The sequence below is a fragment of the Anastrepha ludens genome, chromosome 5, assembly GCF_028408465.1.
Source record: "Anastrepha ludens isolate Willacy chromosome 5, idAnaLude1.1, whole genome shotgun sequence".
Classification (NCBI taxonomy): Eukaryota; Metazoa; Arthropoda; class Insecta; order Diptera; family Tephritidae; genus Anastrepha; species Anastrepha ludens.
Window position 1 is genome coordinate 55967049 of NC_071501.1, and position 72089 is coordinate 56039137.

At 37.2% G+C, this 72089-nt stretch overlaps 2 protein-coding genes across 5 annotated transcripts; one reads left to right on the top strand and one right to left on the bottom strand.

The window, feature by feature from the left end:
- Window positions 1-9089: 9089 nt before the first annotated feature.
- Window positions 9090-41052, bottom strand: LOC128863901 (probable nuclear hormone receptor HR38). Of its 4 annotated transcripts, XM_054103311.1 has the most exons (4): window positions 40715-41052; window positions 39546-39972; window positions 19959-20998; window positions 9090-9410 (listed from the first exon to the last, which is right to left on the bottom strand). In XM_054103311.1, exons 3-4 carry the CDS (start codon window positions 20818-20820, stop codon window positions 9154-9156), a joined length of 1119 nt encoding a protein of 372 aa, XP_053959286.1. In that variant the 5' UTR covers window positions 20821-20998; window positions 39546-39972; window positions 40715-41052; the 3' UTR covers window positions 9090-9153. The 4 variants fall into 4 exon arrangements, with proteins under 4 accessions (XP_053959286.1, XP_053959284.1, XP_053959287.1 ...); XM_054103309.1 differs by having other exon boundaries at window positions 39546-41052; XM_054103312.1 differs by lacking the exons at window positions 19959-20998; window positions 39546-39972; window positions 40715-41052 and adding an exon at window positions 10802-10995.
- An 8404-nt stretch (window positions 41053-49456) lies between these two features.
- Window positions 49457-71950, top strand: LOC128864161 (carcinine transporter). The gene is made up of 9 exons (XM_054103683.1): window positions 49457-49556; window positions 49608-49832; window positions 52496-52666; window positions 58376-58634; window positions 62861-63224; window positions 65955-66176; window positions 66236-66455; window positions 71091-71269; window positions 71330-71950. Exons 1-9 carry the CDS (start codon window positions 49476-49478, stop codon window positions 71532-71534), a joined length of 1926 nt encoding a protein of 641 aa, XP_053959658.1. The 5' UTR covers window positions 49457-49475; the 3' UTR covers window positions 71535-71950.
- The last annotated feature ends 139 nt before the right edge of the window (window positions 71951-72089 follow it).

Genomic DNA, 72089 nt, shown 5'->3' on the forward strand with positions numbered 1-72089 from the left:
AGGGGCCCTCATTGATTTTGGAGAGCCCTCGTCAATGATCGCTTGCAATTGTTGAATAAATTCTGCAGGCCAGACCGTGTTAGAACGTTTTTTAGTGTTTTGTAACATATTCTGCATCACCGCATAATACTTCCATTTCATGGCGAACCTTATGAATAAAACCGCACTTAAGAAAGTGTGACATTTCTAAATAGGTGGAATTAGCACATAGTTTACTGCGTTGAAGGGTGTGGCCACTAAAACAATCCGTACTCTTCTCCTGGGGAGGCAACCTAAAGGCTGTTGGATGCTCTAAAAATATTTCTAGTCATCTCTTTCTTCTTTAAAGCGGTCACAGTACAAAAGTACATGTTTCGATGCTTCGTCTGGATAGAAAGAGGTGTCCGCTTGCTTAAACCTATGCAGGTATTCTTGGAACCAGCCATGTGCGCTCAGTAACTGGGTAAGGTCCCCCTGCTTTCTTGTAAGCCACTCATCGATGTACGGAATGAGTTTGAATGTTCAACGCCCGTTTTGAGACAGCTCCTAACGCTGCTGCCATCGCCTAATTGTCAGTGACCGTTCTGACAACAGGGGCCCTCCTATACTAGGGAGAATTCGTGTTAAAGTATTATTGACTCTTACCGCTTTGGAACTGACATTAATCAAATGCTCTCTGAAGGTTTTGAGTCAATCCAGACGCCAAGGTATTTTATGGCCTTTTTCGACGTTATTTGGTGATAGCCTATTCTGATGTTAACGGACTTTCACCGCTTCCACCTGAACTCAAGCTCCAACACCGCTAGCATTGAAGGGAAATCTTCAATCGATCACCTTGGAGGTGCGTAACAGATATATGCCGTTCATCCTCATCTACGTGTATACCTTGCTATGTAATTATGTCTTACTCCGGGGAACTTTATCGTTTACCGCCCAGATCGCAGCTTGCTCTTCGGAGTCTGATATCCAGCTACAGGAGTCTACTCTTTCGAACGGTTCCGATAGTACAGCAATATCAACCTTCTTCTCAAGAACCATTTATCAAAGCAAGTCTTAGGTGACTCTGCAGTGGTTGGTGTTGAGTTAGAGAATCCTCATCGCTTGAGTTTTCGACACCGTCTCTTGATAGCGAGGGCATTTAGTGCTGCCAGCCTTGTGTGTTCCATAGCTTAGCTCGAATTTTTCTGCATTCTTGCAGTTAGCAGTCAGGTGCTCTTCTCCGCCACACCGGCGGCAGAGCTTAGTGCGGTCAACAGTTTTGCATTGTGTCGCCACATGATCATATGACCAAAATCTTAAACGTTTTTTTGGAGAGATAACTTCAGTACTTGACAACATTCCCATCCTACCTTAAAGAAACCGAACTCTCGTATTTTTTAACATCCGCTGCGTACAGCGAGATTTATACTGATTGCGTCCCACCGGACGTAGTGCGCATACTCTTGATTGCAGATTTATCCGGCCTCTTCTCCTGCTCTGTATTCAGATCGGTTATAAGGCCCTAACATTGAAGTGTAAAGCAAAGTGGGTAGTTAGGTGTTTCTCTGTCTTCGTTCAGCTTCAATTCAATGAGCGGACCACCTGTTTATGTTGGACGCATCATCTTTACCTTTTCGCCGATTTTTTTCAGCATAGTGGTGGCCTTTGCGGCTCACAACATGTCCGCGTATGTCGTTCCTTCAACCTTCAGGGCGAAACGAGCTGGTGTTCTTCCTGGATTTCGCGGACTTTCTCTTCCTCTGAACTTTTCCCATTTTCCAATTTCAGCGGGAGGTACCTTTTGTGGCGATTAACTTTATTTTATTTGGGTCGGGCGATTTTGCAGCTCCTTGCTTTAGCGCTTTGGGACTAGCTTGTGATCTCAGTCTTTTTGCAGAGAGAGTTACACCTGTTCCTTCCATCATAGTTTTCCAAGTGTGCACAGGTCTAGATATGACACTAATCGTGCGCTCTTCAGTTTCCTATTGAATGATCATCTCCGTTTATACACTCTTTATAATGCTGCACATTTTGCCAATTTACTTCCATTTTCTTGTAACGATTAAAGTTTTCATACAACTATTTGAATGAATTTGTGTACAGAGGTAACCAAAAATCAGCTGAACAACGCTTACACTCACTTTTTGTAGAGGGTAGAAAATACCACACATTCAGCTAGTCAGAGATAATAATTGGAAAAAAGAAAACGAATATTTGACATTCCATTGCGAGAAAAGAAAACAACATTACTCAATGTTTCCATCTACGCAGCTCTCTGATGCATACCTTTGTAAGTAGCAAAAACTCTTTAAACACCAACCATGCCAATCAAGTGGGAACTAAATGCACGTCCAAATGTGAAGAGCAAAACAAAGTAACCGACTTACTCAAATAAAAAAGCATTTTTGCCAATTAGGGAAAACAATACAAATTTAAGAAAATATATTAATTAAACGCTAAAAAGAAAAATTTGCAATGTTAGGTAGAGAACGTGAAGGCTAACGGTTTAGACAGAGCAAAAAAATAAAAAATGTATGTATGTAAGAACAGTGGCGCTAGACCAAATGTGTACGTCGGGGACATCAACTTCGCGAGGCCTCCTTACTTCGCAGTGAAAAAAACCGTAAAATTAAGTGAGCCAAGTTTTATTGTTAATAAGATGATGACAAAATATAATTACACACAAAAATTAAAATAGTCGAACTTTTCGGCTTTTAGCCTCACTGAATTTGTTCAGGATTGTGTCGTAGTTAAGTCTAGCCGATATTTCAGCTTCGATTGAGAGAACTGATAACGCGGATAGTCTGTCTTGGCTCATTGTGCTTCTCAAATAGGTTTTTATCAATTTCAACTTTGAGAAGCTTCTCTCAGCGGAAGCTGTGCTGACCGGAACTGTGAGCATGATTCTAATTGTAATATAAACATTTGGATATATTTCTTCTAAATTATTTTCTCAAATGTATTGGACGAGTTGTTTCGCGTCGTTGATATTTTTAAAAGCTGAAGTTCTTCATATAGTTCGAAAGGCTGTATGTCATTGTTTTCGCCTTCCCGAAGTCTTGTACCTAATCAGTACAATGTTTGAGAATATCCTCTTTTGGCATAGATTTCAAATAATTGATATCATAAATAAAACTAAATTGCTCAAAATATGCATTGAGTGCTATAAATCGACATTCAGGATCGACTATTATAGCATCGACCATTGTGTTAAAATAATTAACTCTGAACTGCATTTCAGGAGATTCAACTGGTTCGTCAGTATGTTCGTAACTAAGCATTCGTTTTTTCCTGGCTATTCTTTTTTTCTGTTACGCTTTTTTCAAACCCTGTGGTTCGGAATTCTTGAATCCTGCTACAAAATGAACGTAAAGTATCAATAGCGACTTGCAAGTTGACTTGAACCGATTGCCATAGTTTACTTATATTGTTTACACGTGTAATGCAACAAAAAACTCAAAAGTTGACATTTCCTTTAGGATTGCTTCACTGCCGCTTAGAGTTTCGGAAACATCAGTTTTATTTTTCAGTTCATTCACACATTCGATGCCATCATCAAATTGTAAAAATATTGCTTTTACTGCTCCAATTCTACTTTCCTATCTCGTTTGAGACAGAGTTTGTAAAGTCAATTTTAATTTACTTTTTACTATCTCCCATTACTATCTCCCATAGATTTTATTGATAAAGCCGAAAAATGTTTTCGCAGTCGTTGAAGAGTTAGCTGCATCTATCAAAAGTAAATTCCAACTGCGCCATCCGCATGGTGTGAAGAATGCTCTTGGATTTATATTCTTGTTCTGATACCTTTGTTAATTCCGACCATATTGGCACCATTATCATATCCCTGTCCTCGACAGTTTTGGATATCTAGATCATTTCTTTCCAGTTCTTGTAATATTGATTTTGTTAAATACTCTCCTGTTGTTTGTGCGACGTCAATAAACTCAATGAAATGTTCTTCTACAGCTCCAGTTGACAAATGCAAAATCATAATATTATTGACATTTGTTCAACACGGCTTACGTCCCTGGTCCAATGGAGCAAGATGGCGTAGTATTTTGCTTGTTTAACCCTGTGTATAATTTCGTTAATAACTAATTTAGACATTAAAGTAATTAATTCGTTTTGGATGTCGTGGCTCTGATAATGTTGATTAAGTTGCTTTTCTTTAAAACGCTGCATATGCTCCCGTAATTTCGGATCATATTTAGATAGCAACTTAACTAAGTCTAGAAAATTGCCAGAATTTTTACTAACGTTCAATTTCAAGGATTCTCGATGAGCTCTAAATGCCAAATTGTGTGAGGCCAAGTAGTTTATTATATCTATCAATCTTTCAAACAAATTATACCAATACTTTTGGTATTCCCTAATCAATCTTTCGTTATCCTTATCTATTGTTTTACCGTGTTTGATTCCTTTAAAGAGTTCCATCCATTTCATCATGCACTCCATGTGTCCTTGACTTTGTTCATGTCTTTGCAGTATCCGACTCAGATCCTTCCAATCACAACATCCTTCTTTTACTATCTGGGTCTGCAAATGCGAAAAAAGTCTACATGCAAAGCAATAAACTTTATCTTGGAGTAAGTTAACCATCTGCGATGTTGCGTTTCGCCGTTACTCAATTTTCTAGTATAATGAAATTTAGAAAAATGTCTTTTACTTTGGTATTTTGGGCAATTTTCATCAGATTTCTGTAGGTCTTGATCGGGAACGTTTTGAATTAAGTCATGGCGCTGCGCATCATTTAGTGGCAATAACCACTTCCCCGGATCTAGGTCTATTAATGGCTCGCTTGAATGAACTTCTTGCTCTTGATTTTCTGACTCACACATATACTCATTTTCTAACTCTTTATTGGATTCAGAAATTTGGTTCCCAGCAGATTCACTCGATGTTGAAGGTAAAGTTGTATCAGAAATTTGACTAAAAGTTTCATTGAACTGTAGCTGATTCTGTTTCAGAAAATAAAGATTCATCACATTACTCTGAAACAGTGGCACCTAAAGAAGGCTTTTTAAGAAATTTCATCATACTGGAACTCAGAGCTTGGTTGGATATAACCGTTTCAGCTTTTCTTTTTCTTTTTGACGCACCGGATTCTCATTTTCTCCATACATCTCTGTCTCTAGAGGGTCCTCCAGACATGATAACCTTAAATATTTTTTAGTTAATTTTGGTAAGAACGCAATGCTACAGGATACAGATTATAAGAGTTGGTTGATGATTATTACACAGGGAGGTCCTGGATAAAGTGCAAATACAAAAACCATGGATTACGATACGTACCCGGAACATTTTTGTCGGAAATGAAATAAAACGACTATACAAAATTTACAAGTCAGCTGCCAACTTTGTATCATCATCATCATCTAAACCGGTAGGCATCTACTGCTGGATATAGGCCTTCCCTAAGAGCGCCACCTTGATGGGTCGCAGGCCGATGGTCTCAATGGTAATGGTCTCTATTTATGGTTTTCGTATTTGCACTTTATCTATGACCACCCTGTATATGCATGTACGTGCATGCCATAGATCGAATATTTTTGTTTTATAGTCACTATTAAGAAGGCAAAGGTAAGTATGTACCTACCAGCCTACTTATTTTGTTGAATACGTAATGCAAAAACAACTTATTATAAGAAAGGTCTTTCTATGGAGAAGTGAAATACTCGTAATTCGTTGTAGGTACCTATTCATTCATATGATTTTGTACTTATTGTAGGAACACCGCACGAGATGTAGGTATGTATGAAAAAACTCTGTGAAAATAATTGTTACGAATTTTGACGCATACAAAATATACTCGAAAGCATTGATCGAGAGGCGAAATATTTCTATTATTTCGAGAAAAAACACTAGCGCAGGTTTAAAAATAAGTATTTAGGTACTTTACTTATCTAGGTAAATATAAAACCGAATATATTTCTTGATTAATATTACGAGTATTTACGACTTATAAAAGATATAGGTAACTATTGATTTTGATCTCTCCGCCGAAAGTACGGTCTTTCTGGCCGCATTTGACTCCAGGAAGAGTAACTTTTGAGGCCTGCACGTGCCCCAGCGCGCTCTAGCGGATTACAAGACTTTCGTGGCCGGCAGTCCAGTAATATATGTACATGCTAATGCGGGCGCACTACCTGTAGAACCGATAATTCAACACGAAACCTTACAATACTAGTCGGTGCATTCTAACCTGTTTGTGGTCAAAATATTTTATTTGAAGAAAACAGAATCAATTGGATTATTCTCAATAGCATTTAAGATTTAAATATTCCAGATAAATTTTTTATTAGTAAAATTATAGCTCACGTGAAAGAAAATATAGTATATAATGTGATTGAAAATTTGAACACTGCACATTTAGTAATTGCGTATTCAATATCACATCATGTAATTGTACTAAGGAAAATAATTCGTAAGTTCTAAAAAAATAATAGTATCAAATTTTTTCTATATTAATTAATTAAAATTATTAATAAGAATGTGATATTGTTACTATTACGTAATATTGAAGTTACCTATATTAATATCATTTTGCTTAAAATAATAATCATGTTATTTTATCAACAATTTTCTTTTTCGGAGTTATTGATATGCGCTCCGACCAGTAAATACCCCGGCTACGCCTCGGATTTGCAAAAGTCGGGCGCCGCCCCCTCCCTCGCGTTTGTAAATCCTTGCAAGTACGTACTTTCGGCGGAAGATCAAGAAAAGTAGTATACTACCCACGTCCAGAATTTTGGATATCCTCGGCCACCATCTCACACTCGCCAGGAAATCCAACTTTCTGGCCTTGGGTTGTAATATACCATCGTTAAAGTCGTTAAAAAGTTGATGTTGACTTACCTTAACATTAGGTATGAAATTAATACAAATAACGTAAAACTTTATCCACTAGAACGTCGGGGTGATGATTTTACAATACAATAAAAAGAAACTTCGCGCTTGCGAGTCTGCAAGTTGCCGTATGAAGATAAATACTCTCACAGACTAATGAAATATAGATAAATAAACTAAACAACACGGGGACTCCCCGTCCAGAGTCTCTTGCGCCGTGCGCGAAATCCAGCGTTTTAACACTACCGGATAATACGATATTGGTATCGGACGCTCATAATGAAGAGCACACACACACATTATGTTTGTATACACTGAAGAGCAAAACCGTAACAAAATGTAATACTTTCTATTTCAACACATTTTTTTTTAGACATGTTTTAACAAATCAAATATTTTTTTTGCATAACTTTATTGGCATGTATGTACTCTCTCTCTCAAACCGATTTGGTGTCAATGCAACAACAACAACACTAGTAGCAAGCAATAATGCAAATAAAGACAAATGTTACAGTTTTGCACTCACTCTTAATTTTCAAATTTTCCGTTATTTTTCTCGTAATTATATATTTGGTGGATTTTTAATTATTATAAACGTGACCGTGAATAAGCCAAAATGTTAAATCGGGAAGTACAACGCCAAATAATTGATTTGCTGAAGAAGGGCGAGTCTATAAGAAAAATAGCTAAAAAATTCGAAGTGAGCCACATGGCTGTGCAAAGGCTGCGGAAAAATGTACCAGACGCTGTTCCCAGTAACAAAGGAGGCCGGCCAAGGAAGATAAGCGACCGCGATGCCCGCCATCTGGCCAATTTGGTAACAAGCAGCAAGGCGGTCACTCCCAAAGAAGCACTAAAGATGCTGGATATTGATGCCAGTCAGTGGACAGCCAGGCGCAGCCTGTCAAAACTGGGGCTAAAGGCAGCGGAGAAGAAAACCAAGCCAATGCTGACAAAAAGACATGTGCGGTTGAGGCGGGATTTTGTTGCGGCTCACCAAAGCTGGACAGTTGAAGATTGGGATCAGGTACGTCTTTATAAATGGATTATAAAAGACCTTTTTTCATAAAATTTCAAAACGATTGCAGGTTATTTGGTCTGATGAAACCAAAATCAATCGATTTCAGTCAGATGGTCGGGCCTGGTATTGGGTTAAAGACCCAAATGCAGTCCAGCCACATCACATCAAGCAGACAGTAAAACATGGTGGTGGCTCCATTATGGTGTGGGGCTGCATTTCCAAACATGGTGTGGGTCCTTTAGTACGAATAGACGGTATAATGCGGAAAGAAGAATACCTGGCCATATTGCAACAAAATCTGCCGGGTGTAGTGGAAAGTATGGGTCTTGCTGCTGAAAAAGTAATTTTTCAACAAGACAATGACCCTAAGCACACCGCACATGTTGTACGAAATTGGATGCAACGCCAAAAATTTCGTAACTTGAAGTGGCCTCCACAATCACCGGACATGAACCCAATCGAAAATTTATGGAGTCATGTAAAATCGAAGCTTGCCGAATATTCAAGTCCGCCCAGTGGAGTTAATGAGCTGTGGGAGCGAACACGCGATGTATGGGATGCTATTCCGACTGACTTTGTCTTGAGGTATACACGAAGTATGCCCAATCGTATCCACGAGCTGAAAAAATCCAAAGGATATTGGACATCTTATTAATATTTATTTTATTTATTGTAAAAAATAAAAAATGGGTTGAGTGCAAAACTGTAACATTTGTCTTTATTTGCATTATTGCTTGCTACTAGTGTTGTTGTTGTTGCATTGACACCAAACCGGTTTGAGAGAGAGAGTACATACATGCCAATAAAGTTATACAAAAAAAATATTTGATTTGTTAAAACATGTCTAAAAAAAAATGTGTTGAAATAGAAAGTATTACATTTTGTTACAGTTTTGCTCTTCAGTGTATATGCTAAATTAAGATCTTTTGCACGTATAACTGATTTATTTATTGCATTCATAGGTTTACCTACACCCATGAATTCAATAAATAAATAAATGATAAATGCCACACACATTACTTACAAACATTTTCACCTTATACAGATATCGTGTCGGGCAGTGTGTGTGAGAACGCTCATTAGGGCGAAGCCAGGATGATTGGCGAAACGAAAATAAATAGGTATGTAACTCGTTTTTCTGCGAGGCCCCCTCAGGCGCGAGGCCGCCGGCGGTGGCCGACGTCGCCGACGCCTAGCGCCGCCACTGCGTAAGAACAAAGCGCAATCGTTAAAGATTCAAAATATAAGTATTAACGTTTTTATTTAATTATTACTCTGGCACAGTTCTATTTTCAGGTACAATGTGTATATTAATTACACTTCCATTAAAATGGCAAGCTAGCCACAAACATTTTGTCAATCGCCGTAGGTATTGGAACTAAGTCTTCGATCTTAAGGTAAAAAATTCTTTGCAAACCTTGCATGCTGAGTGATCTTAATTCAGGTAGTATTCCGAGTAAGCGACTAAAATGATACGATCCTCTTTGATATTTTGGATTGGAAATAACATAATCTTTAAGGCTTTCAATGATTTTCAATTGGATATCTTCAACTTTTCCAGGTTCTTGAAGTCCATGGCGCTCTGTAAAGAAACCAATTTGATTACTACTTTTAATTAGAGAGAAGAAAAATTGAGGAACTTGTTTACATATTGGCTAGAGTATTACTTATGTATGTACATACATCATATATTAAGTAAAGTACAATATATAAACTATTAATAGATTTGTTTTGTGTTAACAGAATATTAATTAGCAATGGTGGTTTTTCATTAATAACTTCAACAACATGACCCCAATTTTGAACCTATATTTAATGGTATTTCATTTCAGGCAGTCACAGTTTGTGCCACCGCATGTTAATTTAGGTCCTTTCTAAATTCCTCAAGTTTTTTTTGAAGTGAAACTTCTTTAGCGGCGGTCTGATATTTGAGCGAGAATGGAGAGTGAATTGAAAAAAATGTAACGTTTAGAGATTTCGTTACGCGAGAGAGAAAAAAAGATACAACGTAGAGAGAAGAAGAAAGAGAGCTATACATTTTCTATACCTAAGACATAGGCTTCGTTGTAAGACAGAGTATACAGATATATAACATAGAGAGAAAGAGAAGGAGAGCTATACATCATAATGTTACGCGACAGAGAAAAAATCAGAAAAAAAGTTGCTGGTCATGTTGCAGCGCATAATATCAGTAAAACAGCGGTACCAATCGGACGACGCACATCAACAATCCCGCTTAACAACAACAAAACGATTAACGCTACACGATCGCATTTACCATTAGTTTGTGCTTGTGCGACGACCATTCACAAGTCTCAGGGAAGCACGTATTCTGAAGTTGTTTACGAATATGATAAAAAACATTCGCAATCATTAGTTTACGTTGCTTTATCACGAGTCACTTGTATTGAAGGCTTGTGGATTATAACGAACGGAAATGATTTTAGATTCTACCATGGTCGACGAGCATCAGTCAGTATGTCTCAATTACAAGATGAGTTCCGGAGACTATCGTTAAATAGACTGGAAACTGTGGATAAACAAATAATCGATTTTATGACTCAGAGAAGAGGTCTATCTATATATACTCTTAATTGCCAGAGCCTACGATCATATTCTGCAGATTCAACAGACTCTGTCATCCGCAAATCGAGTAGAGTACTTTTGTCCGAAACTTGGTTAAACGATAACGAGGATATTAGTATACCAAATTTCAATTGCGTCATCAAATATAAGCGACTAAATGTTAGAGCTGGCGGTGTGGCAATCTACCACAATCAAGATGATAGCGTAAATATCGTCACACCAAACATGGAAATGACTGCAAGGCATATTCTGACAGTCATATTCAACAACAGGCGATGTTTGCGTTGCAGAATGTCAAACGCTGAATGGTAAAACTATTGTCATAGCCGCCATCTATATCTCACCGAACCAAAATCTTGATGGCATAATATATTATATTTCATTCACCGCTCACTACTGGTTTACAACCACGCAGGTGCAAATGCACTTGGAAGAGGCGAAGACAAAATTCCATTGATTCTCGGGGGAGATTTCAACGTAAATTTCGGATCCAATGATTCTTTGCCGTTGATTCAATTTCTTCGAAAAACATTCGGTTTGCAGATAAACAATAACCCTAAAGAATCAACAACAAAATCCGGAACTACACTATATGTAGGGACACGAAAAAAATATCGATACTTATTGGTATCGAGTATATTCGTTATTGATACCGATATTTTATACTTGATACTTTTGTTTCGATATTTGTACTTAACAAGTATCTCTAGAGCGGTATCGGGTAAACAAATTCCGCGGAAGTACGTAAACCACGCCACTCAATTTGCGACGCCACTTCATAAACGGCAGGAAAAAGTGAATTATCATTTAAGTAAATTTGATTTAAAGTTAAAGTAAGTATTAAAGCTATTATAATGTGAACTTTATTGAAATATGTGTCGTTAGAAGAATGCCGCCAAGCCGAAGCAATATTTGGGGATATTTTACCAAACTATCCGACGACGAGGTGAGGTGCCAGACTTGCTTCAAAACTATCAAATCATCAGGAAACACTTCAAACATGCATAAGCATATAAAGAGCCACCCCGATGCGATGTATGTATATTGTTGCCTCATGGTACATATGTGCACAAAACAAATTATGTTATGTTTTATATTTTTTTAGTGCAACAGAAACTGGAAAACAACAAACCACTTTATCAAGAGATCTTGATCTGCTGAGTCCATCAAGACATGAAACTGAGCCGCAACCATCAACAATTTTATCAAAAAAATCTGCTTTGGAAAACATTGTAAAAGCTCATACACCACTTGATGCCGAAAATGACATCTATGCGGAAAATATATGTGAGTCACATAAAAAAAAAGGCAACTGTCCATTACACAATCAATGGAACGCAAATTTTCGTATTCGGATGGCGGAAAAGATCATTCAAAACTCTGCAAGTTGTTGCTTTACTTTATTTGCGTCGACAAAAGACCATTTGATATCGTAAAAGGGCGTGGATTTAACAAATTGATGAAGAAAGCCTGCCCATCATTTAAAATTCCAAGCGTTGATACGCTAAAAGCTCAATTGGATGATTTTTATAATATAATGCATTCTAAAATTCAAAGCACATTTGAAAATGTAGCTCACGTGGCACTAACATGTGATGTTTGGACCGAGATGATGACTGTTACCAGTTATTTAGGAGTTACTGCTCATTTTTTGCATAATGATAGTCTTATGTCTCGTTGCATAGCCACCGTTGCTCTAGATGAAAGGCATACTGGTGAATACATAGCTGCAAAATTGAATGAAATTTGTACAAGCACAGACAACGGCGCGAACATAACAGCAGCTACAACATTTTTTCTTGGGAAAAACCATCACTTGCCTTGCTTTGCCCATATACTAAATCTCATCGCTGAATCTGCAATGTCAGTTAATGACTTCAATTTATTAATAAGCAAAGTGTGTGACATTGTAAAATACTTCAAGAGCAGTGTAATTGCCAGCGATGCGTTACGAGAAAAGCAAGCTCGCTCTCAACCTCTTAAACTGATTTTGGATGTAAAGCCACGGTGGAATCCCGTTTATTATATGCTCCAGAGATTTATTGAGCTAACGCCTATAGTATATCAAGTCTTAACGTTGAATGTTAAAGCACCGCCCACACTCTCAGCTTTAGAAATTCAAAATATTAAAACATTGATGAGTATTTTGAAACCACTAGAATATGTTACCAAAGAGCTGTCGGGTGAACAATATGTGACTATAAGCAAAATTATACCGATTGTGAATTGCCTGAAGGCGCAGATTAATGATGTATATGTGCCTGTAGGTGAGGACTACGATGATATGACAGTACTACATGTGGTAAAAAAAGAAATGATTAAACAAATAGAACGCCGATTCGGATGCATTGAAGAAAACTACTTAATTTCAATTTCTTGTTTACTGGATCCGAGATTCAAAAATATCCCTTTTAAAGGCAAGTTAGCTTGTGCGAAATCAATTAAGTTACTAAGACAATATATAACATCCAGTTCAAGTGTTCACTCGAGTGAAAATGAAAGTGATTCTTCCATAGAATCAGCATACGATTTTTGGAGTCACTATAAGAAGTTGGCGCACACAGAGAAGCTGCATAAAAAATCATGTTCTGCAATGAACGTTACAAATAATGACGAATTAAGTCGGTACCTTTCTGCCCAGGTTTCGCCGCTCTCTATCGACCCTTTAAAACAATGGGATGACATGAAAGTGGTATATCCAAAACTATACAATATGGCAAAGAAGTATTTGGGAATTCCTGCGACATCTGTGCCCTCTCAACGTTTGTTCTCTAAAGCTGGGAGTACTGTGACAAAAACTCGCAACCGACTTTCACCGAAAAGGCTTGACAAGCTGCTGTTCCTAGGGGATTGTACGGAGGAGGAGTGGGATATTTAAAAATAATGTTAAAAAATAGATTTGGCGCAAATAAATAAATACTCGATACCTTGCAATATCGATACTTAAGTTCCGATATTTTAATGAGTACGATGCTTTTCTTTTGATACTACTCATGAGTACATGATCGATACTTTATATTCGATATCGTGTCCCTAACTATATGCAATTTTCACACGTTATCTAGAAAATATTGAATCATGTACATATACGAGTATTTCATATTTCAGCTATCACAAACCAATTATATCAGTATTACCAATTGAACCACCAACAGATGATAGCATAATGCATATATAGTTAATAAAATCGAATTTTGGTTACACAAATTTTATACTGTTGTATTTCTTTTGAAATTATCCCTGTCTCCTTCTCTTCCTCTCTTGCTCTCTCTCTTATTCACACTCATTCACTCACAGAAGTTTCACTTCTACCACGTGTACGATGCTGCACATGATTTTTTTTTTAGTTTTTCTGCTATCTCATTTTATTTACAACCGTCACCTTACGTCTATGGAACTAATATCGTAGATTATGTTTCGAATAATATGAATGAGTTCGGAGTGGGCATACAACTATGGATTGGTCCCTCTATTTGTGGAACAAGAACAACACTCACGCCGTAAGAGAGAAGATCGGTCAAAATAGTCAACGACGAGTGTAAGCTACAATTATATATAAGTAATATACATAAGTATAAGGCGGCCGCCACAGTAATGTGATGAACAACACACTTAAAACTGTACGCCAATGGACATTTCGCGCAAGGCTAGGGATAAACGTGGAAAAAACGGACATGATACTTTTCACCAGGAACTATAAGGTCCCGGCGGGGAACCTCCCGAAGCTCGGCAACAACGAACTACTTATCAAAGATCATGCCACTAAAAAAGCCTCAGGAGCGATGAAAACCACTCCAACGGCGGCGCTGGAAATGATACTCAGCATTCCATCTATTCCCATCACTCCATTTGTGGAACAACATCAAGACGCACACCACAAAAAGGGTGTACGCGCCACTCTATACTATAAAGGTGAATGTCTGTACGTTGTCCGCGCATCACTACAAAACGACAACACCAAATGACGTAACAATTTTTATACATTCATATTTTCACCCAATGAAGGTTAGAGGCATGTTTTTATGATGGAACTCCCTTCCCACAGCCCCCAGTCCGCGTCACCACTCTCATTCGTCACTAATAATCGAATATTTGCTTAAACTTAATCTAAAAAAACTTGATTTTTACTATTTCCCACTATTTATAGCACACTTTAGACTTCATAATCCGCATAAGCTGTTTAACAATGACCCAAATGCAAAGTTCAAAAACGGTTTGAGATAGAAAGTTAATAAAAATAATTTTGCTTGATATTTTTCTAATTGGTTGTTTTGATTTTATTCAACGAGGCATAGCAACGGATGCCGGGTATTGTAATATTATGGTTATTAATAAAAAATTATTTTCTATGAAATTATTGTTTGTACTTCTTTTATATACATATCCTAAATCCCTCAAAACTACTCCTACGCGAGCGGGAGCGCAGGTTAAAGCTAGTTATATATATATTCCATCTATTGACCTTATGGCGGAATATCTGGCAGCGAACTCGGCGGGGAGGTTAGTGGCTGCTGGAGTATTCACCTGTAGAACCTTCGGGCATAGCTCAATAGGAAAGTGGAGTTCAGGTCGCACAGACTAAATGACTCCGTACTTTAATTGGGAGAGAAGGCTTCGCACTACAATTGAAGAGGAGGGATGGCACAAAGGAATGAAGCCTGACCATAGAAATTTTCACATCTCAACAGATGGCTCTAAAACTTTAGACGGAGTGGGAGCGGGCATTTACTGCTCAAAACTAGGGATAAGGCAGCCTATCAAGCTGACAGACTACAGCAGTATTTTCCAGGCGGAAGTTTTTGCTGTGGGAAAAGCCGCGGAGCTAGCCTACACAAGAACAAGAAAGAACTCAACAATTAATATATTCGTACACAGTCAAGCAGCAATAAGTTCATATTATAGTAAGTCCAAAAATGTTCAACGAAGCAGGGAGGCTATAGAAAGGTTAGCCGCAAACTGAAGGCTGCATATCTATTTGGTACCTGGTCACAAAGGCATTATGGGAAACGAAATAGTAGATGAGATAGCAAAAAGTGCTGTTAGACTACCATTTGAACAAAAGAACGACATACATAAACCGCTAAATACAATATACAACGAAATGGATGACTACATGAAAAAGCTAGTGGAAGCTAGGTGGACTAATTTGACCACATGCAAAACAGCAAAAGTTATGTGTAGAACTAACAATTACAAAAACTGGCCCACATCGTATCAGGTCAGTCCATAAGCTCGTGCGATTTTTTAAGGTGGTTTTAAAATTAATAAAACAATGTTTAAAGTATTTATTAATCAATAATATATTTTCCTTCATTATTTACAATGTCTCCCCAACGTTTAGGCAAGTTTTTGATTCCGTGCTCAAAAAATTGTTTGTCCTTGGAGCCAAAATACCCTTCGATATCCCTTTTTATAGTTTCTTTTAAGGAGTAGTTCTTGTTACTCATATGGGATTGAAGTCCACGGAAAAGGTGATAATCATAAGGTGCAATATCCGGAGAGTATGGTGGATGCGGCATTAGCTCCCATTCGAGGTCGTTCGGCTTGCCTAATGTTTGCCTTGCGGTATGAGGTCTTGCGTTGTCGTGGTGAAACAAAACTTCAGTAAAGACGGTCGATTTTTGTTAAGAGCCTCATTCAGGTTTGATTACTGATGGGAATAATAATCAGCAGTTATCGTCTGGTTTGGTTCCAGAAGCTCATAATAAACAATACCGGCCGCATCCCACCAAATAGACAGTAGAATCTTCTTGGGGTGAAGGTCATCTCTAAGGGTCGCTTCTGGTGCTTCATCTTCATCTAACCATTGGCGTTTGCGAACAGAATTATTGTAAAGGACCGATTTTTCAGCACCATTAACGATACGGTTCAAAAAACTTTCTCTTTCAAGCCGTCGCAGCAGCTGAGAACACATATTCACTCTCTGCTGAAGGTAGGCGACGGAAAGTCTATGCGGTACCCATTTTTCCAGCTTTGAAACCTTTCCCAACTGAACCAGATGCCTGTGAACTGTTCCATGCGACGAATTTAACCTCTGAGCTATCATATCGACTGTCAAATTTGGCTCAGCTTCAACGAGTTCGAGCAAAGCGTCAGAGTTAAAGACTTCAGAACGACCAGCGGGCGGAGCATCTTCGACGTCGCAGTTACCACTTCGGAATTTTGAAAACCACTTTTGCGCAGTCCTTAGACTCACGGTATCCACTCCGTGAAGAGTGTTTATTTCTGCAGCAGCAGTTGTTGCATTTTTAGAACTTTTATAAAAAAAATACAAAATATGCCTCTTATACGCGTTCGAAGATTCCATTTTATTTTTTAACGACACGTGCTTCTATCCGCGATTAAAATCACTTGTTGAATGCACAATATATCAAAGAAAATATTAATAGTTCCATTATATTCCGCGTATGCAAAAATCGTGCAAAAGCAAACTTATGGGCTGACCTGATACTTACGCTCTCGCGAAAAGACTGCATAACTGTCATATTGATGCTGCCAGGTCATAATCTATTGGCTGCACATACGTACAAGATGGGTATTGAGGATGTTGAGGAAACTTTAGAACGTATTCTGTGCGTTTGTCCGGCATTATTAAAACCGCGTTTAAAATGCCTGGTAGCCCCACTGTTTGAGGGTCTGGAGGACGTCTCAAAAGCAGATCTCCCAGCTCTGCTTAGATTCGCCAAAAGCGTTGACATCCTACATGATGTCTACTTTCAGTATTCATAGAGGTCGGTCTCCTAGGTATCGGTATCGCTAGGAACCAAAAGGTCTATGCGTGGCTTAATGCCAAGCAGGCTAACCCAACCTAACCTTAGGGTAGATTACTTAGGACACGTGGCATCGAATCAAATCCTTAATGTGTCCAAGCTCCAGGACGTTTTTGACGCCATCCGAGTGGAGCGAAATGTGCATCTGTGTGTGTTACGCCTGCTTTACGACTACTACTGCACTGAGAATTTCAGCATCTGTGGTCAGATCCGGAATAAGTCGTCTGCACTGGATAGTAAAGCGTGTCGAGAACTGTTAGTTGTGTTTGAGTGCGTAAAACATTTCCACAAATACTTCTACGGTCAACGATTCCAGTTAAAAACAGACCACGTAGCATTGATATAGTTACCCCAGTTCAAGCATCCGGAATGACAAATTGCACGGTGGATCGAAAGGCTGCAAAATTACGACTTCGAGATCGAGCATCGAAAAAGGGGAACATTAAGGGGGGACATTGTGCTATAGAGTGTGAACATTGTTCCAAAGTCGAGAGATCTGAAGGGATAGTTGATATCAGACTAATACAGTTCCAAGCCGATAATGAGTAGGAACCAAATGTAATAAGAAGAAGTCAACTGAATGATGGGTAGATCCTGAAAGCGAAAGATGCTGGAGAGAGACCATCTAAAAATTAAATGGCGAAAGAAATCCCTGTAGCTAAGGCGTAATGGGTACAGTGGACTAGACTTAAAATAACACTGTGCGACAGTGATATTATACTTTACTACTTACTACTAGGTCTCCATAGCACAATTTGTAGGTATAGTAAAACTAAGAAAAATGGTAGGAGAAATTTCCAATACACCCTTGAGTACTGCACCGTACCGCACCGTACCATACCGTACAGTGCTGCACTGTACTGTAGGTATATCTATACTCCAATATATATGATGTGTTTATACTAACACTTGTTATGATTTTCATGCTTCGAAACGGCCCCTTATTCCCATTTAGCTCAGCTATACGTACATACAAAATTAGTAAAAAAAAATAAAATCTTAAAACTCACACAACTCTATGAATTTTAATTCAATTACAGTCAAATATAGCTCATTCTACGCAAAATTAAATTTACTATGACAGTAGTGTACTAAAAATCCTCAATATCGAATAATATCGTAAAAATATGTCAAAGTTGAAAAAATAGAGAAAAAATAAAAAAAATCCCAATACTTCCGTCTACAGCCTCGTCAGTTATCATTTCCAAAAAATTGTCAACACACTATCAAAAAGGCTTGTTTTTCTTCTTTCGAACTAAAAAAACAAATTCGAAATCGGACAGAAATTGGCGAAGTTAGGAGTGATTGTTCACATCAACCTACTAAAAACGGTTTTTAGGCCATAAAATGAGATTTTGGGGGTGTATTGGAAATTTCTCCTATACCATTTTTCTTAGTTTTTCTATACCCACAAGTTGTGCTAGGTCTCCATAAAAGTATATTTAATTTTTTTTTTTGTCACACAGCCCGCCTAAATTAAATTAAATTATGAGCGGTTCATACACCCGCTTCTGTCCGAAATTAGGCGAATATTACTTGCTTAATATTATATGTATATATATATATATATATATACTTATACATATATATTACAGATGGACGTGGTTAACGTCTGATTTAAGCCATTTTGAACTAAAACTTACTTTGTATCAGGGTAAGTGTCCTGGCTGAGTTTAGTTAAAATATATAAACTATTTTTCGAGTTATATGATAGATAGTAGCATCAGATGGACGGATGGAAATTGAGTCTTACCTTATAAAAAGTGAGCTTGATCTTAGTAATATTTACGTTGGATCTAAATGAAGTAAGGAGTAATCCGTAGACCAAGCTTAGGCGACTTTTTATCAAATCGTTATCAATATACACACATTTGCCTAAAAGTGGGTGTGACACAGCCAATTTTTCAAAATTTTTACTCGCGTCGTTTTTTCAATATCAACCTACCGTAGACAAAGAATAATAGGTACAATTGAATAGTTGAAATACTCTAAGGTCTCGTTTTATGCAACTTTAAAGTTATGCGGTCTGTATTTCATCTGAAAATTTCTTGGGCAATCATAGCAAAGTTTAATTACTGATTACATTGTCAGAAAAGAAAGAAATGAAGTCAGTATCTTCTGATGATGGAGGTGATTTAAAACCACTTCGCAAACGGGGCAAACCATTATCAAATAGCGATAATTATTAAAAAATGTAAAACTCAGTTTGAATACAAGTTTAGTTGAAGCTTTTACATGAATTTCTTTGGGACATTCGAAGTAATTTATTACCTTTTAATTAATATTTCTTTTAATTTCTGCAAACTTTTTTATGCGGTTTTAAATTAATTTTTATTCGTTCTTTTGGTTGTATGCGATTTTAGAACAATACGGAACGTATCCACCGCTTCTCTGTAGAACGTAGTCACTGCATAAAAGGAGACCTTACAGTACATCAATTTCTGCTCAAGTTATTGTGCACACGGATAGAGAAATAAACGACGAGAAAATAATCGACTCCTCTCAATATTCTGAGACTTTTGGTACATGGTGCGCGCGGGTCTAAATGTGTATTACAAAAGTGTGCCTAATGTACATTAATAAGCGACTTAGCAAATCATAAAACGTGAATGTGACTCTAAGAATTGTAGTAAAATTAAAATATTACATATATAAATTTAAATATAAATAAAAATATATATTGTATAAAATTAATATATGAATGTCAAGAGCTTTGTATTGTTTATTAATTCAAATCGGTTTCATATGTATATAAGAAAATTTAAATTACCTACCTGTTATAACTGCTAGAGCGCAGACGCAAGCAAAGGACGATATATCAATTCCTAAGCTATTGAGGCAATTACTAAATTCCAGGATATTTACCAGCCAATCTCCGAAGGCTCTTTCGCATTGAGTTTTGTGCAAAACCATGCCATTACAAAATATTAGTTTTGAGTCATTAGGTTGAGTGCGATATGATAATCTCAAAACAAACATTTCGAGGGAGGCAGATTGAAAAAGCAGTTCCTGGTCCGCCGCACACAAATCACGAAAGCCCGGTATTCTGTAGATAAATTGCTGTATCACATTTAATGAATTCTTAAGTATATTGTAAAACTGCAGGACATTTTCAGACTCGCTTACGATAAGTGGTGAGTTATTAAATATTGGTTCAAGATATGCCGCATAATCCAAACTAGATATATCTGGTGCTGTGTCCTTATGACCTTTAACCAACGCTGATATTAAAGATACATTATGAGATAATCCAAATGAATCAACATGTTTCTGTTTCGAGGGTAGCCTTCCGCGCCGACCCTTAAGTGAATCGGTTCGAACTACTTCTTTAACCATACCGACCATCAAACACTTTTGAAAACGACAAAATTGACACCTATTTCGTCGTCGCCTGTCAACAGGGCACGACTGATTTGCTAGGCAAACATATTTTGAGTTTTTTTGAACAGTACGTTTAAAAAATCCTTTGCAACCTTCGCAAGTCCTTACACCGTAGTGCTGGCAAACTGCTATATCTCCACACACTGCACATACTTGCAAATAATTCTGGGCGGTTTCTTTTTTCCGTATTCCATTATTATTATTGATTGATGAAATTGAAGGATAATAATGGCAAACATTTGGAAAAATTGACATTTGTTGTTACGCAACGACTTTTGTTGAAATACGTCGTAGGTTTTGAAATACATACAAATAAGCTATGAACTGTCAAAATGGCTTGATATTAGCCATAAAGAGTTAGTTATTGCAGTTTATCTTATTTCTCGTAAGCTGGCACAAATAATCGTCACCAAAAACATTTACGAAGACGGATCTGTAAGTAAAGATGAAATAAATGTGAAATGAAATTATGATTACAAAGTATCACCGGAATATTTATATAGGTAATAGGACTATGAATAAGTTCGTTTCGGTTTTACAACAGATGGCGTAACTTGATTATTATTCCATCGATCCACATTTCCAAACATTCATTGGAGAGCTACTGTCGTAAGGCACAAACGTCAGTATAAGTTTTTTATTTGAAGCGTAAACAACAATATTTTTACCACACTTGAAAATGTCGAATTTCGTGCCAAATAATGTGTTTTTGCGGGGAATTCTTCTTCATTATTTTAATATGAAGAAAAAAGCAGCCGAAAGTCATCGTATCTTGGTGGAAGTTTATGGTGAGCATGCTCTATCTGAGCGAACGTGCCAGAAGTGGTTTGCACGCTTTAAAAGTGGTGATTTTGGCTTGGAAGACGAAGAACGCGAGGGTGCGCCGCCAAAGTTCATGGATACCGAATTGGAGGAATTGCTCGATCAAGATCCGGCTCAAACGCAAGAAGAGGTTGCAAAAACTTTGGGAGTTGATCAATCAACCATTTCCAAACGTTTAAAAGCCATGGGAATGATCCGAAAGGTAGGCCATTGGGTGCCGTATGAATTGAAGCCAAGAGACGTTGAACGCCGTTTTATGGCATGCGAACAACTGCTTCAACGGCACAAAAGAAAGGGTTTTTTGCATCGAATTGTGACTGGCGATGAAAAGTGGGTCCATTACGACAATCCAAAACGTCGGGCAACGTATGGATACCCTGGCCATGCTTCAACATCGACGTCGGCGCAGAATATTCATGGCCTGAAGGTTATGCTGTGTATCTGGTGGGACCAGCTGGGTGTTGTGTATTATGAGCTACTGAAACCGAATGAAACGATTACGGGGGATGTCTACCGACGACAATTGATGCGTTTGAGCCGAGCACTGCGAGAAAAACGGCCGCAATACGCCGATAGACACGACAAAGTTATTTTGCAACATGACAATGCTCGGCCACATGTTGCACAAGTGGTCAAAACATACTTAGAAACGCTCAAATGGGATGTCCTACCCCACCCGCCGTATAGTCCAGACCTTGCGCCATCCGATTACTATCTCTTCCGATCGATGCAACATGGCCTGGCTGACCAGCACTTCCGTAATTACGATGAAGTCAAAAAATGGATCGATTCGTGGATTGCGGCAAAACCGACCGAATTTTTCACAAAGGGAATCCGTGAATTGCCAGAAAGATGGGAAAAAGTAGTAGTAAGCGATGGACAATATTTTGAATATTAAATTTGTAACCATTTTACGTCAATAAAGTTTCAAATTTCGAAAAAAAACCGCACGAACTTATTCATAGTCCTATTATTTAAAAAAATAATAAGCAACGATGCTTCATGAAACTATTTCCTGCACTTCAGTTAAAAACCCCGTCTTTTTTAATAAAATAGTTTCAGGTAAAAAACCTTTATAAATAGTTTTATACATAAAAAACAAATCATATTCTATTTTTTAATTTTTTAACTGAAACTTTGTAATTAAAATATATGTATGCTACCCGCATCTGTCCGCCAAAAGACTTTTATTTAGTACATTAAATTTTTATTTCCATCCTCCTCTTCTTGCGCAATTTGAGAGTAAAAATGATAAGTGTTAAACCATTGAGCAAGTAATACCATTGAGTCACAATTTCGAACAAAAATTATTTCGGGGCCAGTACCAGCATTTCCACTCAATTGTTGTCTGTCTCTTTTAAAGTAAGAGTATGAAAAGAAGAGTGTAGGCAAATCATCGTGTCGAGGTATAAAGGATTCTACCGATGGCTTTGTTCGTATAAAAAGTAAAAGGAAAATAGTAAATGAGACACAGTGCTCCGACCCCATGTAAAAAGTGCGCAAAAATAGGAAAATGGATGGATTTTGATAAAATTGTGTTCCTTAGGAGACTAAATGGTCGTGCCATGCCATTTTCTTTTTGTGTATACGAGCAAAGACAAGGATTCTCGCCTCTAAAATTTGCCCTTCCTCTTATTTTACCCGACCGACCGTATCTATATACCCGTTTACCAAAAATTTAGTCGCAATCCCACTCTAACCTTTTGCCATAGTAAATTTTAAGAGCTTGAGAACTCAAAATGATAACAGAAAACAGAAATATTTTTGGAATGTATTTGTTCTTTTTTTAATTATAATCTGGCTGACAATTTCATATGCATGTCCTCCGTGGCTGCGAGTTACGTGGTCCAGTCGATCAATCCAATTTTGAATTATTTTTCCAGAAAATCTTAATAAAAAATTTAAATGAGCCCAATCAGTAAAATTGCGACGCAAACGATGGTCATTTGGCTGTATATTTTTGGAGAGGTATTTTGTAGGAACGTAAGCCAGGATCCTTACGTTAAACTTTCCACGTAGTCGAGACAATTTTTTTTTTTTTGGAAATATTCCAATCCATTGTTGTTAGGTCTGTTTCTAAATGTTCTTTTGCCCATAGAGTCATAAATAAACATTAGGACAAACTACAAAGTCCCGATTTACACGAGGATACATCTAGAAGGGAGACACTGGAAATTCTCTTTTGATGTTTCATCGCGTACACACGGGCAAAAATGTTTCCGCGACATTTTGACATTTAATACTTTAGCATCGTCTGGTTCGGATGTATTCTAGCACGCGCTTACATGTAAAGCAGAGAGCGTTCGACAACAGTTTCTTAAATATATGAATGAAAAATGCAAATTGGTTAAATAATAAATAATTTGTTGTTTTTTCTATTGAAATATATTTATAAATTCTTATACTTGAATAAAAAAAATTAAATTAAAAATACTTCATATGTAAATAATTAACTTAAAATTAACTTGAGTATCTAGAAATGCAGGGAAAAATTAGAAATCAACATAAACATGTCCCATAACTATTTTAAATTATACCTACTTTACTAGCAAAAATAATCGTGCATTTCCCAAGCAGCGTTCGGATGTTTGTCATCGTTGTTATCTTCCGTTTGATTGAAAACCAACACATAACTTAGAACTTTCTTCCACAAAAGAAGAAAACGAATGAAGCAACTGTCAAAAATTGCTTTAAGATAAGAAATAGGAATAAGAAGAGCAAAGCGTGTCGCCGAGTACGGGAGACAAAATCCCTTCTCTCTTCCCCGACCGTCCTTCGCCATTGAACAAAATGTTTCCCTTCCAGATGTCTCCTCGTGTAAATCGGGTCAAACACCTCTATCTGATATGCCTTTCCAGGGTAAACAAAGTAAAGAAAGTATTGGTATTAACATTGGTGTTTGAAATCAACTGTACTGCAAGTTTAATTATTTTTCCAGAAAATAGTGGTTTAAATTCTATAATTGTGTGATAATTTGAATATTTACGTACCTATTCTTCTTACTGATAAATGCTTATCAAATAAAAGTTTTTCTCACATTCAGTTTGGATGTACAGTGATGAATTAAAGTCTACATACGCCCCTATTTCCGTTGGTTTGAAATTCCGAAAAGTTTATTCAAAATTGTGTTAATACAGTTTTATTTTAAATCTTTTTATAAACTCAAGAGAACGAAACTCCCAGCTTGTACACAGGGATGCTGTGTTGTGATTGGGTAACATAAAGTACTATTTTTTTTTCGTTCCTTCTATTGCGTTTGCTGCTTTACTAATATTGAATTTAGTCGTGATTAAGTGTCCCAAGAATTAAAAAGAAATATAGGGTGGGCCATGTAAAATTTGCTTTTTGAATCGGCTATATAAAAAAACGAATCAATATTTTTTCACACTTTTTGTTTTATTTTGAAGATTGAACATGAACATTGTCATTTATGAATAAAAAATAATATCGTTCAAATAACTGCCACGACTGGCTTTACAGTAGGCCATTCGATGAACCCAATTTTTAAGCACATTTTCGATTGTTTGGGCTCCAATTTCATGAATGGCAACTTCGATTTTGTGTTTTAAAGCATCAATCGTCTCTGGACTGTTCGCATAGCATTTGTCCTTAACGGCTCCACACAAAAAATAGTCCAACGGGCTTAAATCACAGCTCCGAGGCGGCCAATTGATATCGAAATTCAAAAACGGTAGCCAAAAGTTCGAGTGTAACTTTGGCAGTGTGACAAGTTTTACCGCCCTGTTGAAACCAATTGTCGTCCATGTCATCTTCTTCAATTTTTGGAAACAAAAACTCGTTGAGCATGTCACGATAACACTCGCCATTTACTGTAACCGCGGAAGAAGAAGAAGACTCACCACTTTCGAAAAAGGTTTTCAATATTTCCAATTTTGTTCAAGCGTATAGCGTCCCATTTCGTAATGTTAAACCTTTAAGTAAATTATGAACACATTTGGTATGTCATTTGTGTTACCATTCTCAAAAAAATAAGTGGTTCAAAAAGCAAACGCTATATGGCCCAACCTGTATCACTTGATGTAAGAAATTTGGTTATACAGCATAGAAAAAAGTCATATGGTGAAATTTCAAAAAGTTTAAACTGGAGTCGATCAACAGTACGGATCATTTAAACAAAATATTGGTCCTACCGAAAAAAACCGCGTACTAAAATTATTATTACCGATGAAATTATTTCGCAGATACGAGTACATACATCAGTTTTATTCTCAAAGAAGTGGACAAAAATCCAAAAGTTAGTACTTCAAAATTAGCCGAACATATAGTAAGCATATCAGGAAAGAGCAATTCAAAGAACTCTAAACAATAACGGTTTCCACAGTAGAACACCACGCGAAAATAATTTCTGAAAAAAGCCCTTTCCTTGGAATGCCCAAGCCAATAATTAAAAGGGATAGTTTTTTAGCTAAAAATTTTGTTTACGGATGAGTCAAAGCTGGCATCGGGAGAGCAACGCTGATTAAAACAGAATATTTTATATATATTAGTGGCATTAACTTTTGTATTTTTAAATACAGCTGCCCTCGTTCGTTTTATTTTCTAATTGGAATATATAGTGCACGGTACAGGTATTGCAAGAGGAGTGTAGACTAGTACTACTACTAAGGATGGTAGTGTAGTTATTTACATTGATTAATTAGTTACTTCTACTAATTGTAGTTAAATTATAAACCTTCATTCGAAAGTCATATTTTTACTTTGTTATGTTCTTTAAATTTAAAGTTGGCTGCAAGCTTATATTTTACTATTGGTTTTAAAATAAGTTTCTGAAAAATTTCATTCGATGTAAGTGATAATACTGATACTTTTCTGCATTATTAATGGGGATTTCTGAGTTTTTCTGTTACTACTGTTTTAATTTTCTTTGTTGGTGGCAAAACAACGCATTAAAAGAAGTAAATAATATTTAGTATGTATATACAAACTAATTGCTTAGGGAGTTTTATTGATTTCTTTGATTTTTTCATGGAATAAGTTTCTAAGAAAATAAAAACAAAAACGTTTAAATTTCTTTCCTGCCACTTTTAGGTGAAAAAAATTATAGTTGAAGTAAAGTTTTATAAATATGAATACCTACGGGCTTTTGTTGTAGGGAAATTTATTATATATTACTTTCATCAATCAATTCTACTATTTTCTTCAATATCAAAGGATAAGGTAGCAAACGCAAAGTTAACAAGAGCTAAAAGAGCGAAACGATACTGAGAAAAACAGAAGTTACACAAACAACGCTATGATTAATGCAAGGCAAAAGAGCAAGAAAGGTACTCGTTTTATCCCGAAAACTGATTACTTATTTACAATACGTACTTGTAAAGAGTAACAGTTTAAAAAATAGTTTGTAAAAATTCAAAACACATTGTGTTTTTTTGTTTTTTTGAAACGCCTGAATTTCGTAATTTTCACAAGGTTTTACGTAAAGAAACGATTTTTTGAGAATAAATTTAGCAATTTAAAAAAAGAAAAAAAAATCACCTGCCATTTACATGGCAGTATTTATGTTTGTACAATGTTATAGTATTTGAATATTATTTTGCGTTGCCATGGCAGAATGGATTTGTAAATAGTATCCTTCGGTAGGTACCGGCACGGCACACATCAAATCAAATTATAAACTAAACTTCTTCTGAAAGCTTCTCAAGTGTGCAAATGGCATTGGGAAAGGGCTTGCTAATGGGTATGTAATAGTTACAGTTAATTTACTGCGCTCCATCCCGACTCTTACACCCACGCTCGTTCGCTGTAGTCAATCTATGTGCAAGATACCCTAACCAACCCGTGTTAAGCCATAAACCATGCCAGTATAGGGTGATCTTAAGTCGGGCAACAAAAAAAGTACTTTACCTATAGAGCTTCGCTGCGATTAGGTGCAATGCGTAAAAGATATCTTCCCACCAGTATTGATACAAGCGGAAATTCTCATTAAAGAATTGTGGCTAGACTGAGATGAATAAGTCAATTCCTCCATTTCACCATAATTTCTCACCCATCAATCAAGTCGAGTTACACTGCTTTTTCGATGCCTCCGAAAAAGCTTATTGCACCACTATAGTTGCGCATATCCAACATGATGGCATGGCAAAATCTGATCCCACTTATTCGTCACTGAAAGCAAAGCCAGAACTTGTCAAACTAGTTGTCACTGTTCTAACACATTTAGTTTTGAAAAACCGAAAATTATACCACCGCATACTTGGAAAACCTACGTGCCAAATCGCAGGACAAAAATAATGGGCCTTATTTGGTCAGCCAATTCGTCACACGTAACCAATACACATACCTATTCGAACTATTTTTACTTTTCATGTGATTCCATTTCCCCATGATAACATTTTATGTCGATTCACCTCATTTCTACGGGCTCTAAGGGTTATGATAATATGATGATAATATTTAATCATAATTTTGAGATTTTAAAATATATTTCTGAGTTTTATCATATACATATGTACATATACGAGTATACTTGCTAGCAGAGCACTGCATAAAATTTAGTACGTATACAGTGAAACTATAGAGCAAGGGAAAATATACCATAGAGCTGAAGAGATCAATATTCAAAGATCTGGTAGCACAGGCCCAAAAGGTTGACGCAAAGCTAATTATTGGTTATTGTTAGACTCTACTTTTGCTTTTAAGTCCCTTATTAACAGACTGGGAGAAGTATGTAGATTGTATCAGGGTTACCCTAGGAACTTGTCCATCTGTTGTACCACAAACCATAGAAAGACTAGAAAAGACTGAGGGGAAAGCTAAGCCGAAGTGGTGGACGGTAGAGTTAGGTTAGGGTAGCCTGGTTGGAAATAAGTCACGCATAGACCTTTTGGTCCCTAGCGATACCGATACCTAGCAGACCGACCTCTATGAATACTGAAAGTAGACATCATGTAGGATGTCAATGCTTTTGGCGAATCTAAGCAGAGCTGGGAGATCCGCTTTTGAGACGTCCTCCAGACCCTCAAACAATGGGGCTCCGAGGCATTTTAAACGCGGTTTTAATAATGCCGGACAAACGCACAAAAGGTGTTCTAAAGTTTCCCCAACATACTCTCTGCATTTACTGCATTTGTCCGTGGTAGCAATCCCTATCTTGTACGCATATACAGCCAATAGATTATGACCTGGCAGCATACCTATGACAGTTTTGCAGTCTTTTCGCGAGAGCGTAAGAACGAATTAAGTCAGTTTTTTGTCGTTAGTTCTACTTATAAATTTTACTGTTTTGCATGTGGTCAAATTAGTCCACCTAGCTTCCACTAGCTTTTTCATATAGTCATCCATTTCGTTGTATATTGTATTTAGCGGTTTTGGTATGTCGTTCTTTTGTTCAAATGGTAGTCTAACAGCACTTTTTGCTATCTCATCTACTATTTCGTTTCCCATAATGCCTTTGTGACCAGGTACCAAATAGATATGCAGCCTTCAGTTTGCGGCTAACCTTTCTATAGCCTCCCTGCTTCGTTGAAAATTTTTGGACTTACTACAATATGAACTTATTGCTGCTCGACTGTGTACGCGGCTTTCCCCACAGCAAAAACTTCCGCTTGGAAAATACTGCTGTAGTCTGGCAGCTTGATTGGCTGCCTTATCCCTAGTTTTGAGCAGTAAATGCCCGCTCCCACTCCGTCTAAAGTTTTAGAGCCGACTGTATAGATGGGAAAAGTTCTATGACCAGGCTTCATGCTTTTGTGCCATCCCTCCTCTTCAATTGTAGTACGAAGCCTTCTCTCCCAATTAAAGTACGGGGTCATGTAGTCTGTGCAACCTGAGCTCCTCTTTCCTCCAGCAGCCACTAACCCCCTCGCGGATTTCGCTGCCAGATTTTCCGCCATAAGGTCAATAGTTGGCATGCAGCTCATTTCCACCACCGCTAGAGTGGTTTTCATCGCTCCTGTTATGCACAGAGCAGCGAGTCGCTGAATGCTTTCCAGTGGTATGTTAGTTTTCTTGTCGCAGTCCACCATACTAAGGCCCCATAGACGGTTCAGTTAAGAAAGCTTCAAAAAACCAGCAGAAGCGCTATTAATGAGGCAAAGAAAATACGTCTTGCAGAAGATTGAAAAGGATATAAACATGCTCGGAGAGTCTATAAGAAGGAAATCCTAAATGCCCAAAAGCAATCTTCGAAATTTTTTTGCAAAGAGGTTGAGAGGCAACTGAGACTTCCAGACTTCGTAAGATATTAGAGACAAGTTCTCAAAATTGGGAACTGCTATAGAAAAGTGATGGTACATTCACTACAACTAGTAAAGAGTCTTTAGGACTTTTACTTCACACTCATTTTCCAGACTCCTCAGACATTACTAGGCATGGCATGGAAGATGAAGTTAGAATAGACGCTATATCTGAGGACTGGCTCTTATGGGTGATTGGAAGTTTCAAAATCTTTAAATCACCAGGTCCAGATGGTATTTATCCAGTGAAACTGCAGAATTTCGCTGTATATTTAACACACTGGCTACTAGCAATCTTCAGAGTTAGCTTTCTTCACAGTCATATACCTCTTAAGTGGAGACAAGGCAAAATTATTTTCATTCCAAAAGCTAATAAAAGCTCACAAAGTCACTCAAAAGACTTAAGACCGATATCTCTTTCTTCTTTCCTTCTGAAAACTTTGGAGAGGGTGATAGAATAGGTAGCCTAAGCCTAACTATAGAAAAAAAATCGTATCTCTATCGGGAAATCGGTAGAGACAGCTCTACATAACCTTATTTACGCAGCAGAGAGTTCATTGCACAAACAGGAATTTACTTAAGCTGCTTTTCTTGATATTGAAGGAGATTTTAACAATGTAGAAGGGGTGGCAATCACTGATTTTGGGGTAGAACCGGGCTTGGTAGGCTTCATTGGCAAAATGCTAAATAGCAGAATCATTGAAGTGAATCTAGGAGAATCGGTACTCAGAAGATTGGTGAGTTTAGGTACACCGCAAGGTGGAGTCCTCCCACCTTTTTTATGGAACGCAGTTGTAAATAAACTTCTGTTAATACTGGAATCGGTAGGTTGTAAGGGGATAGCTTACGCCGATGATGTTGTTATTGCTGTCTCTGGTAAATTTGTATCTATATTAAGGGACCTAATACAAATGCTCTTCATGTGTTTTGCCTGGGTTGACTCCTAGACCAGGTTGTTTAGAAAACATAGAATCCCTCAGCTGAGTCCAATTATGCTCACGGGAGAAGCTGTTGTGATTTTGGAAGGAACTAAGTACTTGGGACTAACCATAGATAGGAAATTGACTTAGAAGACAAACATCCTAGAAAGAGTTAGAAAATCGAACCTAGCTTTTTATGTCTATAAGAGAGCTTTAGGTAAGACCTTGTGAATTAAAGCTGAGGTTGCTTATTGGTTTTATACTGCTGTCGTCAGACCCATTCTTCTATATGGAAATATTGTCTAGTAATGTGTTATGCAGGAAAAAATGTTATAATTTATTGAACAAAATGCAAAATCAGCGGAATTAGCAATATGTGGCGTCATGAAAACTACGCCATCCACCGCTTTAGACATCATGTTACATTTGCCACCCCTGGATCAATTCTGCAAACACTCAGTGGCCTGTTCCGCTTTAAGGCTTAGATCGAGCTCACAATGGAAGACTGTCACACATGGACATTCAATCATTTGAGACTCCTATATGGATATACCCAGTTATTTTGATTATCACCCTCCCATCCTTTGCCTCGAAAGGAATTTCTCAGTGAAAATTCCTTCTATATTAGAATGGCTTGATGAAGATCCTTCACCCAACTCACCCGTTAAGATCTACACGGTCGGGTCTAAAGTGGATACCGGTGTAGGATCAGGGTTATATACGGGGAAATAAACGCTTTTCATGAAGCCTTAAGATGGTTGGAGATAAACAGAATATCATCGTAAGATATCTGCATTCTATGAGACACGCAAACTGTCCTACGGGCTCGAGATGTATTCCAAATAACAGCAAGGAGTGTCTTACATTCTCGCCAATCTTTAAATGGGAGTATCGTGTTATCTTATGCTGGGTTTTAGGGCACAGAGATATACCGGCACGCCAAACATAAATAATTTTATGGGGGTACCCCTCACAACTTGTAAGCTGCTTGTTATGGACGCACTAATTAATTCTGTAAATCAAAGATGGATTAGTGCCAATACCTGTGAAATTACTATGCAAACGTGGCGAAGGCTAAATTTACGGTTATCCAAGAATATTACAAAATTGGGTAGAGTTCAAATTAGGACCTTAGTAAGGACCCTCACAGGTCATTGTCTCATAGGAAATCGCGCAAAGATGTTAGGCGTTTACAGGCATGATTTCTGTCGGAGCTGTAAGAATGAGAAGGAGTTGGAAACAATTCAGCACCTTTTTTGTACGTGCCCGGCTCTAGCCAGAAGCAGGAACCGATATTTAAGATCCCACGTCTTAATGAATATGGATGATCTATGCACTTTAAGTATCACCAACCTTTTACGTTTTGCCCAAAGCTCAGACTGGTTCAATCTGGAAGAGGAAATGTAGCCTTGCGGCTCACAATGGACCTATTTCATGTTCTAAGTGGTATCGCTGTGGCACCTATGTGCGATGCGGCTGTCAAACCTAACCTAACCTAATGCCCTAATACCTATGTTTACAATCACCAATTGCGCAAGCATCACATCACACACACAGCGATTCGGAATAGTAGTACGAAATGCACGCCGTCAATTTTCGCCCAATCAAGTCGCAGAAATAGTCTGACGGACGAACATATTGGAGAATGAAATTAAAATTACAAAATTAATTAATTTCATTTCTATTATTTCTCTTTATTACAAATATTTCATTAATAAAATATGTACGTACATGAATAAAAAATATTAATTTAGTCACCATAAAAATTAATTACTTATAATTCAATACTTAAAAATATATTAAATTTTCATTAAATTAAAAATTAGAAGCTTAATGCATTTAAACATAATTTTTTGATTGAGTTGGACAAAGACGCAAAAACCTAATGTCACAGCAGATAGTTCAATATCGCCGGACTAGTTTGTATACATGTGAAATAAATTTTAAATTTAAATAACATAATGGCAACTCTTTTGCTCTTCCTTAAAGATATTTTATATACACGCCTATTTAGACCTCACCAGTAACAAGAATGAATAAGTCGGCTTATTGACATTAGCATAGTACCTTTTAAAATGTTAGTCGTTATCAAGATAAAAGCATTTCAAGTTCAAATTTAATGTTTCATTCTGTTCCAAATAGCGTCTCATTGTCCTCCCACAAAACCGTGCTCTGAGTTAGTAAAATGAAAAATTATATACATTTATTTATTTATTTAAATTTAACTTATACAGAAATCTAAACGAAACAAATGAGTTGCGACAAATAATGCTAATTTCATTCTTGTACCAATAGTGATGGTATTTTAATTTAAAATATATTACTTATATGGGCATTACATTTAAATTAAAGTAGTTTTTGCTGAAAAGGAAAATTAAGACGTATTCTTTCTTTCTATGCGTGTTGACTACTTTTGGCATAGCGATGTTTGCTTCAACTTCATTTAGTTCGTTGCGCTACTGTTCAATAATCCTTTGTAGTGGTAACATCGTGGTCGACACCTCTATCATAGACGAGGGGTGATGTTCTACAGGTTCTACGCTAGACAGGGATAGTTTACTGAGATGCCAGCCCTTGGTCGTGGAGAACCTGACCAGACCCTAGATAGGCATTCATCGGGAATCACCTTCCTGACCCCCCACCCCAGTCTTTTGCTTTATTTATTTGTGTAAAAAGTTTCATTGAAATTCATGTTGTAAAACATTCAGAAGTACCTGATTGGCTGACATAACCGGGGTCATGACAGCCGTTTGTTTACGAAAAACTGAGATTGTGTTGGCGGTGTACGATTAAAATATGTGACAAATGACCGAGCAGGATTCTGATGTCAAATCCCCGCTGACGTAGCAACCGAAGTTACTTGCTCATTTTCGTTTTTGAATGAAATAAAATAATTTTTGCTCGAATTATAGTGCCCACGATCGTGCGAAAGATACTACAGTAACAATATTCTTAACAGAACATCCATTTTTTGGTCTGTTAGTGCTTTTTCTATCCTCGACAGAACTAGTTTCGTAAAATTGTTTCACCAACCTTTAAACTTTCGACTCATTTCGACGATTATTTCCAAAAATTAACGAATTTTGCGATATATTATTCTTAAAGATCGGCTATTTTAATAATAAGCTTAAATAATTTTTCACTCGTTGTTTTATCGAGTAAAATTGTACATATTCTACATGACAAATGCAAAGAAGATATACATACAAAAAGTGCCTTCTAGGAATTATTCTCTACTGACATCTAGGCGTCACTTTTGAAATACCCTTTATTTCATTTGAAGTGCGCTGGTATTAAAATAATCTCGACTTTCTGTTCGCATCCAGTAAACCTTTCTTTTGTAATGATTGTACCGTGGGTAAGGCATATTTGAAGGAAAACACACTATTCCGTTTCATAACAGAAATCTATAAGGCAAAATCAGCTGTTTTGATTAACAAATCGATACCGCAACCTAAACGACTACAATTTTGGTGTGGTTAACGCGTGAAAATAAGAATTAGAGGTTTGAATTAAAAGCTCCAGTTGAAGCTACGCCTGTAAATCTATGTTCCGCAAAAAATGGGGTCGCCAACCACGTGTCGTACTTTGAATGTACAACTTAGTGGTTCTGCCAATTTTGACATATGGTTGCCTAGTTTGGTGGGTAGCTCTTCAGAAGGGCTACAACACCACTAAACTAGAGAGAGTGCTGAGAACTGCATGTGTGGGCATCACTGGTGCTTGTAAAATATGTCCCACTGCTGCGCTCAACGTTATTCTGCACTTACTTCCTGTGGATCTGCAAGTTAAATCCATTGCTGCTCAGAGCGCTATTAGGTTGAAGGAGATTGGCCTCTGGAGACAATTTCCTGTGGGACATAGTAGCATCTTGAAGCAAATCTCCCCTTCCTTCTCTGTTCTACGCACTGATCTCTCCATCCGCAAATTGGAATTTGAGGGTTGTGCTAGGGCTATCTTTCTGAGCAGGCAAGACTGGAAGGGGGAGAGTCGGCACGGACACAGGTACCTCTGTTTTCACTGACGGATCCAAGATGGAATCTGGAGCGGGAGCGGGGGTTTTCTCTAAATCAGCCAGCATTTCGGTCTCCTTTAAACTGCCGGAAACGAGCAGCGTTTTTCAAGCAGAGGTCTTCGCGATCCTGCAGGCATGCAAAATGCTTCGGGATCGCTGTTGGGACGGAGACATTAATATTTTTTCCGATAGCCAAGCTGCGATCAAGGCCCTGTCGTCGCCGTATTGCAGCTCTCTTCTGGTGAACTCCTGTAAAGAGGAACTCAAACATCTCGATCGAGCGGAAAACATCTCCCTTATCTGGCTTCCTGGGCAGAGGAATATAGAGGGAAATGAAATTTCCGACGAGCTTGCCAGGAAGGAGTCAACAGAACCAGCTTCAGCTGTCCCCCTCTCAGAAATCGGTGTACCTTTGTCCGTTGTTAAAGGGAAACTACACAATTTCTTTCTAAAAAAAGCGCAAGACAGATGGAGGTCTGTCGCATCGTGTGCTATTTCGAAAACACTATGGCCCCAATACGATAGAAACAGAACGCTTAATGTGATGGGAATCCCCCGCCATTCAATTTCCAAACTCATTGCGGTGTTCACTGGGTGATCGGTAATCATGCGAAGAAGCTTGGAGTTCCGTACAACCCCTATTGCAGAAGCTGTGGGGATCCTGCAGAGAAAGAGACTGTTGAACACTTTCTCTGCAAATGTCCGGCTCTGATGCCTAGGAGATTGAGATTCCTTAGCGCGCCCTTTGGGGATGACTTGAAGAAATTCTCCAGCCTAGATCCCTTTTCTCTCCTCCACTACATCAACAACACTGGATGGCTGTAAAAGGGTTTATCTTCCCAAAAATTTTTCTTTGCACAGGTAGTGGTCCACATTGTGGTATCAAAACGGCACGTAAGTGCTACTTGAAGTGTGCCTGTACTCTTGCCATTTTACCTACTTACCTACCTACCTACCCTGAATTAAAACAGTGAAATTGTAAATCGAAAAACTGCCTGCAAGTGATTCTGCCCATAATTTGGTAATCCTCTAATAAACCAGAAGGTAGTCCGGAATTCCGTTGTAATGAAGCCTTGTCCAAAGCGCGCAACCTAATTAAAACACTCTATGCCCAAGGTCCCTTAGATGGTGCTTATCTCAAGACAGGACTCTTTGATCCCGGATTTACTGGGAAAAGCAGTTAACCCAAGCCTAGTTTTGCATAACATTCGTTTAAGAGAAGGAATATACCTGATCAAGAATGAATTTTCAGAGCGCAGAACAAATGACATTTTTATAAACTAAGATACACTGACCTCAACAGCAAAATGCAAAATAACACATGAAAACTATTTTCACTTTGAATCATTTCACATACATATATGTATATTTATTTAACACTCAGGTGTAACATTAAAACATGTTTACGTTTGTGCCACGGAAACAATACATACATATATTTTAATTTATTTAAATAACGCAACTTAAAATTAGTATAACTTGCTTATCTAATTCAAATAAAAATAAACTTCAGGTAGTAAGATGCTTATTTTGGTATATACTGTACATATGTACACAAAAAGGTTGATCAAAAGCTATGAAGTTAATTTTTGAGGATACTGACTAAGTGAAATTGGCAGTAGAAAGTTCACTGGAGACTCTTGGAGAGCAAAATTAGAGGCAAATTTCGACAGCCAATCAATCCCTCTCCAATCCCTCTAAGACCACAGTTTTGCAACACCTATATACGAAATAAATAATTTAAGACCAAAAAAAATATTGCATTAATCTAAAAAAAAGGACTAAAAAAACAGTGTATAAATTCAAAAGGTATATACTTGTATGTATGTACTACAATAGATTATATATATATATACATATTTATAATTGGCGCGTACACCTTTTTCTGGTGTTGGGCCGAGCTCCTCCTCCTATTTGTGGTGTGTGTCTTGATGTTGTTCCACAAATGGAGGGACCTACAGTTTCAAGCCGACTCCGAACGGCAGAGATTTTTATGAGGCGCTTGTTCATAGCAGAAATACACTCGAAGGTTTGCCATTGCCTGCCAAGGGGCGACCGCTATTAGAAAAATCTTTTTCTTAATTTTGGTGTTTCACCGAGACTCGAACCGACGTTCTCTCTATGAATTCCGAATGGTAGTCACGCACCAACCCATTCGGCTACGGCAGCCGCCGTTTGCATCCATTAAATTGTTGAATACATCCTCGTTAGCCTTTAAACCCTCCCCAAATCTACCTATTACTTTCGCCATCATTTATCTTGGACACTTGCAGAGCTGCTAAAAAATGCAAAACCAATTAATATAATACCATGTTTATATATTGAAAATTAATTACCTTAAAGCTGGTTGTTTCACGCTTCTATGATGTTTACACTTCTACTATTAAAAAGGAAATTTTATATAAAGTTCGAAAAAAATTACATTTATTGCATCGGCCTGCTTTTTTAGCTATTTCCAAAAAATTTTTCCCTTGTCGCTATTTTCTTTCACTTGCTTTCATTTTAAACCCGCGCGCGGAGTTCTTCTGTCAGAAAAGTTCGAAGTAGTGGACTCAACGCGCAATTTTTTGCAGGTGCCTTATGTGAAGTTGATGGGTCTTGAAGCTTTTTCTTCATTTTGGTGTTTCACGGAGATACGAACCTACGTCTTCCGCATGGTAGTCACCCACTAATCCAATCGGCTACGGCGGCCGCCCCACTTCAATACCCAGTTGAGTTTTCTAAAAATTGATACTCTAGTAAGTTGCACCTAGAAACATACACTTCATTCAATTTGCCTCCTCTAGTGGATTATTTGTACCTGTTGAATTGTGCGTACTTACATATTCTTCTCCAAAGGAGCAGTCACACTCCTCCCGAATTCTACAAATGGCTCCTCATTGTTCTTGTTCTTTGATGCTGGTGCGGCTTTTTAACTCCCGTTATACCTTTTTTGAGAAATGATTAACGTCTTAACAATATTAAATAATATCACAATGTTTTCTTACCCTGTACCATTGATCGACGTTTTCATTGCTCCACCTAGAATATTCGCTTTACTTTCTGCCACATTCGAAGTTATCGTGGAGCTTCTTGAACCTAACATACTTATGTACATATATAAGCAGAGGTGCATGTGCACAAATTATTCAATCTTAAGTTGAGTGTGTGAAAGGTGCTTCGTGACTTGCTGCGAGCCTCGATTCCCCTATCAATTTTGCAGAGATCTTCATAGCCACTGCTGACGCCATTAACGGGTTTTCAATGACCAAATCATCGTCTCAAATAGACTCAAATAGGTTTTGCTCTTCCTTGCTCAAGAATGTCTACATAATTGCTTACCCAATTTTATTATTATTATTATGTAAATAGTTGCAAAATTAAATAAGGTTTTCATTAATCGAAAATTTAACACATCAGATTAAATTTTACTAAAATGTGCGCACGTATGTATATGAAGTTCCCCTCTCGACAGTGTATTTCTGCCATGAAAAAAGCTCCTCATAAACAACCATATTCAAGCGCCAAATATATAATATATACATACTTATATTATATATAACATGTATATATAATATATATTGGTCCATTATGGTGTTTTGTTGTTGGTGTCTATTGTGCCTAATTTATTGATTTAGAGTATTTTTCTTAGCCCAACTTCCTCAATAAATTTTATTGTTTGTCGTATTTTATTGAGTTTTATTTCCTCCACCAGATGTTTGCTCCGCTTATGCATCAGTACTGGGCATGATGCCAGCACATGTTTGGAGGTTTCATCATGAGTCCCCAAGACAGCCAACTTACTAGCCCTCTGGCCTTAAAAAATTGTCAGATTTAATTGACTTTGTGGTTACAAAAAACATTGATAGGAATCTCATTACCGCTGGAACTTGTACCGATCCCTCTTCAGATCACTCACCAGCCATGATCGTATGGTATGACCAGCCACATTTAGTAAAAAATGAACATTGTAGTAAAAAATCAAGAAGACATCGACTAAAATATTCTAAGCAGTCTGTTTATATCACCCGACGCAATGGCTACACAAAATATATGACAGAGAAGAACCGTTCAAAAGCGAAACGGTCAGATCGAGCGTCTTGCCTCTGAAAATACGGATAAGAATCTAAATAAAGATCAGAAAGTCAAAGAGGAACAAAGGAAATTATCTCCTCATTACCCCCAAATATATTCTATAGATGCTTTCCATTTCAATTCCACCGGGCTATTCGGGACATGTTCTTCGATTTCGATGTAACTCAAATATGTTGCTCTCTGGTCAAAATAATGAGACACGTATTTTTTTTGTTCGCCCGAAAAAAAAATTTTTCAATATTTATCGGCAATTTTGTTTTTTGGCTCAAATCGATTTTTTTAATTAAATAACAAATTATTTCTGACTAAGTTATGAGCAATTATGAGTGTGTTTATTAATGTTCGCTTCGTCGTGCAATTCTCCCAGACTACTACCCCGTAGGAAATCATAGGCCGTGTAGATTCATTGTAGTATTTCTGACGTACTTCCCCCTTGAACATTTAATGGCAATGCTAATGAAGGCAATTGAAAATATTAATTAGCTGTCAAAGAAGAGAAAAATTGTTTGCGTAAGCTATGCGTCGTTATAAAGACAATTCATAGAACATAGTCTTGTGTTTGTTTACTATATTGAGTCCCATATTTTTATTATATTATATCTATTGCTGCAAAAATAAACGAATGCAGGCAAAAGTTAAGTAACATACATAAAATTATTAATATAAAATTGTAAATACACGGGCGCAAAACACAACTCTTCGCAATGACTGCTAAATAGTTCCCACGCCAGTTGGTTCTACGGCTTAAGTCCGTTCAAGGGCTGTCACTTCAGCAACATTGCCAAAAACCGTATAAAGAAATTTTATTATGTTACAACAACAATAATTACTAAATTGTATTTTAGCTAGAAAGTTCATTGAAATTTATAATCGATTGTCTTGAGATACAAAAATATTTTTTGATTTAATTTGAGATATGTATATTAATTAGTATCTAATTCGACTAATTCTTACCAAAATATCACTTTATTGCAATGATGAAACTTGCCTCCTCTGTGTCTTGTTGCTTGCTAGTGCTGAAGACACTAAGGTATGTGTTTTTTAAAGGGCTAATTGTTTTCGCTACTGCAATTAGTATTGTTATTGCAGCATAATTACTATAGCTACTGCTGCTATTATTTTTAGGGAGGCATATACACCGATAGAATCAAATGGTATGCCTGGGTATGGTTCCCCTAGATTTCGACGCAGTCCTCGATTAAGCACTGTGCTTTTTTGTACGCGATTGAAGTTTAAATTAATTCGTATATAATTGTTTTAACTTTTTATTTAAATATCTTTCACCATATGTTGGGATACTTAATACTAAATCACCGGCAGATGTTTGCCTTTCTTTATGCTCTTGCTCGGAAAGGTGAGAAAATTTACCTTAGTTAAATTCCTGATATACGAAAAAGTTGTAATATTAAGTTGTAGAACACAAAATAAACATTTCTGCAAAGCAGTAAAATGTGCACTTAGTATGATTAATATAATATTTTTAATTATTAACTTTGTAACAGTTTTATTTTTTCCTCTGGATACTAGAGCCAATTATACAGTGGTGAGGTCTAAATGCTTTTGAAGACATAAGTTTTTTATTTTTTAGTTTTATTTTTACTAATATTTTTTCTTAAAGTATGCATACTGAAAATCTTTATATTATGTTCACATGTTTGTATACACAGAAAATGAAAATCAGATGGGCAACATTCACCCTTACTTTTTGTACCGTGTAGAAAATGTTGCACTTTAACCCGATAAGAGTGCCCCATTTTAAGAAAAGAACACGCGACATTGTGAATATGTTGAGAAAAGAACATGCTCAAAAGAATATTATTACTTGAAAAGAAACCGCTTTTAAACTCGAGGTAATGATGCAATGTGAACATAATATACATATATTACATAGTTCTATTGAAACGTCTTCATACTTGTAATGCTCATACTTGTTTTGTTTTATATAATTAATAACACTAAACGCAATTAACAATTATTTTGCTTATTATTAAGAGGGATATTAATTGTTCGTTACTCGCATTTACGCACAATTTAGTTACATTATTCACGTTATAATTTTACATTATTATTTTATTTTTATGTCAAAACTTTGGTACTAAAATATTAATATTTGTTGCATATACCATAGCGCGTCCTGTTTCAATTATCTTAAACAATTTATGTATTTTAACCACCGGTTTCACAAATTTATTTCTCACAATCTAAGTCTCTGCCAGTATGATGCCTTTATCTAGACTGAACTGACACCTTTTATTTCACTGCACTTTATCCACATAAAATATAAACATTGCCAAAACTTATGCAGGTTTTAATACACCCTCAACTTCTCGTTGCGAAGCTTGTTGAGCACCTTATTTATCTCATCGATAACACTCAAACCTGAAATGTATAGCCCCTAAGAGAAAAAAACAAAAATATGTCAAAAATCGTGTTGCTACTCTAATACATACATACATTTGCATTCATGTATGTGCATCTTGAATACCCTAAACAGGAAAAGAAGTATAATATATCGTATAAATATCCTTAAAATTTGTTTGCATTAAATTTTATTAATAATATAAATTATATAATTCGCTGAGATTTTGAAACAGTTTCCTTCCAGATTTTCATAAATTTATTAATTATGGTACTTTCGTCCGTTTCGTAACCATAACATTAGTCATAAAGACTTTTTATTTTAAGCCGACTAATATTTTTTTAGCCAAGAAGAGTCTCCAAATACAATTTTAAACTATATGATATCATAAATGTTTCAAAAGTTTAAGAGGAGTATGTCAGAGTTTAAGTTTTCCTGGAAACATTATGCCTACTTCTAACTATTTCGAAACACGTGAAGGGTATGCAAGAATTGGCAAATGGCACTAGTAAGCAATGTTCGTGCTCAAGCAAAATTTACATATACATGAATACATATGTGCGTATTACGTCATCGTATGCTTCATGGTTAATATTGTATTACGTTTACTACTAATAAAACAACCAAAAACACTTGTGACGTCTTCGTTTCGTGCATGCGCAGAGCCAAGTGGAAACTTAATAAGCGACCGCGTATGTATGCAAGTATTTTAGTATGTCGATATTATGCCGTCATCATTTTTTACAATACTCCAGCGAAAGCTTTTAGCGACCTTATAAATTCGTCACCATAATTTCTATGTACACGAAGATGCATCAACATGGTGGAAAACCGATATATATACTTGGATAATTGGCGCTTACACCCTTAATTGGGTGTTTAGCCGAGCTTATCCTCCTATTTTTTGTGTACTTCTTGATGTTCATCCACAAATAGAGGGACCTACAGTTTTATGCCGCCTCCGAACGACAGATGCTATTTTATGAAGAGCTTTTTTTTATGCCAGAAATGCACTCCGAGATTTTCCACTGCCTGCTAATAGAAACAATCTTTTTCTATCATTTGGTGTTTCATGCCTTCAGTGGGTTTCGTACCTAGCACCACCGAATGGTAGTCACACACCAACAAATTCGGCTCCGATGACCGGAAAAACTACTACGAATACAAAAAAAACAAAAAACAATTCTATAAACCAACCACCTTTAGTACCGCTCAAAGCTTAACATTGAAAGGAAATTCTCAAATCTCAAATGCAGAGAAGAAATTCTTTATAAATACACCAACTGAAAAAAGCCTAGACCCTTCGACTTTCTTTCATACTACTTATATTTATTAGCAAAACAATATATATAGTTAACAAAGTAACTTACCTGTAGTATGAAGTTTTCATTATATCCCCCAGCTGAATATTCATAGAAGTTACCAAATTTTCTGTTACTTTTATTATTCATTCAGTCCCGAACTTTCTGAATCACATCCTTAAACTAACTTTTATTTACATATTTAATCTAAGAATTTACAATCTTATAGACTACTAATAGCACAAAGTAACTTAGAACGAATTGCATGTAACAATTTCAAAAGCTACAAAGACAAATTCTAAAGGTTTAGGTTAAAAAGCTGTATTTGAAATAGAAAAGTCAAAGAAGACAGTATTACTAGTAGCATTAAATTAAATAGATCGAGCGATAGGAGCATTCGATGAATAGTTAGTTTTCGCATTATCCCCCAAAGAATGAGTGTAAGTAGCGAAGAGAATGTTGACGAGGATTAAATCTGATTCGTTCCAACAAATAGGGGCAATCAATTGCACCACTGAAAAAAAGGCTTTTGATAATATACAATTTTCCAATGAATTCCAATTCTTTTTTGCAAAAATGGTCATTAGTATCCATTGAGTATCCACTCTCTAGTAGTTCGTAAAATTGTAATTGTTTATTATTATTTATTTATATAGCTTCCTTGCGCCTCATACTGAGAGAATTAGAGTCAATTCCCAGTACAGAAGTATATATGAGCAATATGTTGGAAAATGTTCGGAGGCCATTATGAGCCTGACCTATCACACGAGTTCCATTCTGAGAACATGACCTAGCCACCGGAGTAGATGGAGCTTTATTTACTATACTATGTATATATCCCCGTAAAGTTCATACGAGCGACTTCACTCTCACGAGCTTTCCATCGCTATGTTGGACGAGCGTCTCGCCTCAATTCGTATAAAAGAGAGATTGAAATTTGAAAAGGTCGATCCAAGGAGCACCAGGAGATTTGGTGGATCCTAAACCACTCAGGCTAAAAAGCACATTGTATTTAAAGCTCTGGAAAGGGGGTAGATAGTCAAGAAGGGAAGGAGAAAAGTATCAGTGTGAGAATTTTCCAGATTCTTTGGCAAATCTGTAAAGACCCTCCAGTTTTAGAGAACGAATATTACTCAGTCTCACGACATCGGAACCCAGCCTCGTAGTCTTGCTGTAGCAAAGGCAGGACCCTCACAGAGAAAGTGCTCAGTGCTATCCGCCCCCTACACGCAAGACAGTCACACTGGTTCCTCAATAAATCCAATGTTAGTCATATGTTGACCCCATGGGTTGTGATCTGTAACAATACAGACCATCAACCGAACGTCGTTCCTTCCAAATTTTAATAGAAAGTTTGACAGTTTCCTGTTCGTACTTGTCAGAAAACACTTTGCAGTTCCGCAGCGTTCTAGACCGGGCCATCGTTGCCATTTCCCCAATAGTATAGTAATACTTATTACTATCGTTTAAGTACCATCCGGCTCCAGACTCTATTTCATTCTTGGACCCATCGGTAACGAAAATATCCGTCAAACCACCCTGCATGCATTCTGGATTGCTCCATTGCTCACGCAATGGAAATCTAACATCAAATTTTCTTCCGAATGAAACTGTGGGTATCAGGTTGTCCATAGGTGCCAAAAACAGTGGATACTGCTCAGATAAGTACTTAAAGATTTCTCTGTGTCCCGAAGTTCCGTCTTCGTGCCAGAAACCTTATTTATGGAGTCTAAACATTGCTTTTATTGCTTCCTGTTGTATCTTCAGATCCAGGGGGAGCAAATCAAGCATAGCATTTAGGGCATCACCAGAGTTTGTGATGCATAAACATACACTTATTTGCAGCCTGTATAGTTCCCGGATTGTGGACTTAACCATGCTCCGTCGCCACCAGACCACAGAAGCGTAAGTGATGATTGGTCTGATAAGTGCTGTGTATATCCATAGAACCACAGCAAGTTTCAGACCCCAGGTTTTACCAAAGGCTCTGCGGCATTGCTGAAAACTCCTTTATGCGCGATTCATCTTCAGTGAAAAGTGTGTCTCCCAAGTCAGCTTCTTACCCAAGATTACTCCTAGATATTTCACTTCATCGGAAAGACCAAGTGTCACAGCCTTCAGTGTTGGACAACTGAGTCCATCCAATTTCCGTTTTATCGTAAACAAGACTATGGTTGTTTTGTTCGGATTAACGGAGAGACCTTGTCTCATGCACCAGGCTTTCGTGCAAAGCCTCCTTAAGGATTTATCCGATGTTAGCGCACAGACATCGTCTGCATATTCTTGGACATGAAGACCGAAATCCTGTATCTCCACTAGTAGAGAGTCTACGACCAAGCAGCACAGCAGCGGAGAAAGAACACCACCTTGGGAACATCCTTGCTTGGCCCTGACGGTGATTATTTCGTCACTGTTCTCACCGGCTGTTAACAGCCTCTCAGAGAGCATGGAATATATCCATTTTACAATGGTTTGATTAACTCCGTGTCGTTCGGCAGAAGAACATATTGAGCCGAAAGTGGCATTATCAAAAGCCCCCTCAATGCCCACGAACACACCCATTGTGTATTCGTCAGCTTCCAGTCCGGCTACAATCTTGCTAATAAGATCGTGTCAGGCTGATTCACATGATTTCCATCCACATCCACTCTGGTAAGCGTGTTGATTTCTACTAGGTGGACTTCTCAGCAATACCCCCATTCGAATATGTTTCTCCACCACTCGTTCTAGACTTTTCAACACGAATGATGTCAAACTGATTGGTCTAAAACTTTTTGCTAGGGAATAGTCATCTTTTCCTGGTTTCGGAATAAATACTACTCTTACGCGTCGCCATTGGGATGGTATATAACCAAGTGCAAAACAGGCTGTGAAGATCCTTTTCAGGGCCTCAATCAGCCTGTCTCATCCTTTTTTAAGCATTGCTGGATATATTTCGTCAAGTCCAGCGGACTTAAAGTTCTCAAAGGAAGACAATGAAAACCTTATCGATTCCTTTGTCACTATCTGACTAGCAATATATCAGCTGTACCCAGAAGTTCCTCCGTTGTTACCGTTATTGTTCGTGCCACTCTCTACTTTAGAAAATGATTTTCGAGTAGAGTATTAAACGTTTCCGATTTGGAAATGGTGTATAAACCATCAGGTTTTCGAATGGAATCCAGTCTTACTGAGCCGTCTAGATGAAGGGCCTTACAAAGTCTCGTTGTTTCCCTCATTTCTTCAACGTTACTGCAGAATGCAAGTTTGGCTTTCCGTACTTTTTTCTTTTATTCTCTCTGTGTAAGTCGATGATTAGCCCAGTCCTCTTCTATTTGCGTCTTTAAGGCCATATTGAGAAGTTTTCTGGACCGTACACGAAGCTTCGACAGTTCAGGGTTCCACCAAGGAGCCGCTTTCCCCTGTCTACTTTGCCTGAGTGGGCACAGTTCCTCAAAGCATTTGATTAAACTACCTTCTAATTTCTTAGTGGCATCTTCAATCATTTCTATTGATTTGAGTTTTTTCAGGTTTGGTAATCGCTTGTGACGTCTACTACAGCTGCCATGTAAAGGAGCACAAATTCGGTGTTGGATTTGTTGTGGGAGAGAGACTTCGTCGCCAAGTACTGTCGTTCACTCCGGTGGACGCAACAATCTGCATCGAAGCCCGTTTTTTAACATATCGCTAATTTGCGACGGAAGAGAAGGACGATGCGATCACAGATTCCTTCTATGAGCGCTTGGAACGTTCCTATGAGCGCTGCCCCCGCCACGACATAAAAATCGTGCTTGGCGACTTCAACGCCAGGGTGGGCAAGGAGGGAATTTTTGGTCCCACAGTTATAATTTTGAGGTTGTAAAAGACTTCATGTATTTAGGAACCAGCATAAACACCCATAACAATGTCAGCCTTGAAATCCAATGTAGAATCTCTCTTGCCAACAAGTGCTACTTTGGACTAAGTAGGCAACTGAGCAGTAAAGTTCTCTCTCGACGAACTAAACTAGCACTCTACAAGGCTCTCATCATGCCCGTCCTAACGTATGGCGCAGAAGCTTGGACGATAACAACATCCGATGAAACGACGCTTGGAGTGTTTGAGAGAAAGATTCTGCGCAAGATTTTTGGACCTTTGTACGTTGGCAACGGCGAATATCGCAGGCGATGGAACGATGAGCTGGATGAGCTTTACGACGACATAGACATAGCGCAGCGAATAAAGATCCAGCGGCTACGTTGGTTGGGTCATGTCGTCCGAACGGTACCAGCTGGGGGTAGCAGAGGAAGAGGAAGGCCTCCTCTGTGTTGGAAAGATCAGGTGGAGAAGGACTTGGCTTCACTTGGTGTGTCCAACTGGCGCCGGTGAGCACGAGAAAGAAATGACTGGCGCGCTTTGTTAAACTCGACCAAAATCGCGTAAGCGGTTATAGCGCCAATTAAGAAGAGAATCGTCCCAGTCCACATTTCGAGGATTTCTTCCGGAAGGTATTGATATTGTATCAATTCCCAGTCAGACTTCGATAAGACGATGATTAGAAAGAGAGTCCTCTTCCAAACTCGCCATCGGTTGATTTGATTTCCAACTGACCTATTGGTAAGTGTTAAATCAATCACCTCTTGTCTCTTTCTGATCAGAAAAGTTGGTTTGTTACCAGTGTTTTGAATGACTAAATCGGATGACAGGATAAAATACAGTAACTTGAGATCTCTGGGGTTGCATTTGCTGCTTCCCCATACAATGTTCTGTGAATTTACATCACAGCCCACTATTAACCCCAGATTATTAGATTCAGCATACTTGACTACTCCTCTTAACTCCCTCGAAGGAGGTGGCTGTAAAGAATTTTAGGGTAGGTAGGCCGAAACTATGATAGCTTCGACACTGTTCCCACTCTTCCAGTACTGTTGAGAGTAGCAACTCCTCCGCCAACCCATTCTTCCAACTTTGAGCCTCTGTGAGCAGGTTCGCCAAGCTCTGTCTCCAAGTGTTACACTCCGTCCACTCCTCCCTTGATTGAATGTATGTGGAGAATGTTCTTGCTTGGAGAGTGTAAATGAGGTCGAGTGTGCAGCTTCTCAGTCTGATTGTAGTACGTGCAGCGCAATTTTTCCCGCGATGTCTACAGCTACCACATTTAACATTGCGTAAAGGGCTAGAGTAGGAGTAGTTCGAAGCACCCCATTGATTTCAATGAGTGTAGACCTTTGAACTCTCCCCAGCTTCTTCACTGATGCCATCCTCTTCAGTGAGTTGCAGTAGACAATAACTCCTACAACAAAATTGGCTTTATTGTGCCAAAATATAACTTTAGACGAAAGACCTCATCTTTTACCAACAGTAATACATACAAGGCGATTGTTGCCTTCCTTATCCTATCCTCAATACTGGGCTTTAGCGTTTAGCTTTACTGTGAAGGATTAGACCTAGGTACTTCACCTTCTCAGGAAGCACCAGCAGAGTGCCCCCTATTGATGGAAGTTAAGCTATGGGCATTTAATATTTCCTCGTGAAAATTACGAGCTCCGACTTGAGAGGATTCACTGATAAACCACAATCCCCAGCCCATCCCTGCATCAAATCGTACTGAGGGAAACTTAATTATTTTAGCCCTAGCCCTATTTAGGCATTGGGGCGAAGCCTTAAGCGCAGATAGCTTAGTTGTCCCCCTAGGGGGTGTCCTAAGTGGACAAAAGCTTTCAAAAGCTCTATTGCAAGTTGGGGTGAAATTCTCTACCACTACTTCAGAGTGGTTTTCCATCTTCCTCATTTCAAGGTCTATGCTTGTGTGCTTGCGTTCAAGTCCCGCTTTTTCATCCGGAGGAGTTTTTCCGCGAAACCACCAATGATTTCCCACGATTCCTCGGGGCTTGGCATCTTGTCGATTACATTTTCAGTGGTTATGTGACCGACTGCATTCTCCAGTTTTCGACGTTCTTGTTCCCAACGCATGCATTGAAAAAAGGTGTGATCAGTGCCATCTTCAGCTGTGTCTCTATATATATATGTACATGTGGGGTGTTCGCATTTCCCTATTTTGAACAGGTATTCCTGGAAATACCCGTGCTCCGAAAGCATTTGTGTTGTATAAAAATTGACTTCACTGAAGTTCCTGCTTGTACCGTGTAGTGACATCTTTTATAAGCTTGGCCGTCCGTCTGCCGCGTGGTTCGTTTCCTCAGCGGTTCTGCCATTGCCTTATCGTTCATTCTACTCCTTCTATTCTTGCTGTACGGCAACTGCAACGAAAATGACAACTGTTTAAAGAAGAACAATTTTGTATCACCTAAATTTTTATCGGTGGAATTTTTTATTATTAAAATTAATTAAATGCAGAAAATAAATTATGTTTTCAATAAAAGCTTGAAAGAGTATAGAAAAGGCCAGGCTTAACAAAGTGGTCCTGAAAAATGAATGTGCGTCCCTATCTCGAAGTAATGGTCGCATCCACCATCTACGACTGCCATAAATTCTATTAAAACCCTTTTTCGCTTCAAGAAGCATAAAAGCATGTGCATACACAACGAAATATAATATTTGCGTTCGTGACAATAATATCTGTTTTATATGCTGCTGTTGACGTTTTCCCCGTCACGTCAGTCAAATGCTTTGCCGCAACCGTCGGAATGGACCCATTGTGACAGCCCTATTACACCGGCGATTTGCCTTTAGCGCATTTTCTCACAGTTCAGATCGGTATGAGAGAACGGAGAGCGTGTCAGCCATCATTATTTTCCGTTTCCTTTGGGTTGCTTCCCCTATGTTTGCTATCAATTTACTGAGTAGGGATGCCATTTTAGCGGCTTTGTCTGCTGTGTGATATACGAGTATACTTCTCGTATAATACATATACATATGTAGATATAAGTGAACTCCTGTTGTTGAAGAATTATGCTCAAAACATTTGTAATGAAAATAGAGGCAATTGAACCTCAAATCTAAACAATTGCTTGAGTTTTGATAAACTTGAATTGGCTTTATTGAAAATAATTAGTTTGCTAGGTCCTAAGCATAAAATGCGCCGTACAGCCTAAATACGAGATAAGTTTTTGTTAAACTTATTATTGATTGGAAATTTATTATAACTTATTATTAAAACAAACCCAATAACTTGAAAATTTGAAAAAATCACATATAAACTAACCACCCTAGTAAATATGCCATATAGAACAAAAAAAAATTTAACTTTTATGACTTCACCCATTCCGTCTTTGCCTGAAATCATGTTTCGCTCAGTACGCGGTTATGGCCGATTGCAACGAAATCGTTTCTGATACTTGCGCAGAAAACTCTTTAAATAATGAAAATGAAAACGATAAAGCTGATGTATAATATAACTTATACATTTTTTTCTTTAAATATATGCTGTTATTTTAGGAGTCTCTCGATTTGGACGATTTATTGCCGATAATTGGAGAGTTTGGAAGGTATCAAAAGCTATTGGTTTTTGGAATTTGTCTACCAGCATGCATACCTTGTGGATTTTGTGCATTTAATCAAATTTTTATGGCTAACATCCCAAATGACTACTGGTGCAAAGTACCAGAACTACTGGAAATGCCAGTAGAAATGCGGAGGTTTCTAGCAATTCCTAAAAATGTGGTAAGGAATCACTTGTGTAACTAAATTACAAATAACCTAACCAAAATAGGTAGACCTAAGAGTAAAAACGTGACCAGTATATTGTCATCTTTCATGAAATGTAGTATCCTTGAAATGTTAGCCCAATTCGTAAAATTTTGAATATTGTTTGCACTTTCTGCTTAAACTTATATTTAACCAATTATTAATATGTGCATACATTTTAAGGTTATCGTCAACAGCGTATATTGTAGAATAGATGTTTTCAATTTCAAACAACTTAGTGTTTTTTTGTATGTTTTTTTCATATCGATTTGCAGTTGTACATTTCCGCACGCAGCAGCTTTTGCTAAGTTCAGATCAAGAAAGGAGCAAGGAGTTGATAGAAGTAGTATTCACATTAATTAGCCTCCAAGATCGTGTGATATCACACCTTTGGACTTTTATTTATGGGGTATGTAAGGTCTTAATGCTTTGTGAATAAACCAGCTCCGATTGAGGAATTGCAAGCGAACATTACTAAAGTTATTCACGAGATACCGGCCGAAGTCCTCCAGCGAGTCATTCAAAATTGGTGCTTAGGGATGGCCGAATTACGGCACATGCACGATCAACATTTGAAAGGGACTATCTTTAATAAATAAATGTCATGAATGGTTCTACACAAAAATAAAATCTGAAACCGGAAACTGAAATAGTATTTTTTAATACATACTCGTATTATGGATTTTAGTTACGTAATGAAATATGTATTAAATATAGGTTACTCCCCTGCGCTTTTTTGGTGAAATATAGTAATATAATTTTACAAAATACATTTTTTGCAACACAAATTTGGTTCACCCAGGTAATTTCAATATTTATTTGAAAAACGTATTTCAATTAATACCTTCTGCTCAAATATGAACGAGACGGTATCAATAAAACGGTCCGCGGATGACATATGACAAAAATAATTTTTTTGTTTTTTGGTAGGACTGTTATAAGCGTACATGGCAAATTTCAGCGTGATATGTCACATAGTTTGTTTTCTGTGCTACTGTAAACAAGTCAAGCTCGAGTGTGTTCTTCGAATTCTCTTTTATGACTTCAATTGTCTCAAAATGTTTTCCACGAAGCGGTAACTTGAGCTTGGGAAACAGGAAAAAGTCACATGGAGCCATATCAGGCGAATACGGTGCTTGCGGAACGACATTAACATTATTTTTGTTCAAATAATCGCGAACAAGACGTGATGTGTGAAGTGGTGCATTATCAAACAAAATAACCAATCGAATAATGAATGGGATGTAACTGATATAGAACTATGTGATAACGAAAGTGAAATAGAGGAGAAAGACGAAATAATAAATAATAATAATAACTCTTTTATTTCTGTTTAATTGAAAATTATCACACTCTGATGCATATCAAGTAACGCAAGGATATGTAAGATGTGTTTAAGAAGGTGCAAAAGCCTTGGACTAAATCTGGTTATCACACTGCCTGCAAAATTGCACTGCAGTGCTGCCAATCAAGAACATACTGCCACAGCAGATAGTTCACTATCGCCGGACCAGGGGTGGATACATGTGAGATTAATTTTAAAATTAAATAAAATACAATAATAATAACACATTTGGCCTTCTTTAAAGCTATTCTATTTACTATACACGGCAACTTGGAACTCACCAACTCCATCACTCTAGTCGTACCATCGTGATAGACGCACGTGATTTTTCCCAGAACATTTGGTCGTTTGGCGTTTTTGTGCTGTTGCAACAAAAAAACATTAGTTAGTAATATAAATACTTACTTACTTATATTTACGTGTTGTAATTATAATTCTTTATTGATTTTCCAATATAATGTTATTATGTGGTTTTATTCAAAATCAATTCAAATAGCTATCAATTCAGTCGTGGTGATGTGATCATTTTATTAATAAAAATATTTCAATTTTTTACAAATTAATGCAAAGACAGAAAGCATTTGTTATTTCAAGCGTACCTTATTTGTTCAATAAAGTTGTAGGAATCACCGAACCTCAAAATTATGAGTCCGATTCACAGTCTGATGTTGGGCACACCTCTGCCCTCTGAGACCTACTTTACTTTTTTTCTAGCACTCAAAGGTTCTTTGAAAGCTTTGTGAGCCGCGATTGTCCAACCCTGCCTGACGATACTCAGCTCTGTTAGCTTCTCCGATGTTGAGCTGGTGACGGGGAATAAGTAATTATTAACAGTTTACACGGCTATCCGTAACTGATGATTCTCTATATTACATGTTCTCTGCACGTACGGTTATCGAAGAAATCAGAAACTGGAAAGAAAAATATCTCAAAAATTGCAACACCATCCAAATTCACTTGCAAGTACATATATGTACTTATGCATAGCACGCATAAGGATGAGATCATTCTATGGGGTTAAATTTGTTAAATATTTCTGAACTTATCGTTAGCTTTAATTTATAACCCATTCAATAAATATTATGTGAGGACAAAAACAAATTAAAAAAAAATTATTACAATCCTTTTACGAATACTACGGATATGTACATTTTTCGCTCATAACAACACATAATGCGGCGTTCCACTTCTAATCTGTTTTGATATCTTTTAATTTATCTTTGCAAACTTTTTTGATAGATTCTTTATTATACAAATTTGACAATGCTATTAAAAATATTTTTCTTTGTTCTAGGAAGATCTTGACGCTTATAGTAAATGCTACCGTTACGCTGTAAATTGGACGGAAATTCTTGAGATAAATTACTATGACATTCAAAGGCCAAATGAAACGTGGGCTTACAAAAAGTGTGATTTTGGATGGGAATATAATACTTCCAAGGTGTGGTCATCTATTGTAATTGATGTAAGTAATATTATATTGTATATAAAAACCTACGGTCGAAATGAATTGATCAGATCACCAAATTTGAGTTTTTATACAAACTCGCTGAAATCAACGTTATGAGTACGAAAATTTTCGAATTAATCGCAGGAAAATAGATTCTTAATGGATTAATGGGTTGTTTTAAATAATCTGAGAAAACAGTAAGTATGATACTTACATGATTATTTTTTTTCAAATGCTGAAAGAGTTACAATTGCAAACGTATGTTCTGCAACCGTTGTAGGCTGCGAGCGTGCACAAAATTAACTGCATTTTCTGGGTATAGTTTTCCTGTTTTATTGAAATAAATATGTAACATTTTAAAATAACGATATTATGTAAAAATTTTATCTATTTTATTCTTTTATATACTACATATAAAACACAGTGTATACAGTGAGCTAGCCATTGCCAACATGTTTCATGAACATTTTCAACCAATACATTCAAACGAATTGTCAAATATCTTTTTGTTATGTCATCTTTAACATTCGTCAAGTAGACAGATGTACAATTTTACACGACAGAACCACGCGTTAAAATTATTGAAACTTATTATGGAAAAGGTCGATCTTTAAAAACAACATATAGCCAAATTTGCGATATTATTTTCGTACATAGGGTTTTACACTCTGTAAAGAAAATAAAACATTTAAGGATATATGGAGCAAATCTCGCTGAATCTTTTTCATTTTTTATCACCAATAACAACATTTTCCCATTATCGGATCTCATGCGTTTGGAAACGTTACGTCGATTTATAAAGTTGTGTATGGTGACTACGTTTGAATCGATACTAAGGTACATGACCTCGCAAATAAGCCGAGAACTCCTTCTAACACTACTCCATCTTTATTTGGTATTTGGCGAGTAACTTCCTTACCACCAGCGTGACGACCTTCGACTAGTTGGATGTAAAATTGCAAAGCGCGAGGCCGGCTCTAACATGATTTCCATTCACTTAAGAGTGAGCAGGACGACTCTTCTGCATACGCACCAAGCAGCTCGAGGATAGTTCCGTGTGTAGAAGTCCACGTAAGTGGAGAAGGTACCTGATTGCCATTCACTTGGGAGTGACCAGAATAATTCCTCTGTTTACGGTCTAAGCAGCTCACAATTTCTAGACTTCGCGCAAGAATCCTCTAGATAGCTCCCGAACACCCGTTTGAGAGCGAGATAATGTCGGATAGCGAATCACTTCAAGATATTTGGATGTGTTCTGGATTTAAAAACCCAAATAAAGCCTCGGATGAGAACTGCTAATTCTGACGACGACTCATGCAAACGAACTAAGGAATATGATTTAAGGACATGCACTTGAAATGTCCGGTCCCTTAATAGGGAAGGTGCTTTTGTCCGGCTGGTTGATGTCCTCGTGAGAACAAAGGCCGACATCACTGCCATTCAAAAGATGCAATGGACGGGGCAAGTCAAGAATAGCATTGGACCTTACGAAGTCTACTACAGTGGACGAGTGTCTCGCAATAATCTGCATCAAAGCGAGATTTTTTAGAAATCTCGCTCATTTGCTCCCACGCTCGGACGGAAGAGAAGGGCGATGTGACCAAAGATTCTTTCCAAGAGCGCCTGGAACGTTCGTATGAACGGCTGCAATCGCAACAGTCAGAAGATTTGCCATTCGACTATCACTCCTGCTATCGAAGAGCACACAACAACCCAGCATGCACGAACAATGGAACAACATTTCTCGTTATTAACGTACCGCCGCCGAAAAAGGAATCGGAATGGCGAGGCCGAAAAAACGTTGGTACAACGAGGAGTTTCTTGTTGTATAGGGTCACGCTGCGATCCGGCGCAACGCGAGCCATGTGGAATCGCTACCGGGACCTAAGAAAGCCAGAGAGACGAGTTATCAGAAAACATAGATGCTAGCCAATAGAAAAATCGCCCGAAAATTCTACCAGAAAGTTCGGCGGCTTACACAAGATTTTAAGACCGGGACGTCTTCCTGTAAGAACAAAGACGGTGACCTGGTGACTGACACCCAGAATGTGCTTACATTATGGAGTGTACTCTTCACAAACTTCATAAATAGTGACAGCTGCGCATGTCACGGAGATCCCGAAACCCCAGTCCTTGACGATGTTATTCCGCTACCCGACCATATCGAGGTTAGCATAGCGATAACACGGCTAAAGAACGACAACGTCACGGGATCTAACAGACTACCGGCTGGGCTGCTCAAACATGGCGGCGAGGAGCTGGTGTGGTCCACGCATCAGCTCCTATGCAAAATATTGTCGAATGAGAGCATGCTTCCCGATTGGAATTTAAGTGTGCTCAGCCCAATCCTTAAGAAGGGTGATCCTGCAATCTGTGCCAATTACCGCGGTATTAGTCTAAATATCGCCTATAAGATTCTAGCGAGCGTATTGTGTGAAAAATTGAAGCCCACCATCAACCAACTGATCGAACCCCTGATAACGACGCCTGCAAACGAAGTAAGGACTATGATTTTAAGGCACTCACCTGGAATGTCCGGTGCCTTAATGGAGAAATTGGCCATGTTCGGCTGGCTGATGTCTTCGTGAGAACACAAGCTGACTTAATGCCATTCAAAATATGCGATGGACGGAGGAGGGCAAGAAAAACTTAGGACCTTACGACGTCTACTCCAGCTGTCATGTAGAGGGCCGAAATTCGGTGTCCGATTAGTTGTGGGAGAGAGACTTCGTCGCCAAGTACTGTCGTTCACTCCGATAAACGAGCGTCGTAAATGCTTGACGACTTCCATGCCAGGGTGCACAAGGATGCAATTTTTGGTCCCCCAGTCAGAAAATTCAGCCTGCGTGTGAAAAGCTGAAGCCCACCAACTGTTTGGACCCTATCTGTGTGGCTTTAGACCTGAAAACTCCACCATCGACCAAATATTCACAATACGGCAAATCTTGGAAAGGCCCATGAAAGGAGAATCGATATACACCATCTTTTCGACGCCTTCAAAACTACATTCGACAGGAGTTACCCATTTGCCGCGAAAAGGAGTAAACTGAATAAAGTTTGGAATGAGTCTGAAGGTGAACGAGGAATGAGTCTGGAGGTCAACGAGGATAAAACGAAGTAGATTCTGTCATCAAACAAACAGTCGGCGCATTCGTGTAACGACACCAACGACACTATTGACAGTTATAATTTTGAGGTTGTAAAATCCTGCGTTTATTTAGGAACTAGCATTAACACCGATAATAATGTCAACTAACACTCTAATGCGTAATGAGCGCCGCAAGGCGAAAACGCAGCGCCAAATGTCACCCCGCGCATTCACCATTACACCAAAAAACAACATTTTGGCTTTTCAGCAGCTGGGTGGCAACCCCGAACACCATATGTAATTTGTCTACCTTGTTGATATTAGTCACAACGAGGCCATATCTCGCCACTGCATGTCCTAGCACTGAACAAGGTCATCTCTTCTGGAAACAGTTTTCGCACGTAAACCTTCTCAATGTATGAACTCATGATTCGTTTATACTATAGCGAAGTCTGCTCGCGCTCCATTAACGCCTTAATAATCCTGAACCTCTTCAGCGCCATGTAGCTCTATATTATCAAGTTTTCATAGTAAACCTGTCTGAAACCTTCCTTTTAACCGTCATGTAGTAGATATCAATATAACAGGTCAGTCCATAAGTTCGTGCGTTTTTTAAAGGTGGTTTTAAAATTAATAAAAAAGATGTTTAAAGTATTTATTAATCAATAATATATTTTCCTTCATTATTTACAATGTCTTAGGCAAATTTTTAATTCTCTTCTCAAAAAATTGTTTGTCCTTGGAGCCAAAATACCCTTCGATATCCCTTTTTATAGTTTCTTTTGAGGAGTAGTTCTTGTTACTCATATGGGATTGATGTCCACGGAGAAGGTGATAATCATAACGTGCAACATCCGGAGAGTATGGTGGATGCGGCATTAGCTCCCATTCGAGGTCGTTCAGCTTACCTAATGTTTGCCTTGCGGTATGAGGTCTTGCGTTGTCGTGGTGAAACAAAACTTTGCATCTATTCACTAAAGACGGTCGATTTTTGTTAAGTGCCTCATTCAGGTTTGATAGCTAATGGGAATAATAACCAGCAGTTATCGCCTGGTTTGGTTCCAGAAGTTCAAAATAAACAATACCGGCCATATCCACCAAATAGACAGGAGAATCCTCTTGGGGCGAAGGCCATCTCTAGGGGTCGGTTCTGGTGCTTCATCTTTATCTAACCATTGGCGTTTGCGAACAGGATTATTGTAAAGGACCCATATTTCATCACCTGTAACGATACGGTTCAAAAAACTTTCAAAACAAAACTGAGCTATCATATCGACTGTCAAATTTGGCTCAGCTTCCACGAGTTCGAGAAAGGCGTCAGAGTTAAAGACTTCAGGCCGACCAGCGCGCTGGGCATCCTCCACGTAGCAGTTACCACTTCGGAATTTCGAAAACCACTTTTGCGCAGTCCTTACACTCACGGTATCTTCTCCGTGAGCAGTGTTTATTTCTGCAGTAGCAGTTGTTGCATTTTTACCACTCTTATAAAAAAAATACCAAATATGCCTCTTATACGCGTTCGAAGATTTTATTTTATTTTTTAACAACACGTGTTTCTATCCGCGATTAAAATCACTTGTTGAATGCACAATATATCAAAGAAAATATAAATAGTTCCGTTATATTCCGCGAAAATCGTACAAAAGTGAGATTATGGGTAAAATATGCACGAACTTATGGACTGACCTGATATATCGCGCCCGTCACTATAATTCGAAACGAAATAGAAGCTGTTCCTGTATCATTTCGATCACAACGTTGTTTAAACATTTGACTAAGTATGGCTCTTTTTACGATTTAAACTCCTTAAACCTACGTTCCCCTTTAACGTCATCATTGTTGTAATTTTTTATTGTGATGTCCCCAAGTATTTATATAAATCTCGAACCTTATAACAACTCGATCTTATAACAACAAGCAAATGTTTTCTTTACAATTATAATTTAACAAACATAAGTAGGAAGCACAGCTGAAAATAACTGAAAGTTTAACTGACGCAGATAATGGGACAAATAAAAATACACATGAGGCCCAATGCAACATACAAACAGAAAGATGAACTCCATTTGAACTTCTGTCCTATCGTCGTACACTTTTTAAGCTGTCCTGAATTGAATGTCGTAGACAGCGTTCACCGCTAAAAGTTGTTGAGCTCTTTAATCGCATTGTTTTTGCACAGAAATTTTCGTATTTGTTTATATAATAATTTATCACTCACAGGTCTCAGAGACCATTGATTAGGGAAAGTACAAAAGTAGCACCGGTTCTGCTTTTTTCTGCGTATCAACCAAAATAATAATGTGTAAAACTGTAGGTTCCTCCATTTACGGGAAAACATGAAGATGCACACCACAAATTGGAGGAGGAGTTCGGTCGAACACCAAATAAAGGGTGCAAGCGCCAATTACATAATATATATATTATACATACATTATATATAAACATATGTGTAATGACAGTTGTTGCCAGAGTTGTTGGCCTGAGGTGCAGCGTTGTTTATTCACTACTGTACAAACGAACGTACCGATTAATTGTACTAATATTTGCTATTTACAATAAATTTGCTTTCGTCTGTTGTGTCTTTTGATTAAAGTTTTTTAAAACAACTAAAAATTGCAGTTTTTTTATTTATTTAGTTTGATTTAGTTTGTGACAAGGACATATATCCAACGATTGGTCTTGCGGCACTTAATACTGGTGGTCCGATTGGAGTTTATATATTTGGTCTGCTCAACGATAGAATGGGAAGGCGTACATCATATTTTACATGCTTAGGAACATTGCTCTTTGGTAGCCTAATAACATCGTTAAGCAAAGATTTTTGGACTTGGGCAGGAAGCAGAGTCATAGTTGGTTTAACTATACCAGCTGTCTATCAAATCCCGTTCATAATCTGTAAGTTTAAGCTTATTTTTATTAATGGCTTATCTGGTTTATATACTATATTTTCTATATCAGAATAATTCAATTTTGTGGAAACAACCAAAGCTGAAATATATTTATATGCATAATTGTATGAAAATATAAACAATTTGAAAAAAACGTTTATTTCTTCTGTATGTACGGACCTGCCAAGGTACCAAAATTGTTTTATCCGTGGAAGTTAAATATGTACATAAGTTTGCACTCAATATTCCTTTCACTATTGCACTGATTTCGATACTTTTGTCAGTCGATGGGAAGCCAAGCTGGATAATAGTTTTCATACCTTTATTAATAAATGAAAGTCTTAAGCTAAGTTCTACCAAGGTGTTTTATTTCCATATTACTTGTAATCGAAGATGAGAACTCTCTAAAAGATTTCTTGCACACTTGCGCACAATTATCATAAAGGAATCGAGATAAATATGGACATAACACTTACTTTTACCAAAATTCTCAGAATGATGACGGTAGTCGAATTAGCCATATCGATTCGTCTGTCCGTCCGCACGATAACTCGAACAACAGTTAATAAAGGGGGTCTTTCAAAAGTGACGCCTAGATATCAGTAGTGAAAAATTCCTATACGGTAAATAAATATTATCGAGATCGAATAAAAACGGCACCCACTTTTTATATGATAAAACTTAATTTTCGTCCATCCGTCTGATGTTACAAGTTACAATATAATTACAGAAAAGTAAGTTATACATATTGTTACGAATTCGACTTGACGGCTAGACAGAACTCGCAGGAAGATATAATATGTACGTGTTGCCATCTTGAAATTCCGATAGTTGCAAGATAGCAAGAGGTTTATTTGGATTTTAATGTAACGAAATTCATAACAATTGGTGTCAATAGTGGGATTATTGGATAAAATCTCATAGAACAGGATCGTGAATATGGCAAAGATAAGCCAGCTCAAGGTTCAGCAGCTTAAGAAAGAGTTGGAACGGCGTTGCTTGTTAACTACTGGGCGCAAGACAAAGTTACAAGCACGGCTACAAGAGGCTATGGAGGCAGAGGGTGTCGATGCAAATGAATATACATATGTTCCAGCTAGAAACTGAGAAGTCATCGACCATAGTAGAGCCTCCAGGAGCATCACCAACAGTAGGCATGAGAGTGATTATGGCTGCATTATCGCAATTATCATCGAAAATATCAGGAATGTGGTCGCAAATGGCATCAGAAATATTATCGCAAATGTCATTGCTGTCGGAACAAAATCAGCACAGATATCATAAATTCGTCTGTTGATAAACTTCGTCCGCTACAAGCCTTTCTTATATGCATTTCATTACTACATTAAAAAAACGCGATAGACCCCTAGTAAAAACATATATTGCAGTGTTCGTTTGTTTCACTTCCAAGGCAGTATTTTTAAAACTAGTAACAATCTTGTCCTCCACTTGTTATATTTTCGCCTTAAAAAGATTCGTTGTTCGCTAAGATATCCCACAGAAGATTTGCAGGGACAACGTGGCTCCCCCAGAGAAGGAGAAATACACAACGGCCGAAGAATTCACCTTCGTCTTTATACCACCAAGGGTACCACGCTTCGCCGGGTTATGCGAGGCGGCAGTGAAGTCCGCCAAGATATCTTCTTCTGCGTGCACTCGGAAACGCGGTCAGGATTCTAACTATGGGGAGGTCCTAACAACAGCTCACTTTTATAGTCCGTAAACCAGCGACAGATTTTTACGACCAAGTTCCTCTGAGTCAATAACTCGTAAAATGCCGCAGATAGTTGCATTATGAAGCGTTGTAAATGTCAGCTGCGGCTCCGAGGGTGGGTTGAGCAGTGGTAGCCGCCCACGCACGTAATAAACAAAATTATTTTTAGTCATTTAATCCCGATTAAAAAATTGATCAAATTAAAGTTAGACTAATATTTTGAAGAAATAAAATTGTCAGCTAATTATAAAGTGATGGATTATACGCCAGCTGGTCACACAAATATGAAAAAAATATACATGTATGTGTTCAGTGATTTCCTCCCATAGGAAAATTTATCAGATGATAGATTATGTATTGTTTTTAATAAATAAATAAGTCAGCTGGCTATACGTAGGTGGAATGTGTGTCAGCTGATGCCCTGAAGAAGTAACGTAGGAGCTAGTCGGAAACATTTATAGCCTAAGTAAATGTATCAGCTGACGAGTTTTCCCCCCAACATACTGCCAGCTGATTTGTTTTATTACTTACAGGATCATTTCAACAATCCGCACAAACATTTTTTTTCGGGTTGATATGACGTACTTAAAGTTATTCAACGATACATTTAATGTGCAAACTGAAATGTCCAATTTTATGGCAATGTTTCGATTAAATCCAATTTTTTATGGAAACTTTCCGATTCTTAAGAATAGAAATAAATAAATATTTTGCTAAGCAAATCAATTAATTTATAATTTTTCAGTATTTCAATTAATAATGTTTAAGATTTAATACAAAAAGTTATTTAATTATGTTTGGTAATTTAATCATTTTCGCTTCTGCTCATCTCACTTTCTTCTCTTTCTGACTCACTGTCAGAGCTGTTTTCCAGCATGTCTTCATTATCGTCATCTGTTTCAAAATACAAAAAATAATTTAGTATACATGTTTAACGTTGCACGAATAAAATTAAAAAAAATGCTTACCTTCTGATTGAGTTATTTGATCAATGGATGTTGGTAACTGAGTACCAGAAAACCACATGATTTCATATCTGTTATCTATTTCTACCCAGTCATAGTCAGAAGGCTCATTGACAGTTGGTACTTTCAGGTATAACATGTCCTTAGAAAATTATTATATATATATATATATATATTATTCCGTTTTGCACGGCGGAAGAGATGAGCCATCAATACCTTTCTTAGGTAATCGAAACGAATTGTCATTATCAAGAAATTTGTATGTTTTTTGAAACAATGCTACTCTTGCCTCATTTATAAATTTTTATCGTTTCAAACCATATACAGAACGAGAATTTGTTTATTACGTGCGTGAGCGGCTAAAACTGCTCAACCCCCCCTCGGAGCCGCAGCTGACGTTTACAACGCTTCATAATGCAACTATCTGAGGCATTTTACGAATTATCGACTGAGAGGAAATAATTGACAAAAATTAGCGCCTGGCTTTCGGACTATTAATTGTATACCCTCTTCGAGCGCTGACAACAAGATGTCAATGGATCTAATGCGCTGGTGCGACAAATGGCAACTTATTTGCTGTATCAAGCAATAGTTTTGGTGTCTATAGTCCAGGAACTACCTGTTGGACCTCCAACAGAGGAACAAGAGGTTGTATCCTTATGTATCCGCAGCATACTATATAGTATATATACATACATATAGAATTGGCGCTTATACCCTTTATTGGAAATTTGACAGCTTGGTAACGCAGCATTGTCAAATGGATTAATTAACTAACGAATATTATATATGCAACGTCTGTTAGCAGCTCAATTTTTTGCAAGGAATGCATTTTTTTCAAAGATCTTTCCATTTACATTTACATTTCTATTTGTAAGAATCAGTGTTTGGAAAACTGCCAGCATTCTATATTGGAAAACTTTTATGACTTTGCCTTGCTGCGGTAGTGGCTACCGCTAACCTGCAATACAGCTGAAATGTGGGTTTTAGTTTGCTGTGCTGTTAACTTGACTGCGAAGTTTCAAACAGTTCAGCCGCAGTGGTGTTTGAAACAGAGCTTCGGAGCGGAACAAAGAATCAAGAAGCTAAAATCAATTTGCTTTTTAAACAAAAAACTTTAAGAAATAAAGTATAGTAGTACGAGTATAGTACAAGTAGGATGAGTAACTTTTCGAGTGTGATGCTTGCTCGTTGAAGTGGGACTTTACTACTCAATTGCCTATCCGGACAAAACTAAAAAAATATTCAAAATGTGCGAACTAATCTCTACCAACTGATAGTTGTATGATATAAAGAGGCGAACCAAGAGGGGTTTTATTATAATACAATTATATTGGGGCTACAAAAAAGCGATATTTTCAGAACATGCAATCGCTGTACGTTTTCGTAAGTTCAAATTCCAAGCGCTAGATGAACCTCCCTGGAAACTTATTTTTGAAAGCGAATTTTTAATAAATATTATTTTACTTATTTCTTTCTTTAATTTTTCTCATTTCTTATTCATCGTATGAACTTACACAAGTTTAATTAATGTAAATACGTTTGTTATTTTAGCTTTGGAGCTCGTTGGGGAAAATTATAGATCGTTCGTCACTGTTATGACTTGCACTTTTTATACATCGGGCATAATGTTATTGTCAGTGGTTACCTACTTAGAACGTGATTGGGTAAAACTTTCTTATTACACTTCTGTACCGTTTCATTTATATTTTGGGTACATTTTCATTATGCCGGAATCTCCTCGATGGTTATTAATGCGAGGACGCTTAGAAGAAGCTCTTGGAGTTTTAGAACGGATGGCAAAAGTGAACGGTCGAAAACTTCCAAATAAAATTAAAGGTGATTTAGAAGCAAAAATTTTGCAAAACAAGATTGCAAACGTAAAAACTGTTAATGTAGGCGTTTCAGACTTATTCAGGTAAATAAGTTTCAGTTTGTTTCATATATGTACAATTAATACATTTCTACAATATTTATAAAACTATCTAACTAGTCGCATAGTTCATTACTTAGCCTAAATGTCTGTTTTTCACTAAGTCTGCGGAAGTAGACAATATATTGTAGATTGCATAATTTATAGGATACGTACGTATTTATATAGCGATATGTATGGTACCTCAAATCGCTTTTGGCAAGAAGTAGGAATGCAGGATATTATGTGCTTCATTGTATGTTAAAAGCAGCGGAGGCACCCTCCGCCACCATTAATTTTAGAAATAGCTTTAAATTCAACCTTCAAATTTTCACTTCATGCGTGCATTAGGTATGGTGGTTGTTAAATAAACAATTATTTTGAAAGAAAGAAATCTTTATTTTGACCTTTACGTGCTCCATTGCTTGACTATTTGTATATTGCAAATGACTAGTTCACAAGTGTCAAATTTGATTGACGTACGACGCAATTTGCAAAAATTATAAATCTTCCGATAGGGTAATTAATTTTGATTGGTCGAGTGACTATGTAGGAAATGAGCAGATAGAATTCTACTGCCGAATCCCGGCGATGCGACAGCTGAGGTTACTCTCACAATTGACCAATCCTTCTAATCTATCATCTTTGATTACAAAGTGCTCTCCTTTTTTGTTGCTGTCTTATTGTTTGTTTATATTCTCATTAAAATTTTGGCAATCAAACTACCAAAATTTAAAAACAAAATACATGTAAACGCAAGTACACCATTTGAGCGAGTAGCCATGGATGTTGCGGACCCGTTTCCAACAAATAATTCCGACAACAAGTTTGTTCTCGTTGTTATGGATTACTTTAGTAAATGGCCAGAAGTGTACGCTCTACCACACCAAGAGGTCAAAACTATTGCTGTTTTTTGTGTAGAATCAGTTTGGAGTACCTATTGAGTTGCATTTAGATCAAGGAAGAAACTTCGATTTCGCAGTATTTAAAGAGATGAAGCAACACATGGGAATCAAGAAAACACGTACAACATCCTTTCATCTGCAATCGAATGGAATTGTCAAAAGATTCAACCACACTCTAGAGGACACTTGCGAGAGGTAGTTGGATAGTACCAACGAAATTGGGACAACCACATCCAAATGTTCCTGTTGGCCTATCGCTCAGCTGTACAGGAAACCACTGGCCAATCTCCTGCAAGGATAACCCTTGGAATCAATTTAAGGCTTCCGGATAATTTATCGTTCAGAAGAGGTGACGCTCCTGCAATGGAGAAAAGTAGTCACAGGGAAACACAACATACCCAGTTAATGAGTGCCAAAATGAAGGATCTCGCAAAACTGTCAAAGATCCTCTGAGTGCTTCGAAAGGGATAAAGTAGTTCTCAAAAGATAGGTTTGTAAAAATGCACTGAAATCATCGTATATTTACATTCTCGTGATGTTGATCGCACGAAAGCTGCATAAATTCTAACAAACGCCAAAATCAGCCAAGAAAGGTTTTTCCAAGCAGTGCTGCTGAGGTGAAAACGAAAATAATGCAATTTGCGATAGGAGGTATAAAAAGTTCATACGAAATGTACTAATTTCTATCAATATTAAATATATCTGTATGCAAATACTTGTACTACAGTGGCTCACAATCAAAATGATACAGCAATCACATTTAACACTAAAATATCGAGGTCGTGTGCGGGAAATTAAAATGTCCCGGGAAATTAATAGTATGCAAAATAAGGCAAAAACTGTGCAAAACAATATTTTCATTGACATTGATTCCAGATGGATGTTAAGAAGAGTACGTGAAAATCCACATTGGAGCGCTCTATCAAATGAAGGTAAACAATATCTTGAGAAAAATTGTCATCCTAAAACTGTCGGCAGAGTTCCAACAGAAGCTAATTTCTGTGGACCCACAGCAATCAAAAAGCCATTTATCAGGGCCACATACTGCACTGCCAGATTGGAGTTTGCAAGAGATCACTAAGGATTAGAAGCAAGTTTAACCTTTTCAGACCAGACGGCAAAAGTTTTGTTTAAAGAAAGCCAAACAGCAAAATCTGTGCAACACAGTCAAAGACGTAATGGTATGGGGATGCATACCATTTAAAGAAACCGAAAATTTAGCTTTCATTGAAAGTAATATGGATAGGCATAAGTATTTGAATGTCTTAAAGGAAATTTTTTTACACAGTGCCACAAATTTAAACATTCGGAATTATTTCGGCTTCTATCAGAATCATGATCGGACACATAAATCGGTGATTGTACAGAATTAGCTCGTTTCGAATTACCTGCATATTGTTGAAACAACAGCGCAATCCCCAGATTTTATTGTTATTTAAAATCTTGGTCGGCTGTAGAAATTTCATTTTCATTGGATTCACCAAGTTCTTGATTTATTTGTTATGTTCATATTTTCATGATTGACCATCAGCTTTTTTTTATTAGCAGCGGGCGTACTTATGTATATTTTATCGTTCCCACGACAGTCGGTTCTACCGGAACGACCCGGATTTATATCCGGCCAAGGACTGTCACTTCAGCAGCATTCCTCGTATATGCACGGGGAATGCTTATGCTGCTACAACAACAACATGTATATTTTATGTTCCTGGGCAACCGCGTGCGACATTTGCATGCGATATTTTATTTTCCATAATATTGAATTAATCTTAACTTTTTGCATCATCATTCAAATGGAATACGTTTATTGTTATTCTGTTTTATTTTAAAGAACACCGAACATGAGGCTCAAGACCATTTTAATTACTTTGAGTTGGTTTGCTAATGAAACCGTGTATCTGGGTTTAAGCTATTATGGTCCATCATTGGGCAATGATCAATATGTTAGCTTCTTTTTGTCTGCGGCGGTGGAATTGCCAAGTTACCTGTGTTGTTGGTACTTAATGGATACCTTTGGTCGTCGTTGGCCTCTAAGTTTATCTATGATATTAGGGTAAGAAGCAAAATAATGTTTGTATAACTTGTTTATCTATCTATTGTTTAATTATCTAGGGGCGTTGCTTGCGTGATTACTGTTACAATACCAGATGAGAAAGTTGATGAGACCTTAATATTATACTTAATTTCAAAAGCTTTGCTTTCCGCTTCGTTCCTGATAATTTACCCGTTTGCTGGAGAATTATACCCTACACAAGTTCGAGGAATTGGAATTGGAGCATCAAGTTACATTGGTGGACTCGGCTTGATTGTTATACCGTTTGTCACTTATTTGGTAAGTTAAATTACTGTAATGATATGCTAATCAATACATGCATAAGTACATGTATCGTAGGTATGTACCAATATATTATATAAGCTGATATCGGTGGGAAATAACTCGGAATTAAAAGTGAAGGATTCGGTCAAAGTTAATGTATACAGTTATTACCAGGAACCATAATGTTATAAGGCTTTTGCATAAAAATATTTTCAAATTTTTATTTCCCAGCTTTTTATAAAAATGTTGGATTGGATGAATGTTTTTTAACTCATCAAATGAAATTCAACCTCATTTGTTATTTTCTGTTTTCTTATTCTTTGAACAAGAAAAATGGCCTTTTTTGACATATTTTTTCTGAATTTCCTATTAGTTATAATAGTTATACCGCGGCCGCCGTAGCCGAATGGGTTGGTGCGTGACTACCATTCGGAAATCACAGAGAGAACGTCGGTTCGCATCTCGGTAAACACCAAAATTAAGAAAAACATTTTTCTAATAGCGGTCACCCCTCGGCAGGCAATGACAAACATCCAATTGTATTTCTGCCATGGAAAAGCTCCTCATAAAAATATCTGCCGTTCGGAGTCGGCTTGAAACTGTAGGTCCCTCCATTTGTGGAACAACATCAAGACGCACACCACAAATAGGAGAAGAGCTCGGCCAAACACCCAAAAAGGGTGTACGCGCCAGTTATATATATATATACATATTATATATATATATACATATATATATAATTGGGCTTTTAATTTTCTGTCGTAAAAAAATTAATTACCGTAGGAAAAAATTATAAAAGTCTAAATCTTTTTTTGTAGTAAATTAGCATCAGAAAAACTGCCTAATGTATATTGTTTAAAAGAAGGAGTCAAACCACCACTTGACCCATTTTTTCAAGGAATAAATATGACACCTGTAAATTCAAAAGGCACTGACATTTTTTTTCAACTGCTGAACGCCGACTTTCGCGCTTACAGCGTTCATCCCTATTAGTCGGACTACCACAACGCTAATGTACCCAGGGAGTACGTTAATATTTGTAGTATTGGGGAAGAAAAGATGTTTAATTTGCTGATAATAGCTATATAACACTAATATAGATATATACCTTGGTTGAAAACGGTGTTATAAGGCAAGGCAAGCATCGGGAAGAATATCCTGTTTAACGCGGGTATTTTAGCATTAGGGAATCGGGGGGCGAATCCGAACATTTTTTCTGTAATATTGCTATCGTTAGAATATGTAACCCAAATTGGTCTTCATATATTAGTAAGGTTTCATAAATTTTACTCAAAATTTTAAGGAAATTTTGGTTTGTTTGAATGATCTTTATAGGGTTGTAAGGATTAGCAGTCACACTTAGATTATATTCAGTCACAGATCTTTTAAATGTTTTTCATTGTTAAATTTTTTGATTACTAAGGCAGAAGCAAGGCTTTTTAAGACCCTTAGACAGCATAAAAAAGCTACCAGTTCTATAGTAAAACTATAGATACGTTTCAAAATTGCTAAGAACCGCAAAAATCTGAAATAATGTAATAAAATCGCATAAAAAAAGGGTACTAGTCCCATATTATAACTATAAATACGTTCCATAGACCGCATGAATCTGAAATAATTAAATAAAATCGCATAAACAAAAAATTGTATTTTTGAAAATTATATCTTTATTTAAGAAACGTCAGAATCGAAAAATAAATTTACATCGTCAGAAATAGAATCAGACAATACCCGCATGTTGCACATTCGTTTAGGATTTGGCGTGAAATCACTTCCGTCACTTAAGGAAATGTACACGTCTGATCTGGATGGTGATGCAGGTGGTTCCTTACTTGTAGGGTTAGCATTTTTGATATAATCTGTGATGAGTTTTTACTTAGCTGGTTTAGAATCTTGTTTATATGTACAATTCCCGATAGGTCGACATGAATTTTTTAATTAAAAAAAAACCACACTATTTCAAAACCGCATAAAAACAGAATCTACTGTATTCTCTTTGAAAAACTTCCCAGTTAGCACAGAAAGTTATAAATATTAATTACTGCCAGGTTTCATAGCCTGCCAATTCTGCGCTTATCGTCTGCCCGAATAGCATTCGTTCTACAAACGAGATTACCTGAGTGTTTATTCCCGGATATATGTTATTGAAAGCACCCTTGATGTCCCAAAAGGCATCGAAGGTACTTTCCTTATACTGACGAGATTTCTCAATTGTTTCAACCAGAGAGTGAAGCGCTGTCTCCACTGATTTGCTTTTACTGTATGCATTGTTGCTAATCTTATCTCTAATATGCGCATCCAGCAACCGCTTTAAGGATTTTAATACGAAGAATTATAGGCGAATCAGAAGCTCTTCGATCACGTACGTATGGTTTTTTCTCATTTAGTAATGAAGACCTTTTTTCCTCAGCCCATTTCTTGACAGAAGTCTCTGCCACCCTAATGGCATACTTAAAGGAGGAAAAGGAGTTGTCTTTGGACTCTCTCCAGTCTTTTAAAATCTGTGCCCCACGTTTGTTGACACACATACAAATGTTGTCTAGAACTTCCCCTTTAGTAGTTGTTACAAAGGTTAATTATATATATGGATAGGTAAAATATTCAATAAAAAGTCTAGCCACCACAATTAGCTATAATAGCTATACATCTTCGAGTCATATTTTGTGTTAATTTTCGCGCAAGTTGTGGAAGTGATCGGCTCCAAATCAGTCGAATTTGCTTCGATAACTGTTTGTTTGCCTATATTTATATTTGTTTTACTTTGTGTTTTTGTTTAACTATTGCCCAAACATTTTCAATAGGGTTGGCTCCAGGCGACTCTGAAGGCCAATTCAATATTTCAATCCCATTTTCCACTTTTCACACCTCCGACTACGATGCTTGGGGTCGTTGTCTTCTTGTAAAATCCAAGATTGGCTAGTTCTTCCAAACATCTCCGCAGCTAACTGTAATAATGCTTTATGGTAAATTTTATTCATTCAAATCAGCGGTAAACACAAATTCTTTTTCGGATTAGCCCCAAACATGAACCTTAATTGGATGCTTAACAGTTCGTTGGTTCGTTTCGATTATCAGCAGTACATCAGGACTGATATGTGTAACTATTCCGCCAAGAGGAAGATTCAGCGGTGAGTATCACGTTAGCCTAATACCGTTCTAAATTTGCCTAAGCCCATGTGAGCCTTTTTTTAACGAGTGAAATTAAAATGTGTTATATTTCGCTCCGGAATTTGAGGTTCTGCAAGAAAACTTCCTCGAATTGCATCTCTGGATACATTAACATCACTTTTCCTTTAAACTACTTCTCCGGTGAATACCCATAGGTTTTAAACTTCGGTATACCATTGCACCGATTTATTTATGAACATTTTCGGTTTCTTTAAATAATTTTCTGCAGATGTATATGACATTTTTGGACCTTTAGTGTGTATGGACAGGAACACTGCTTCAAATCGCCTTTTGGTAGCATGTTAACTAGGATTGTTCAAAATCGATAGTCAGCATCGATTATATCTTGTACGGTTTTCATAAAATCACAACGAATTATATTATTAAATGACCACTATTAAATAAAACATTAGAACTTTGACCAATAAACTTATATTACATTTAGGAAGCCCAAAACCGGTTTTCATCTTAATGGGATGTTGACAGATTTAAACCCTTTTAAGATATGAAGGTCTTTGTAAAATTATAATAGAAAAGTATACATTATTTTCATGGTTTCGAGAATAGTGTCTTTGGGTCGTTTAATAGTATTTTCCTCAAAAATCTTTCGCGTTAGTGGCCTGTACTAAAACTTAACAGTGAATCTTACACCATAATAACCATATAGCAAGCTCCAAAAAAAATAAACAGCTTTGAATAAAATTTCTTTAACCCTTTAATGTCAAGTGATTAAGGTGAAATCACAAATTATTCTGAGCTAAGCTCGGCACGCAAAAATACTACGGAAAAAGCAAAAATAAAAAAAGTTAAGTTTGTAAACCTGTGTTATTTGCTTCGAATGTTATTAAAGCGCGTAAATTTTGATTATTTCCGAATTCTGAGGTTATTTTCAATATATTAATTTACTTCCCTTATTCATTTCGCTAACTAGCAAATTACACAAATCCCAAACAATATTACGTTTAAAGCATAGTCAAGAATGATAGAATAAGATATTACGCCATTCGAGATTCGCTGCGGCGGCATGTTCCGAGAATATGCAGCCACAAGGAAAGGAATTTCTAGTTTGTGAAGAGGAAGAGTATGTGAAAGCGATAAAAACTACTAAACACAAGAAATTATACACACACACAAACACTTTGGAGGTATTGTTATAATTCGTGCTTTCACAATTCAACACGCAGCACTCCATTAGTTGCTTAGTTTAAATGTCACAAATCACAATATTACCAAGCCACTCACTGAATTTTTTCAAACATGAAATTTCTCCTTCTTTTGTTCGTTTATTTTGTATAGCGGTGGAGCTGACGTCAGACTTGTCAAAATCACGCAAAATAAAGTAACTGTTTTTTAATGGCGATACTCAATTCGCCTTGTATTTTTATCATATGAGACAAGTTGACGAAGATTCCTGTTGAATTACCATACATCATAGTTTATTGTCGTATGCAAAAGAAATGCAGTTTTATTTCATATTTTTAGGGGAAAGATAACTTGAAACTTCCTCTTGTCATAATGGGAGTAGTATCAATGATTGGTGGACTTACCAGTTTAAGGTTACCTGAAACGCTTCATGAACGCTTGCCTCAAACTCTTGAAGAGGGTGAGAATTTCGGAAAGGATTGGTCTCTTAAGAAATGCCTACTATGTTATTCAAAGCAGTTAAGTCAAGATTAATTCGATTTTATTATTTTCTTGAAAATCTAAGTCATATATTTCAGAAAAGCAGTATCACGCTATGAATCGTATGAAAATTTGGATCTTCTTCATTCAAAAGCAGGAAATGAACCTAAATCGCAAAAAGTGGATCCGGTTCGAAATATTCAGCCGCAAGGGACTTCAATAAAACGTTTGGTGCGGCAAATGAGTGTTATGGATACACAAAAAAATTTTGATGGAACAATGCAGTTAACTCACTGGATTTAAAGTATCGAATCAGTCATTTCGTATTGAAATTTTGCATTTTATTTTAAGGTTTAATATTCAAAATACATTTTCTTGTACAGAACCAAAGGTAGTCGACAACATTTATCAGCTTATTTATTTCAGGAAAATTTCTACAGACTGCCCATCAGCTAATATCCGAAGTCACCACCTACAATTTATTTAATTGCTATATTAACGACAATGTTTCTGTTTTTCAATTTGGCTTAGAAACATACGTTGACTATGACACATATTTAAAAAAAAAAATGTAAAGTTTTAACACATGTTGGGTCAAAACTTACTTCATTTATTAAATTGAAAGAACGGGTAGAGTTTTGAATATTTTTCCATAAAGAAGCAATAATTTTAACAAGGTCCCCCATATGAACAATATATTTTATAACCCCGCTCTTGTGCATAACATAATTTTGCTCACTTAACAATTGTATATAGCAGCATAAAGGATATACATATACGATCTTGTAAATCAGAATGAGAAAAGTATTTGATTTAGAGCTCGAACAAAAATCGATATATTTCAATGAAGCTTTGTAC

Bases quoted from the DNA above. Each gene is read 5' to 3' on its own strand.
- LOC128864161 (XM_054103683.1), top strand. From the start codon at position 49,476: ATGGCCGATTGCAACGAAATCGTTTCTGATACTTGCGCAGAAAACTCT. The intron at 66,456-71,090 runs GTAAGTTAAATT...TCATATTTTTAG, and splicing joins TACCGTTTGTCACTTATTTG to GGGAAAGATAACTTGAAACT. The intron at 71,270-71,329 runs GTTAAGTCAAGA...CATATATTTCAG, and splicing joins CTACTATGTTATTCAAAGCA to AAAAGCAGTATCACGCTATG.
- LOC128863901 (XM_054103311.1), bottom strand. From the start codon at position 20,820: ATGTCAATTTTTCCAAATGTTTGCCATTATTATCCTTCAATTTCATCA. The intron at 9,411-19,958 runs GTAGGTAATTTA...GTTTCTTTACAG, and splicing joins CGCTCTAGCAGTTATAACAG to AGCGCCATGGACTTCAAGAA.